At 40.4% G+C, this 60,948-nt stretch overlaps 1 protein-coding gene across 4 annotated transcripts; it reads right to left on the bottom strand.

Moving 5' to 3' along the window:
- Positions 1 to 461: 461 nt before the first annotated feature.
- Positions 462 to 19,047, bottom strand: LOC144512583 (uncharacterized). Of its 4 annotated transcripts, none has more exons than XM_078243387.1 (5): positions 18,918 to 19,047; positions 6,873 to 7,003; positions 5,983 to 6,181; positions 3,793 to 4,081; positions 462 to 3,703 (listed from the first exon to the last, which is right to left on the bottom strand). In XM_078243387.1, exons 3-5 carry the CDS (start codon positions 5,983 to 5,985, stop codon positions 1,749 to 1,751), a joined length of 2,247 nt encoding a protein of 748 aa, XP_078099513.1. In that variant the 5' UTR covers positions 5,986 to 6,181; positions 6,873 to 7,003; positions 18,918 to 19,047; the 3' UTR covers positions 462 to 1,748. The 4 variants fall into 4 exon arrangements, with proteins under 4 accessions (XP_078099513.1, XP_078099515.1, XP_078099514.1 ...); XM_078243389.1 differs by having other exon boundaries at positions 6,008 to 6,181; positions 18,918 to 19,046; XM_078243388.1 differs by lacking the exon at positions 6,873 to 7,003.
- Between the last annotated feature and the right edge of the window lie 41,901 nt (positions 19,048 to 60,948).

Here is a 60,948-nt window from a genome sequence, read left to right as displayed (position 1 = left end):
CATAAGTGCATACATAATTATAATCCAGTTATAGGATATATATTATTCTGAAATGGGCCATTCTGCATAATAAGCACTTTTACTTTTAATAAATAAACACAATTTTTGAATGCATGACTTTTACTTGTAACAGTATTTCTAGACTGTATTTACTTTTAGTAAAAGAGTACTTCTTCCACCACTACATGTACAGTAGCTCACAGACTAGGCCTTTGATGACATCCCTGCAGTCAAGGCTGATTTTTGTTACTGTAAGCAAAGTACTTTTATCTAAGATTTTTGAGCCATAAGATATGTGGCCTAATATAAATGAAAGGTGAAAAAAAATGAGTAGCAACAGATTGCGTAGAACATTTTGGAAATTTTTATTTTCAGTTTTGTTTATCACCACTTATTTTTGATGAAATAATGTCCGTTATATGCAGCACATATGTGAGAATAATGAAAATCAAGTCAAGTAAAATGTTTTTATTTCTTTATTAAACCAATATCTAACCAATTAAAGCAACACAATTCACATACTTTAGGCACAGTTTCCCATGTAATGCTGTGCACAGTCCAAAGAAATAAAGAAAAAAGAATATCATTCCAAAATGGCACATCCACAGTTTAAAGAAATAAAGTACAACATTAAAAGAAACTGACACATGGTGGTATGAATGGGTATGAACATATTTTCGAATATTTTAATTTTTTTGGCCACAGAACAGTAAGTTCTGCATTTTGGAATAATTTTCGGCGATTTACTGTCAACACACAGACATTAACACAATAGCAAATAATCAGTAGTCAAACAAATAAATTACAGAGAATACTGACAAACTGACAAAAACCTTTTAAATAATTCATGTCTATTACAAAAACAAATCATAACATCAAATGGTCAAAGGCAAAGAATCCAAATTTAGTTCAACTGCTAAATTGTGAACAAATCTGTTCTGTTGTGGACTGAGATATGATATGAAAATGGATTTAAAACTCACCAAAATACTGATTTTACTGTCCAGATGATAATGTAAAACATAATTAAGATTCTGTTGTATTAAAAGGTGCTTTTTCAAAATAATGTAAAAAGACATACAATAACTTAACTGTATGATGACCCTTAATACATAACCCAGCATTATGTACTGATAGCTGTGAGTAAATGCATTGTACAATGAAACCAATATTTTCTTATGTGCCCAGTATACAGTACATAGCTGTAAAGAAAATATAAAATTGAATTAAAGCAAAATTGAATTAAAGCAAGTGAAAAGTGAATACAATTGAAAGTGAATACAATGAAAAAACATAAAGCCTCATTGTTTTAGTTATTATTCCAGCTATGACATGAATACTGATATATTGTGTGGGGATGGATATAGGAATAAATCCACAATGTAAACATACAAGAATTATGACCTCCACCCTACATAACTCTCACATGAAACCTTGCTTTTTCCATATCATAGCCAATTGCCAGGTATGTTTATACAATGTACATACTCTGCCCATTATTTCATAACTGCATAACTTTCGGAGACTCCATTGTTGCTACTATATATATATATATATATATATATATATATATATATATATATATATATATATATATATATATAAATAAAAGATTATTCAATTCCACTCATTGTAAACCATTTAACTTGACCAACAATGTACCTTTGAGACTGCTGTAGTTTTACCATAACTATGGTAAAAAAAAATACCATCATGTGTCATTACTATTGCCTTTGTTTATACACTTCTTACATTGGGTACAATAAGTATCCAGAAAATGTGGAGTGGACATATTGACCAGCATAAAGTCCTGCAGCCTGGTCAGATGGCAGCTGTATATGCACAGTTTCTCCTTGTCGTAACGGGAGTACAGCACTCCCTGATGCCTGATCCAGCAAGCCCTTTTTGTATTCATCATATGTATACATTACTGGCTCATTGTTCTTCATCAGGGCCACCCACACATTACTCCCTTTGCAGTGGACGTGGTAAGCAAAGTAGTAGACCCCTGGTATGCTACAGGTGAAAACACCATTTTGGGGATTGTAGTCCTGATTGCCATTGTGCAGGAGTTTGTCAAAGATGACAGGAGAGCCAACAGGAGGGAATGGATGTGCAAGCTTAGCTGTGAAGGCAGGCATCTCCACACCATTTCCACCAATGTCGCCTCCATTCTTTGGCTTCTTATAACCTTGTTTTTGGCCAGTGCATGGGCCAGTCACAGGGAGGATATGTCCGAGGTCAGGAGATACAGCAGGAAGTCCTGGAGGACCAGGGGGTCCAGGTTGTCCTGGTTGCCCTGGAAGTCCAGCAGGGCCAATTGGCCCAGGGTTACCTTGAGGACCAATTTGACCAGCTGGTCCTAGCTTTCCCTCACCAGGATAGCCAGGTTTACCAGGTTGGCCTGTTTCGCCTTTTTGCCCTGGCAGTCCAGGAGGTCCAAGTGGTCCCCCTGGTCCTGTAAGTCCTGGGATACCTTGTGGTCCTTGGTAGCCTCTGTCTCCAGGTTGTCCCCCCTCTCCTCTTGGTCCAGTTAGTCCCACAGCACCAGGGGAACCAGGTGAACCCCTAATACCAGGTTCACCTTTAGGGCCAATGGGGCCTTGTAAACCTCTTTGTCCTGGTTGTCCACCCCCACCTGACAAACCTGGCTCTCCTGGAAGACCTGGGGGCCCTAAGTCACCCTTCATTCCTGGATTTCCTTTTGGTCCCCCAACACCATCCTCTCCCTTTTGCCCTGGGAAGCCAAGACTACCAGGGAGCCCTATTGGTCCTGGTGGGCCAGGCATACCACTAGGACCAGTGGAACCAATGACCCCTGGAAGACCTCCATGACCTTTATCACCTTTTAGGCCTGGAGGTCCAGGAAGACCAGCATGTCCCTTGTGACCCTTAGGTCCTGGGAACCCTGGTTTACCATAACCTGGCAAGCCTGGACCCCCTGGTAAACCAGGAAGGCCTGATTCCCCTTTCCCCCCAGAGATCCCTGGTTGCCCTCTGAAACCATCTTTTCCTGGTTTTCCAATTCCAGGCAAGCCTGGTGGTCCTGGTTGGCCTCTTTCACCAGGTGGCCCAGCTAGTCCTGAATCACCAGGAGGACCAAGTTTTCCTGGTATTCCTGGTTGTCCAGGGAAACCATTCAAGCCAGGTTTGCCAACCCCAGGAATACCCACATTTCCAGGTGTACCTGGTAGTCCGCTCGGTCCTTTCAAACCTGGCAAACCAGGTTGACCATGTCCTTTGTCTCCCTTGGGGCCTGGAGGACCAGGTAACCCAGGTGGGCCTTTTGGGCCAGGCCCCCCTTGAGGACCCAGCTGGCCGGGCAGCCCCTGACCTCCTGGTTTTGAAAATCCTGGGAGTCCAGGGGGACCTGGGAGCCCTGGAGGCCCAGGAAGTCCAGTTGGTCCTTCTCCACCATTAGGCCCAAGGTCACCTTTTGGGCCTTGTAATCCAGGTCCTCCAGGTTTTCCTGGCACTCCTGGCATACCAGGTTTTCCAATTCCTGGGTAGCCTTGAGGACCAGGAGGCCCTGGTTTTCCTGGTAGCCCTGGCAATCCCTGGCCTGGTAGTCCAGGTGGGCCTTGTGGTCCTGGTGGTCCTGCTGGTCCCGTGGGGCCCTGAACTCCTTGTGGTCCCTCTCTGAGACCTTCTCCACCAGGACCAGGGGGAGGTGGACCTTTAGCCCCTCTAGGAAATGTTTGTCCTGTAAACAAAAGGGAACATTTGGTGGATAACAGAATAAAGAAGAATGATAACTTATAAATGTATTTTCCACTATCTAGTTGACCACACCTTTGCCTTCAGGTAGTGGCCTCTCTTTGCCTATTTGGAGAGGCAGCGGAGGAACCTCTTTTCCATACTGAGGAAGTAATGGCACTTCTTTGCCATAAGGCAGGTGTGGCATCTCATTCCCCAAAAACTGCTGCTGAGGATATCCATCATTGTACTGTGGCAGGGGCTGGTGGTGTTGAGGCGGCTGTTTTTGTCCATAATATGCCCCACCGTGGGCCAGGTGTAATAACCACAGCTGGAAAATTGTGATGAGTAGATAGAAAGAGTGGAGGGGTATAGTCGCCATTTTCTGCAGTGGAAAAGAAAATAAGTAAAAATGTAACACAAATAGTTGTAGATGTATACAACTAGGTCTCTTTGCAACTCAAAGAGAAAAAGCATATAACAGATTATAATATAACGGATGCATAGGATTGTGCAGCCTTATGGTTATTTTAAGATATCCTGACTTTAAGTCTGTTGTATTTGGCAAGTTAAAAAACCCACTACATCCTACAGTTCCCATAATGCAACAGGTGTCCAGACAGGTTTTTTGAATACATTTGTAGTATCCAAAAGTCAAAGCCAACATATTCCAGATGACATCACTATGACATCATATGGGTTGTTTTCTCCCTTCAGAGCATAGACTTTAAAAAAGAATGGACATAGCAACAGTGAAGTCACCCATTGGTTTGTGGACTAACTAATAGTGGCAATTTGGCTGTCGCAATCTTGCTTTTGTTCAATCCGGACATAACAATTTTGTGGACGACAGGGTGGAGGTTGGGAGGATGATGCGGCTAAGCCTGTGTCGTGTATGGTTTCAATGGCACTGTGCTAAGATAAACGCTGAAGTTGCAGATTTTCAACCAGCTGAAGCAAGTCATCTGGCAGAGTTTTACTGGGGGGTAAACACAGACCCCAGGGAACTGGCGCTGTTCATTTGCATGTACGTCAGCTGGTTGAAAATTGTCAAACTTTCCTTAAAGTTACCAGCTAACATTAGCGTTAGCTTTGTTGGCAAGGTGCTACCGAACGCTGAACAAGACATTTTTAGATGACCAAAATGTTCCAAATAACTTTCATGAAGTGAAAACACACAGTGAGAGGGGTCAAAGTTAAAGACGAAAACATGGACAGCACCCCAAAACAAGTTCAGGTCAATTTGAATGTACACAGTGCATTAGCATAGCTAAGCCTCTATCCTGAATGAATGCTTTATCGTCGCTCAAGTTCATCGTTTACTTTCCAGCCAAGAAGAAATTAGAGCTGCAGTCTGTAATATGCTGCTTACACCACTAGGATACATTACTGGACACACACCATTTACCTTAACAGCATGTTAGTCCGTTCCAATAGGCTGTGCTCTTCAATCTTGCAGCTGAATAAAGAAATTATAAAAACCCGCTGCAGCAAAACAAAAAACTTTGGTCCTTCTTTCCTCTTGTTTACACATATATTTAAACATACTGTGTCAAAGCCTCAGAGTCTTATATCCTTGACATGAATTAAACAAAGCACATGCTGCTAAAACATATCTTAGCAGCACATAGGCCCCACAGGGGACGTGGTCAGTTTTGAACATAATCCTTAATTCTTTAAACAGGTTTGTGCTTAAAAGAAAAGCTGCCAGGAGCACAGTGTGAAAACGGTGAAACAGTGATGGGTGAATGTATGTTTTTCTTAGCTGTGGGGTTTTTGGAAATAAGACTTGCTCACATTTTTCTGGGCAATTACTAAAATAGCAAGCTAAGGAGTGTCAGGCTGAATATGTCTACTATACAATATTTTTAGCAAGCACTCGCTAATCATCAGTTCATCTGCACAAGAGTTACAGATACAAATAGGTATCAGAGTATGCAACAATGGTTAAGTTTGATTTTGACATTATTAAGTGTAATTTTGCTGCAATTTCTAGTTTACCATTATAAATCAATAAATGTAAGTCTAAAAACTCAACAATATGTCCCTTACTCATTGCAGCTAAAATATCCAAATTTCTCACTGAAGTCAGTAATGTACAGTATGTTGCTGCTATATACACATCAACATAAATTCAGGTGACATGTTTTTGTACAAAGTTTTAAATACATATATTGTATAAATAGTAGAAATCAAAAGACATGTACAAAACACTGTTTGACATGTGATCCACCTTTTTATTTGATTTAATTTCATATTTTATGGTCAAACAGACACAGGTCCCACCATGCAAAACGACAAATTCTTTTACTTTGAGATTTTTCCTCCTCTCAAACTGAAGGTTGTCGCTCCCTCTGGCTGGTGTCTGGTTTCTCTTCAACTTCCCCTCACTTTAGGTTGCTTTTCTGTGTCTTTTCCAAGACATGAGTGGGACAGTGGCCATGCACAGGATCCAGCCAGGTGTTAGCTGAAATCCAGCTGGGCCCTGTGAAAATATGAATGTCAGGTCAATGAATGTCAGGTGGTGACCTTTCGCAGAAACCTGGGGTTTATAACACTAAGCTGCCATGTCCACTTGGTAGACATATTTTAGCCTTGATACAGTTATGCTGATACACACCTCTTCCTTGAAGAATGTAAGGAAAGAGGTTTAAAAAAAAAAAAATGTAACAACTGTAAAGTTATAAAACAGTTTCTTTGCAGGAAGCTAGGAGCTAGATATCAATATGAAACATCTGCTTTTATACCAGGCTTTGTAAGGGAATTGAGAAGTCTCAGACTGCAATTTTTATATAATACATTACAGCTATTTATATACAGTATTAGTCCCAACATCTTTGTTTGGACCGTTTCACCACAATTGAAAATAAATTAACTTGTTGTACAACAAAATCCCCAATAAATTCCCAATAAATGTTTGTAGAGAAAATGGGACAAATAAAAAGTTAAATGGAATTTAAAAGCTTAAATTGAAAACTGCTTGGTCTGTTTCAATGCCACATACAGCTACTCCTCAAACCCCAGTGCTGGAACAAATCATTTGTTAAACATCAAAACCAGCAAGGGACTGATGAAGTGTTCTTCCTCTAAATTGAACACGATTTCCTACATGAGGATGTTAAACTGATGATCACTCTGGTCAAAACCCCTTGTATTCCCGGTGGCGTATAGCTCACCTGGTAGAGCGCGCACCACATGTAGGCTCAGTCCTTGCCAGCGGCCCGGGTTCGTATCCCACCCGTGGCCCTTTGTTGCATGTCGTCCCCCTCTCTCTCCCCTGTTTCCTGTCTCTCTTCAGCTGTTCTAACTAAAGGAAAATTCCAAAAAAAAAAAAAAAACATCTTTCAAAAAATCCCCACAATGCAACCTTTTCTCTGCACTCAAAGAAGGGACCATGTGCTTGGCGAGGGAAGGAGACTACCGCCGTAAAAACAAGAAGTCAGCAAAACAAGGGAGGACAGAGCGGTGCTTTGAAACACACGTTCCCTCCTACCTCCAAGAATACGTCAAGTATTACAGAGAAAAAAACACATCCTATTCAATTTAGTTCTAGCCTTTTTGCTGTATTGTGAGACAATGTTTCCGCTGTTGGCTTTACGTTTATCTAACAGTAGAGGTGCTACTCTATTGTAGGTGATTTCTGTAGTTGACTATAATAAACTGTAATGGAGTTGAAGTGGCCATCCCACCCACCTTTATTAGGCTATTATATTTTTCTAATAAAATCTAATACAATTTTTGCTATTGGGCAACTACAGTATATACCATGAATTGTATTAGAATCACATTTATTGATAAACAGTATAGTCTCATATTCTATTTATTTTGCAGTCATGTTCTACTGAAAGCAATGAAAATAAAAAAAGAATGTGCGTCTTTAATGTCTATAATTTTGGTTCTGAATCCACTATTTTCCCGAACTGTCTTTATGCATTTTTCTTGATATTTACTGCAGAAACACTGTGCAGGTCTCTTCAACATCTAATTTCAACAAACACACAACATCTTTACATGTCACATGATTTTTGAGTGAGAACTCAAAGAGCAAAACTACACACCAAATCTCCAAAACCATAAGCTATTTCTCAGCCTTTCACTCAGTTTTCAATTGCATAAAACACTTTTTTCAAAACACTACACACAATTCTCTGCAGGAAGTGACTTGCTTTCCTTTTCCAAACACAACCAATCAAAATGCTACACTTATTCACCATGTCACACACACACACACACACACACACACACACACACACACACACACACACACACACACACACACACACACACACACACAAATTGCTTAACTGATCACTAACTAGTCACTGCTTTAGTATAGGTCTATAAAATGGTCAAAGGTCAGATTACCAGATCAGATTTGTTTTACAGTTTTTTTTTCTTCCAATTGCTAAAACACAATTTTGCAAACTAGGCTGGTTTTATCAAAATACTTAACACAACTCACAAAACCACACACCCAAACTGCAAAATACCTCATATATCCTGCAAAATGAAGATCAAAATCAAACTTTTGCACCAAATGGCACACACTTACCAACTACACACTGTTGGGCATAATGAAAATCACTCTCATCTTTAGTATGCTTTGCCATAATACTAAAATAGTTGTAGAAAAATTGTAGAATATTCTTCAGATTGTTCACATGCACAGACATATTTGCAGATACACACACATGCTGTTGAAACATTTTTTTTTACTTTTTTACCAAACAAGTCAGTGCAACATATGCACAGCAGACATATTTACATTGGACTGAACATAAATATGCTCACAAAAAACAGTAAACTGAAAAAGAAAATTGCTGAAAAAAAATGTGCAGAAATGTTGTTAAAAAAATAAATAAATAAAAGGTGCTCACCTGTGGTCTTTTCATTGAAGTGATTGAAGTGGCAACCATTAACCATTGAGGTGTTTGGCCAGTTGGCACATACTGTACATTGGCCAATTAGCTCATGTAGTGTCTTTTTGAATGGCAGTGTTTTGAAATGGCAAACCTGTGACTTTATGTCAGATTGTTGTGTCTTATGCAGAGAACCGTGTTCAGTGCATTTAAAAGTGCCATTTTGAATTGCAAAATGTGTGTAAAGCAAAAAATGTGTTTAGACTTTTGGAGACTTGAGAAGAAGTTTTGCTCTCTGTGTGTCAGTTTAAATAACTGTGCTATGCATGTCATTTTAGTGTGTTAGCAATTGGAAAAAAACTGTAATCAATGGATGCCAACAATAGAGAGAGAGCAAGGGGAGTAGGAGGGAGAGGCAGGGGACGACAACGAGGACGAGTTCAAAGAGGAAGGGTTGGAAGAAGAGGATGTGTTAGAAGATGATGAGGGCAAAGACGAGAAGAGATCAGGACCACACTTATTGATTACACACACACACACTTGTTCTTTATTCTAAATATGATAGAAATTATTCTTGTATGCTATAACACTGTGCTACTGCTACAACAGTAATGTTTTTGCCAATAAATATGTTCTGTTTCAACATTGCATTGGTGTTTACAGGGTACTTTTCAACCCCACTCAGCAGATTACTTTCACTCTAGAACATTGTATGGACATGTAGATATACGCCTATGAAAGACAAAAGAGCCTTAGATTTAGAACAAAAGTGTGTACATGGTATATCCAAAAATGTACTATTACTGTAATTAAAAAAAATTCCATTTGATGCACATGCTTCATTTTGAGATGTGTTGATAATATTTTAAATGCAGTGTTTCATTTTGAAACAGAGATGAGGCATTTTGCATTTTGTGTGTGCAGTTTGGGGAATTGCGTGTGGAGTTTTGAAAAAAGGAGACAGTTTTGAAAACGCGTGTAAGCAGTTGTAAATATCTGTAAGTGATTTCACAATTTAGAGCCTAGAATTAGGGATAGATCATTTTGGAGTAAGAGTTTTTGGACACTGAATCTTGTGAAAGCGGAGTCGAAGCAAATCATAACAGCACCGCTACCTGTCTAAAACATAAGTGGTGGACCATACTCTTTTGGTTTTATTTATTTATTTGATTTGAACACTTACTTTGAAGAAAGAGTGCTTTTCTTGTCAAAATGTCTGCTGTGAAAGAGTTCTATTGAAGTGACCCACAGGATTCTGATTGCATTATAAAAACACTACACTTACACAGAATATTACAATGTTTGGCTCTGAGAACCCCGTATGGAAAACGTTTCGACACAACAAAATAAAGTATTTTCCTAAATCACCCCAACTTCCAGGAACTACTTTCTCCAGCACAACATACGCTTTCAATTATAACTTATCAGCAAGCGTGTAGTGATGAGGCAAGATTTGTCGAACTATTCAAAAGCCCTGTGGAGCTGAAATTCCACGTAATGTCTTATCTGTACAGCCAATGTTTCTAACAAAAAAACTCTTTCCAGAATTTGCTGGAGAGTTTAGCCTGCGATATCACTAAAGGGACTAGATTAGATGTTCATATGGTGTTTGAGGCTAACCAGAGAGGGGGGGGGGGGGGGGGAGTGTAATCTAAGTGTATCATGATGACCTGAACTTTCAGATCTGACAAAAGTTGCAAATGAGAAGTGAATCCTCTCAGATGTTTTTCTTGATAACATTGATTGACGATGGCTCAGTTCCATTAAGTATCCCAGTGAGCCAGCGTGCACAATACCAGGACCTCCCCGAAGTGGAATGCAGCCATCATACATGTTAATAAATTCACCTGTGCTTTTCTACTATGATAGGTCAAAATGTCTGTTGTGAAAAAGGTCTATTGGGTCAGTTTCACCAGACAGTGTCAGCACCTTTTTCTAGTTTTAGCTACTAACTTCTTCTTACAAGTATTTCATCAGTGTGTTTCCCAACACTCAGGGCCAGATGTACTAACGCTTTTGCGCCCAGTTCAGGCGTATTAGTTTCGCAAATTGCGCGTAAAAGCATGGCGAGGTATGTACAAACAGGCCGCACTGAGGTAAAAGCACAGACTGCCTGTCGCGGGAACAGAAAATGACAAATTGCTCTTTTCCGTGTTATGCATATGCATTCACGGGAGGGTCAAGGGAAAAGTGGGAGTTTCTCATGAAGAGATGTGAGGGAAGCCTAAAGTGCGCCTAATTATGTATTCCGCGGTATGTTCAAAAAACGCCCGTGAAAGCGCGCCTCTATTTTGCGGTGAAAATTCTCCGCCTCTTAAAAGCAGGTGTAAACCAGCTGCAAGCGGGTTTCCTCGCATATGCCTCCTGGTGAAATGGCAGCAGTAATCCGAGCAAGACTAAGACCAAGGCCAAGGAGACGATCTGAAAAAGATTTTTGCCACAAGGATCATACTTTTTCAGTTGGGTGAACACAAAATCATTATGCATTACTGATTAAACAGCCATGCAATATTACAGTTACTGGAAGAAATCAAAGATGACACAGAATCTCCGACTCAGCGTTCACATTCTATTCCAGCAGTTGTTAAACTCCTAACTACATTACAAATAATGGCATCAGGGTCATTTCAAATAGTCATAGCATCAGCAGTGGGAATATCGCAGTCTGCACTCAGCCGTATCATAGCACAAGTACTTAACGCTTTGCTACAGTGCAATTTTACGATATACTGGGCGGAGAAAAGCGCCGATTACCGATGAACTGCAGGTTTGGTAAACACTACATAAGCTGAAGTATCACAGCATGCGCATTCTGCGGGTTGGCCATGACACTGATAACGCTACATTCGCAAATGTGCGGCAGGTAAATAAACTTGCGTGATTGTCATGTAAACTGGCTTTCTCAGTAGCCTAGGTAATATCACTCCGCTGCTGCTGTAGCCTATGCTACCAACTATAGGGAACAAAGTATAACTATTGCAATGCGATCTAAGGGTAATTTTCATTCTAATATTCTATCAAGAGACATTTACATCGATAGTCTGGCGTTATAATTTATTTGCCTGTGTACTGTGGAGTGTGTAAGACTGCTTTTAATGGCAGGTTAGCAGATACTGTTGACTTGCGCTAGCCTAGCACCAGCGAACTCTGCAACTGGAAGGACTGGATGAAAAGTGTTGAAAACTGTCTCCACTGATAAATAACACACTGGCTAACTTGGAAATGAGGTCCTATGTCCAAAATTCTGAACCACCCCTTTAACTATCTACTTGACATCCTTAAATCTCAACAACAAAGACCAAACAGGATACATTTTTCAAACTGTATACGCCATTTGATGAGGACTCTTTAGATACCTCCTCACCCCTTGGTTGATGACAATCCTCTGCAACAGAGATTGTCTGCCCCAGAATAAATGCTGGTTTCTCAGAACCTCTTTGCCAACACTTACAACCACAGCCGGCCCCGCTTGGTGATGAGCCACAAGTCTTTTATCACCTCCAGCTTGGCTTTGAAAATAATCAAATTTCCATTTCTCCTCTGTGTTCCTCTCCTGACCGATTCCAGATGGGGGGACTCTACCGCTCGATAAACAAACGATGAGGAACAGAGGCATGTCATTGCTTACAGATACGGGTGCCAATCTTAATTGCTTGTGGTTGGGCCTGGCTTTTGTGTTTTAAAGTGATTGCAGAGGGGCTCTCTTTTCCAATGAAGGCGGGTAGCTAAAAACATTCATCATACCTAAATGAAGACACCTTGGAGACACCCAGTTATTTAGGGTCATATGTGAATGGAGAAGAATGTGAAATGGAAAACAAAGACATGCTTACAAATTGTATGTTATTTATGATTTCCAAATAACCCTAGGAGAATGTAAACACTCTGTGTGTGTGTGTGTGTATATATATATATATATATATATATATATATATATATATATATATATATATATATATATATATATATATATATATATATATATATATACACACACACACACACACACACACACACACAAAAGAATGCAACGATCAGCTGACAGACGTAGCATAAGCGCCAACACAACATCTGGGGAATGCACCTGTGTGTGTGTGTGTGTATATGTGTGTGTGTGTGTGTGTGACTTTTTGCATGCGTGTGTGAGTTGTTGCCGTTATTACCTAACCTTTGTAAGAAAAACACTGTCCACCTCTACTGTGATTCTCTTTGGCGACGATCTGCAGTAGTTTCTCTAGGCAAGTGTCACAAGAAATTACTCCAACAACAGAAAATGTATTAGCAATTTTGATAAAAACATTTTATTTTGCAAAAATGCCAACAATTTCCTGGTCCCAGTTTTTCAAATGTAAAGATTTGCTGCTTTTCTTTGAATTATATTATAACAAGTTAAACCTCTTTGGTGTTTGGACTGTTGCTTGCACAAAACAAGCAACTTTTAGACATTCCTTTGGGCTCTGGGTAACGATCATGGGCAGTTTTTATTTTCTTCTGACATTTCATAGACCAAACAATCAGCTGCAGCCCTGCTTACATACAGTATAACATGGATTACTGTATGCATCTTCATACAGTTAAAAGGAATCACTTTTATAAATAATAAAATGTGAGTAGATTTCAGATAAAGAAATGATGAATCTCACTGCAAACAAAGCCAGCAGTGAGGATGGTGGTTCAACAGAGGGCGCCAAACTCTTATCACTGAATTACATCTTCAAGCCATCAATACATCAGTATATATCAGTCTGTCTTGTTTACTGGTGTTTTCCACAGACTGGGTGGAGAACTAAATGTGCTATCCTGACACAGACTGTCTGCTGGCTGGTTTAAACACTTTTGTACAATCATATATTTTTTTGTAATTAATACTGGACGTTGGTTATGTGCACCATGCCTGCCTTTTTTCCAGTCTCTACTCTCACAAACCACAAGTCATATTCTGAACATATTCTGGACCTGAAGCTGTTTTTCTTTTCTGCGTCCATTGCCCTTTCTGTCTCCAAGCAGGTGATTTATCCCGCCTCAAACATTTGTTTTCCCCCCACAACTCAGCTTATCTTGATAGGAAGGGAATACCGAGTTTTCTTCGTCTGCTCCAGTTCCTCTCCAACCTATTTTGCTCTTTTACAGCATTCCTTCACACCTACTCGATCTCTTTGCAGGGCGAAGGACGGAGTCGCCTTTCGGAGACGTCTACAGCTTCAAACTCGATAAGGCCGATGAGGGGTTAGCTGACCTTTAGGTGAATTGAAAGGCCTCGTTTTAAGGTGGTAACCCATTTCAAACTGATGTTCCAAATAACCACGAGGGGAAGTAGCATCCGGATGAGTTTCAAATTGGCAACCGCAGTGTTTGCTTACTGCTCCTCTAACCTTTGACATACACGTACGTACATGCACATAATTGCACATACACCTCCCTCACACACAGTCTGTCCGACCTCTTCACCCATCTCATTGACAGATTTCCCCTCTCCTACAGCTCTGGGAACCACAAGTCACCCAATGTCTGGCCACAATTTTCATTTCAGACAAAATTCGGAGCAGGAGGAGAATTATTTTCCTATTAGCTTTGAGTTCCGTCAAAACAGAGTATCTACTGTCAGTGGACGGCATTTAATAGCATGTCAGAATTAAGAAGCACTTCAAGTCTTTACATACTTGAACAAAAAAGCATATGCTTAGAGAGAAGGAAGGCAATGGGAAACAAGGATGGGAAGAATGCACTTTTTAATCTAAATATTTTTTACATGACATGTTCCACTATCTTGGACAGCAGGAAGAAACACTTGCGAGGTTTTCAGACTTTCAGAGTTTTCACCTGAACTTCATGCAATTTTGCCAAAAGAAAATTCTTGCTACCTCATATGTTTGCACTGGCTCTCAAAGGGACACTCCACTAGTGAATGAATATTTGTATAGGCAATAACAATGTTTGGCCAATAATCAGATCTGATCACTTATACTATGCTTGGACCACAGACTCCAGTGGGGAATTCTGCAGTTTGCAGCTGCATAAATATATTTTATGTACTGTGTAAATGGGAATAGAACAGCCCACACTGTGCAAGAGGCCACATGTTGTCTCCCTACTGTTTCATTCCAACGAACAGTGGTGGAAAGTACATAGTGCTTTACATAATTTGGACGTACTTGTACCATTTTATGTTATTTTATTCTTCTACTTACTACATTTGACTGTGAAATGTTATGCTTTTTACCCCACAATAGTTAGCCACACTAGATAGCTCACTCGTTACTTTTCAGATTACGATTTTACATAAAAACACACACAACATATGATAAGCTTATAAAATACAGCCGATTGTTAGGTTTCAGATGTCTATAAGTTAGTAGTTCCACCAAAGAGACATTTTGAGGCCCAAAAAGGTCAAATTACCCAATATTTCACATAAACATCTAAATATTAGAGAAAAGTCCACACAATAAATTTAATTTAATTAATTACATCACGACACCTCAGATTTATGTTGTGATCCTTTGGACAGGGCTTTTGAGAACCCCTGGACTACTTAACTATATATAAATTAGTTAAAACTAGCTTCACCTCAACCAGCGACAACAGTAAAATGCTGCTTTCACATTAATGCAACAGTGTTAATGTCATATATGATAATACAGCCGGCCATTTTACTGCAGAACTATTATTTATACTGTTGATATTTTAAGTCCATTTTGCTGCTATTACTTCTGTACTATACTTTTATGTAAATAAAGGATTACAATACTTTCTCTGCCACTGCCAATGAATCTGATAAGGCAGAAAAATGCAAAAAAAAAAAAAAAGAAATCACAAGTTGACCACAAATACCTTTAAAGATTTCCAACATCCTAAGATGGATGCTTTTGCAATTCAAACACACAGCACTTAAAAAATATAGCACAAGTAGTGGCTGGGTTGCTTCAGTGGGTAGAGCAGGCGCACATATACTGAGAGGGTTATGCCTCGACGCAGAGGTCCAGGGTTCGAATCTGATCTGTGACAATTTTCTGCATGTCTTCCCCCTCTCTCTCTCCCCTTTCTCACCTAGCTGTCCTGTCAAATTAAAGGCGGAAAAGCCCCAAAAAATAATCTTTGGAGGGTGAGAGCAGTCTAATGTTAAAAAAAAAAAAAAGACTGGGTGATGATCATATGTTGCTTTGAGAAATGGTTTCTTAGTTTATTGCTGACAGTTTCCCTGTGATGTTGGGTAACTGTAACTCTATGATTCAAGTGATCAGTCATCATCGGGCTTTTCACTTGTCTGCATTTACGGACTTTCTACTTTCTTACACACATATCAATTTATTGGGGTCATAAAATGGCCCGGGATCATTTAGTTCTTGCTGCAACATGCATGCATCGCCTGACCGGTGACAGTAATGGGATATGACGACAGTCCCGGGAAGCTTAATGCATTATACAGTCATACCGTAAAATATGCCAGTCAGAGAAAAAATATGATCCTCCCTTTCCCTACTGTCCAGATGTTTTTGCAGTGCAGTATTTACGAGGGACAATACGAGCTACAACTCACTCTACTAGGAGTTTAGATAGGAGATACTTTGCAGTAAATCTGCAATATTTAAAGCTGTAATTCCAGATTGGTGCTTTTAAACTAAGATGCCACATGGATCACTATGGCAGCTAATGTGAGAGATTAGCAGAAACATGCATGATTACCAATGCAAAATTGCCACAATTGCAGTTTGAAAGTGATTTATAGTTCATATTTTGAGACATTTCTAAGGCCGCAGTGCTCTGCACGGTAGCAGGAGTGTTTGGAGACATGGCCTCAAGTCATAGAGGCTGCAGCTGCGGGATCAAGAGACACATTCCCTCTGAGCTACATAAACACTTCCTGTTCAGTAGGTGAGAACTGTGAGGGAGTCTGAGTGCGAGACTGAGAGGGAAAATACTGTCAAGAGACATTAACAGAGTGACAAATATATAATGTCACAGCGTGCTTACAGGAGCATTTGATTCATTTCCTGCACATATTTAGCTACACAGTCTGGGGATTCAAACTTTGACACATGTTTGCTTCTGCAACCTTTCTCCATTTCTACAGCTTCTGCTCAAAGCAAACTTTCAGTATCTCAACAATAACAAACTTCACAAGATACATTTACATCCTTTGAAACAAAGGAATACAACCTTAATGGAATAATTACATTCTGGGAAATAAGATTAATCCCTTCCACGATGAGAGTTAGAGAAGATTGATATTACAGTCATATCTGTACACTAAATATAAAGCTACAGCCAGGAGACAGTTAGGTGGGGAAACAGCTAGCCTTGTGCTATCCAAAGGTCACAAAATCCAGCAGTAATGCCCTGCTACACTAACTTATTTTTTTTGCCTTGAAGTGAATTATTTACATTATCAACATGCTGCAACCAAACCTCTTTAGGTAACGTTAACCTAATTTGCTGATTGAGCTGAGCTTCATATAATGTAAATGTACAACATTATATTCAGTTTCCCTAAACCCAGATCATAACCTGAAGATCCTCAGAAAAACTCAGACCCCTAACCCTAAACTGTTTGTAAAACTTGAAGTAAGGAATCCTTCTTTTTTTTCTTCAATTTTCCTCTTTCTAATATGGAAAATACCTGCAGTCCAAAACAAACACTACGAATAAATGCATCTTGGTTGGTCCGGATAAGATACCACTGCGGATAAACGGCCCATAACCTCTTCCATAACAACCAAGCAAACACTAAATGCATTGCCCAAAATTGCCAAGCTCTAGATTTTCTTGATTTGGGCTTTCAAGAGCTCCTCACATCTGCAAAACAGTGTTTTGTGTGTTTCCACGGTGCTGCTACAACATTTTGCTGATGCCAAGAGTCCTTTCAGAGCACCAAGGATTACAGGACTGAGTGTTACGGTAATTAAAAACCATCAGCAACTTAATTGTGCAACCTTGTTTAAGCGCAACCATGTGAGCCTACCACATTTTCCCCTAATTAAGAGTTCTCTCTCCAATAAAGGAACATCATGATAATTTTAGATAGCAATAAAGAGCTGAAGGTTACAATGAGCTGCAAAAAAAATCTACATAGTTTCTCCCAGTTCCATAAAAACTGACCTTTGTGGCAGCTTAAATTTTATTAAGACACTTGTCACTTCAGCTCATCAGACAGGCCTGTGAAGCTCATTAGCTGGAAGCACATTTCCACTACAACTTGTCTGCTTTCATGCCATTGCGAGCTATCTGGCATAGCAGGGATTAGAAAACATTTCCACCCACTTGCAGCAGAAAACAGAAACAACAGCTTCACTTTGGACATGGGTGTGAAACAGGGAAACTGTTTCCTGGCAGGTGCACACTCACATATTCCATGATCATGTTATAGAGAGGATAGAGAGGCAGAAAATCTGGAAGCTTTTGAAGCTTCTGGTCAGTTTGCATCAATACAAGTTTGTCATTTTGGACTAACATGTTATCAAAAGCCATTTTCAGTGTGATTGGATTGGTCTGTGGTTAATCAATTTTTAGCAAGGTACACAAATGGGATCTAAAACCTGACTCAGGGTATAAATAAGAACACCAAAAACTGAAAACACACAGTTCTGCATGTTTTCGGTAGGAAGAAAGTTGCCTAAAAGAATTCCTGATCCCCAAAGATTCCATCTCTGACTCATTTCTCAGAGGCGACTCTGCCAGAAAGCCCTTTTTCTAAAACTGAGCTTAATCCTGTTTTCTCTTATTCATGGGGGATAGTTAAAACTACAATAACCTCAACACTGAATCATGTTCCTTCTCAAACATTGCATGACAAAGTGCCTACACTTCTCCTTCTCTGTTGAAAGACATGCAACTAAAATCTCCAAAATGTCAAGACATTCCACTAACTGGTGCTAAATCCTGTCAAAATGCTGCACCGTGCATTTATTTTAACAAGCTTAAGCCTGAGTTATTCTTCCCAGGTGTCTCTTTTGGATGTTCTTTGCATTTGGAAAACTGTCAGACGTTATCTGCAGAAACTTCTGTCAGCAGAGGCTTCACAGCAGTGAGCTTTGTGAAGCAGGATGTCGAATAAAACATTTTAGAAGTTTCTGAAGTTCTTTTCCTCACGTGCCATCCCAAAAGTTACTTGTGCATTGTTCCAAGAATTCAAACAGGACGTGCTTTGGCACTTTTTTTTCCCCAAGAGAAAAGGGAAAATGATCCAGTCAAGGCATTGCAATCAGACAACCATGCAAGAAAAACACATACTTTTCAAAATCATGTGCTCATGAGCTAATGAGGGCTCACTGGATGTTACTGCTGCACCAAAAGACCTAAACATGGTGGCCATGCCAACCAAAACATCATCAAATCCTGTCGTGCCAGTGGTGACGCATCACTTACCTTTGTGTGTGTATGCTGCTGCTGCTGCTGCTGCTGCTGCAGGGTGGAAGTATCACAAAGCTTTGAGGAGTTTGGGACAGACGCTGAACAGCAGCTCTGGTGAGAGTTTGGCTTTTATCTGCAGGTGGGAGGAGCTGCACGATCTGAGAGAAGAGAAGCACTGGATCTGTGCATGAGAAGGAGGTAGGAAAACAGAGAAGAGGATAACAGGATCTGTGTAAGAGAGAAGCCACTACTCAAACTGCATGTCTACAGCATTAGAAGTTATTAGAGACTAGAGGCCCAATCAGCTGCACAACTATATATCACAAGGAGGAAGATTCTCGTTTGACTTGGACTTCTCGCTGCATTCTTTGCATGCAGAACGATTTAAAGGCATGGTCTCACACACAAAATCTAGCTGAGAGGAGTATTTTTGTGACTACCACAGTACACACACAGTAGTTGATAAAACTATCTAACCCTTGCCCATTTAGAAGCTGTTCTGGAGCTTTTGGATGTATATTCCTCAGGAGTTGTCATGGATTTGTAAGTAGATGTGTACATTTCCACTTAAAGGACAATTTGGATGAGAATGGACATTGTTATTTCTCACACTCAGTATTATGGTATTCATTTTCTCATGTACCGTTTCCCTTTATTTGAGCATTAAAAAAAAAGAGACAAGGCTAAGACAAATCCCTTCTGCCAGTATAATCATGACAAAGTTTGCAGGCATGCTTTGAGCTAAAAGCTAACGCCAGCATGCTAACATGTTGGTATAATGTTGACCTTGTTCACCATCTTAACATGCATTAGTTGATTAGTACCAAACACAAAGTACAGCAGATGCGAATGTCATTAGTTTTGCAGGTATTTAGTGAACAAAAGTATTGGACAAATAAAAATTTTGACCGGAAAACTTTGAACTGCTGGTGGCAGTTAAATGTAATAAAAAGGTTCACACAAGGTGGAGGAGGATGGAATATAGACGTGCATAACAGATGAAATTATTATAACAAAACTAGGCCAAACTAAAAGGGAATTAATGATCTGCATGACTGGGCTGCACAGATGGAAACCAATCAACTTGTTAGCACCTGGCGAGAAAACAGCGGAGGTAAAAAGAAAGAAAAGCAGAAGGGAAGACAAACACATACAACAGGCCAGTGCCTGCCACGTAACAGGATTTGGTTTGCACGTACGTGTAGCTCTGCATGCGACTCTTCCCAAGAGCTATGGATGTAAAATGTTGAAAATGTTCAGCTTTTGTCCAAATTCTTCACTGTGTCGAAGCAACGAGCAGAGGCAGAGGGGAGAACATTTACACTCTGAACAGCTGGTTCACATTTGAGGAATTATTTTCGGTGTTTTTGTTTGTGTTGCTATTTCAGTTTTTTTTTTTAACATGTTCTCCCAGTGCAGGAACTGCTTATAGAGAAAACATTTTGGTTCCCCCCGTCAGTGCTGAAATTCACCGTGCTAATTTGTGCTTGTTAAAGTAATTTGCAATGCAAATAATCATGACTTCACTCACTGTCCCAGTTAACATGGTGACGCACTTATTTGTACAAACCCCTTCAGTCACATATCTACTTTTTAAATCCGATCGATGAACCCGTTCTTCATTTTCCATTGTCTGTTTTGCAGTCATCACTTTCAATTTTCCAGAGCAGTAAACTTTTTCTCAACATACACCAACGAGAACAACAAGCACTCAGCTGCGTGGAAATACTGACCTCATACTTGTCTGCATGCAGACTTCCTGTTCATGTAATTATTAACCTGCGACTTAGATCTCAAGGCCAAGTTCCCGCAGCAATGTGAAGAGTTCAGAAAACTCTCGCAATGGCTCTTGTTACTCCCTTTTTCCTGTTCCTCAATCAACTTTCTTTCATCTTTGGATTGGGAGCTTGTAGTCGTGGGTAATGCTAACAGGTGGATGCTCTGTTACAATAACATTAGTTTGGTTTGTGTCCTGAAGTTTTGGTCTTAAACAGAATGGCACTATTCATGGGCCTCGCACACTAACTCTTTCCTAATGCTTCCTGATGCTTATCCTAATGTGATTAATGTAGTCATCATGAATATAATTTTTTAGTGGGCACGGGTTTCATCAACCATTTGGCAAAAACTAGAAATATTTTAATGCTTCAAAACCAACCAACCAAACACTGAAGTGAAGTGAAGTGGACATTGTAATCAACTCTTCGTGGGCGCTCTTTTTATTCCCTTTCCTGGCATCTCTCTCTGACATGATCGTTCAAGTGTAACTGGAACATAGTCTGGGGCATACATGTACTTTATCCTCCATCACCTTGTTTCTCTTACTGTAATGGTGACTCTGAAAGCTATATACTATATTTTAGAGTAAAACTTTCTAAACTGAGGCCCAAAGACCAGATTTAAAACTCCACCCTGATTTGACTGCCTTCAAAGGTTTTTGAGTGAGTTTGTTTTTAATGGTTTCTTTTACATGTGACATGAATATGCTCATTTATGATATAAGACATTTTTGTTTGCTCAGTGTGCATTTCTCAAAGAAATAAAAAGACCCTGAAGCAGAAAAAGGGAAGAAAATTTGACAGTGTACTCCAGTTCTGTAACCACAGATTTGAGTAGCACTCTTAGTCTGACTCCATTTAGCAGAACCACAGCCATCGATTTTGGCTGTCAATTTTGGCTGTCGACCCGTCTGTAAGAACATCTCATAAAGTAACCTAACGGAGACCTTTCTGCAGACCATCCTCTTCCGCCAGTGCAACTCTTGGTTATTTGAAAGAGAAACAAAAATAATTGGGCATTTAGGAGTGAGGAAAGGAAAATAGGATCAGCTGTGAAAGATGTTAAAGCTTTTCAATTAAAGTTTAGTGCTGATAGACTGTGGCTGGCATTTGAGACTGGAAAAGTGTGAGAATTCAAACTGGAGCCAGTGGCCTATTTCACAAGCATTACAATCTTCACATCAGTTGGGTTCTGTAAAATGTGACCACTGACTTGGCAAAAATGAAAAGAAAATTAAGAAACGTTTTTTTTCTTTCTCTTTTTGCATTTGAGTGAGTTGGCTAACTCTAGTGACTCATTTTTGCTTTTGCAAATAATGACAATGTCATCTTTCTTTTCTTGCTTGATTTATCTGATTTAGTGCAAGCTGCAAACATTACCATGCTTGGCTAACTAGCTTACTGCCTGCAGAAGTAACCCGAGCGTTACTTCCAATGCAACGGTTAATGCATAGATTAGGGGTTAATAAAGAACTTTTGGTTGCACTTTACTTGAAGGTAGCTACATAAGAGTGACATGGCACTGTCATGAACGTATCAAAAACATTATAAACAACGCTTCTGCCATTAAGTGTCATTCGGTTTTTGTCATGACAAGTTAGGGTTAGGGTTAGAGTTACGGTTAGGGTTCATGTGTTCATGACAGTGTAATATGTTCATGTCACTCTTATGTCGATACCTTCAAGTAAAGTGTTACTTTTTTTTAGGTTATGGTTTTTCTAGCTGACAAAGAACTGACAAGACAACCAAATGTGAGCGACGAGAATGTGCATCAGGCACACATCCGCTCTGTGTGACGCCACCCCAGGGCATAAGGCACCGCTCCCAGGTGAAATATCATTTTAGAGCAGAGATCTTCAACAAAGGGTCCGGGGCCCCTAGGGGGTCCTCAGAGTTACTGCAGGGGGGCCTCCAAATTATTATTATTATTATATTTCTTTTAGTTTTTTTCAGTACAGAAAAACACTTTGCATATCTTTAATGTAAGACAGGTGCGTCGGAGGGGGATAAGTAGGTCAAAAGTTGCAAAGAAACCCCCGCATACTGTCTAACTTGCAAAAAAGTAGGCATGTTTCGGTACTAGACCATCATCTGGCAAAATTAATGAAGGGAGTTTCTTAGCAACTTATAAAGGTTTTTTCCACTAAAAGTCACTAAGGTCCACAGATACAGGTAATCAGAAGGATTCACTGTGTTTTAACATAAATCATGATTTATAAAATCATACCAAACAATTATTTTAATAGCTTAGTATTCTATGCACTAAAAAGGTATGTATAAAGGCTTTAGGCTTTTATTGTAGGCCCAGTTAAATATGCAACTTCATTTTATAAATGATGTAGTCTTTCAGATAAGGGGTCCTTGGCTTGAAGACCCCTGTTTTAGAGAGTCCTGTATCTGTTAGTCAGCAAAAAACAATCAAACATCATTGCATGTATACAACATTTAAAGTGTTTACCTCTGCTTACTAAAATGCTGAAGGAAATAAATATGAGAAACTCGGCAGCATAAACATATCAATACTGCACCTCTGAGTCCTCATACATCCTACAGGCTCTCAGCTACAATTAATCCTAAAGTTTTGTGGAAAGATTTATGAGCTCTCTCTGGATTCCCTGTTCATACATCAAGCTTATATAGAGGGATTTTCTTTTGTCTCCTCTTTTTTGCAGCATGTGGCATTAACACATTTTCTAAAAGGTAAAAACAAAAGTCTCCCAGGTTTGATATGTGCACATACACTCATTTGTAAATGGCTAACAGAGCTCTGTCTTACATTCTGGTTCTGTTTTTCGTCTTTGGCGGAGAGCTTTTGTAAGATTTTGGCTCAAAGAGACTTTACAGGCTTTACAGCTGCATGATGTCATCACATGAAACGATGCAAATTAAATAGCTGTGGGGCAAGAAGCTTAATGGTCCTAATGCGATGAGGCAGAACTGTATATACGTTCCCAGTCACAACATACATATGTTAAAAGAAGTAAAGGTTATACATCAGTCAACACTGTCTGCACTACTTCCTCATAGTGAAACATGCAAACCCTCTGATTCCTGCTGGAACCAGTTACTTAATGTGGTGACTACTCTCCTCTCTCTCTTATGACCACCTCTGAATTTTTCTGTCTGGCTGTTAATCCGGTCGTCTCAGAGCCTGCTTTGAGTCGGGGCTGCAACTCCAATGTTCCTCTCCATCTTTGGTGGATGGTTTGAGAGTTTGGCAGCCAGATACAAAAGGTTCTTGAGACGACAGATTGTCTTCATCCCTTCATTAAAGCCAGCAAGCGGTTCTGACATGACGTTTTCTAAGAAAATCCTTTAGCCCTCTCACTTTTCCTGTAAGGTCTTGACTGTGTCTTATTGACAGATAGTAGGGAAGTGAAATCATGAGACAGCTTAATTGGCTGAATATAGAGCCAAACGTTTAACTTCTCAGATTAACCCAAGAATGTACAGTACATCTCTAAACCTTTACTCCAATATGAAACTTTGGATTAATGTCACTCAGAAAACAACTGTATGGGTCAATTATGCAAGAGGCTTATAATGATCCACAATTATGTTTCTTGCAGCGGCCTCTCGTGGCCATGAGAGCAAACGAGGCAGTGGGGTAACAAAGTATATCAGGTAACACAGGACTTTCCCTCAGAAGACGTGTCCATGTGAAACCAAAAGTCAACTGTCATTTTAAAAATGTAACTGAGTTTTAAGGATCTTAGTCTGTGACGCAATGACGTCACAATGATTAAGGTCACATGATTAAACTGCCACCGTGCGGCAGTAATTAGAATAGTAGTATGTGCCGTTTTGGGAGTCTTTGGAAATCAACCTATAATGTTGTTTAGGTGTAAGGATGTGTTGCGATAAATATGAGTGGATGTGAGCTTGAGCCACCATTTTCAATGTGAGAACTATTTCGCTTCACTTTTGTGACTGGTAGCCTATATTCCTTTTTTATTTCAATTCCAACCTTGGAAATGAAGTAATATCTTTCACTGGGTTTTTCCACGTTTATATTAACCTGATGCGCCAGATGGTTTGTTACACAGAACCATCTGAGAAGCGGTCATTGGAAACTTTTTTGAAAAAGGGCATACACTTTCAAAAAGATACCTGGCATGTGATTGGATAAACCATCTTTCTATCATGTCCATCATTGTTGTTTTGAATAAACCGTCGTGGCTGTCACACACACTCAAACCACACCCGTAGCTGCCAGTAGTTCCTCAGGACGCTGACAGGTCTAACTGCTGGTTGTTTGGACACAAACCTATTACTTGAAGTCTGACAAGATGGAGGTTTCCTGTGATATGTGATTCCGCGATTCCCGCATGATATCGCAAGAATCCAGCTGCCATGCAAGGTAACATTTTTTCAAGCATGAATCTAAGATGCACTTTTAGTAGTACATCTTCGGAACACTGTAGCTTCACCATGGCAGACCTATGTCAATAACATCCGCTATTGCATAATTACATAGCTGAGCGTAAGTGCGGTTGGAGAATCTCTTAGCACCTTGGTTGTATTTTCCTTAGTCCTCATAACATTTCCTTGACATCTTTTCTTGACCTCATTACGTTTTCCATCAAGGTCAAGTGGAATGCAATTTATTTATCTATTTGACCGCAGTTAGAAACTAAGAACCACCTATGTGCAAGAGTATCTTCAACAATCCAAAAACCAGAGTTCAGAGACAGTGTCACAGCACAGTTGTCTTACTGCTCTGACAAATTGTCCAAAAACATGCATTTAATTAAATCACAACAAATCAGTTTCCGATGAACCATAACCATGCTACACATGTGCTTGTAATATCAAAATGTATTTCTGTGCTGGCACAAGAACTTGGTGAATTCTGTTGTCACTTTAAAGTGACTTTATGTAACTTTTAAATGTTTCTGAAACTGTGTAATGTTCCATCTAATCATCATAAATGACCTGTAACAGCAAACAAGACTAACAGTGAAAAGAACGCTATGTTCATATAGCTTTTATTAATGCATTTGCCAGGGTCTGATTTTTCCCCGCGAAGTCACAAAATGATTTAGGACAGGTAGAGGGCGCTACAGAGCACACATTCTGATGGGTCACAGAGTTCGGTGTAACACTGGAAAAGCCTGTGTTAGTGAACCAGCCAGGTTAAAGGTAGCAGGAGATTTCTTTATATAGGCCTAATTGTATTTTAATTTTATTTTAGAAGTTATCTGCTGTAGTTATGGCTGATACTGGGGCAGGGCCATCACAGAAAATAAGGAAATTAAACGAAGAACAACTAAAAGCTAAAAGGGAAAGTGAAAGACAACGGGTGAAATCCGAGGCACACTCGGTCGGGCTTTCAACAGATAAAGACAGTTACGGGATTGTAAATGATTCAAAACCAACCCCGAAGGTATGTAATATGTCTATTTCATTCCTAAAATAACTTTACAATGGTGATGTGGTTGTACGCCAGTAGCCAACATCAAATTACGTTCCCATTTAGCGCGGTCATTGTATTCCTTTTAGTCGGTATTTGTGTTGGCCTACTATTTTCTTTTCACTTGTCCCCCTGTACTTGTGTAATGCGTCCTTGGGTTTCATGAAATACGCTATATAAGTTATTACTACGTTAGTTGCTACAACAATCTCTTAATGCTTTGGCTCCTGACACAGTGACAGTGATAACGTTTTATCTCATGATACATCCAAAGTAGGCGAAGTTACCGTATGCAACGATGCATCTGTAAGGTATTCTCTTATTGTAAATGAATGATTTTCTGTCCGAGCAAAATATTCATTGCGACTATATGACCTCCCGGTCACGCTAGTACTCAGTAATCTACAGTGGGCAATAAAGCACTGTGAAGAAAAGATCTTTACAACAGCAGGTGAGGTAAAAAAAACTACCGCTTTTGTCCAAAGCGGCTGCTAGAATCAACACAAACTGAAAGTTACATATAGCCACTTTAATATAAGATTACCTACGTAATGCAGACAGATACCGTGCACCATCTTACTGTTTAGATCCAAAACTACAGACATACTGTAAAACGGCAGATTTGAGAGTTTGACCAAGTAACTTGTTGGAGCTCCATAAGATATAGAACAATTTCAAAGCACTTTTAGCAGAATCTCAGATGCCTGTCTTGAACTGAGTTTGCTATAAAATACATGTTAAATAGTGCCACTGGAGCCTTAATTTACAGTGGTGTAAGGTAAGCTTTTTGAGAAAATAAAGAACCCTCACAAACACTAAACACTTTGCTTTAAAAAATGTCAATTGCGCAAATCAAATATTATCTTTAACATCTCGCAGTGAGTAAGCCATTCACTGCAGCATGCAATGTGGGACAGCTTGTGAAAACATAATAACACATAACAGTGGTCATGCCACTTAGAGTTCGAAAGGCAGCAGAATACTGTTTATTCATTTTGTCACCGTATATTTTCCTTTTGGTGAAGTAAGGCCAATTACAGAGCAGACCAAAGCACGCCAGTTCCACATGATATCACAGGAAAAGGATCATTAGACGCTAACCGCCTTTACCAACATTTCCCGTAGTCATTAAGTCTCATGTGAAGATAGAAACAGCAGGGTTGTACGGGGGCAAATCACCTCCACCTTTCTTGCGGCGTCTGTATCACTTCACCGGAAATTTGTCGACGTGTGGAACGTGTATGGATCCTAATGTGGCTGTTTTCCTAAGTATGATGCAATCGTCTACTGTAGGTTCAGCAGACCAGGAATAATTAATCATTCTATACCAATTTGCTGGCTGAAGTAAATGGTTGGATTGTCTTTGGCTTTTTGAGTACTGCAGTGCAATTTGACATACCGTTACTCCAATAGATATGATCAGTTTGTCATGGAAATGTTTCCAGAAGTATCGTTATTAACTTAAATTCCTTGTGTAACAATGGCATTATTGATTTCCTACATTTCCCATGATGCAGTTCCCATAATGCAGCCCCAAAGACAGGTAGAGGCTTTTCTTATTTTATTCAAAATGTGGGCATATGGAGGTACATATATATATATATATATATATATATATATATATATATATATATATATATATATATATATATATATATATATATATAAAATTAGCCACATATCCTGTTAACAGAGCACTACTGATGCTACTAGTGTACAGAGTACACGTGTCAGGTAATCAATAATTTGTGCCAAATAAGAGTAGAAATAACAAAGAAAGAATATACTGTACAATAGCAAAACAGGTGCAGAAATGTAAAGTATAAAATTAGACTTTTTTTAAACATCAGCGTCAGCAATTTACTTCCATAAAGTTGCCATAGACAGATTTAAGAAATAGTCAAAGAAAAGCTACAGATATCTTGACTTTTAGTCCCTAGACCAAGCTCCAGTAATCCAGCATCCTACACTTCCCATAATGCAACTCAATGGACTGTTTTGTCCACAAAGACTTCATAAAGAGAAAGCACCATTGAAAAAGTCTCCATCAATAGAGCTATTGTGCAGTTTTATGGCTTCATATCCCTGTGTTCCTACAGCATGATTAGAGTAATAACATTATGAAAAATGGTGAATATGATCCATAAATGTTTACTTTTTCTACTTCTCTGGATTCTGTCAGTTACCAACTCCTACACACAGCCTGGCTGCTGCCTGATGCTCATATATCCACTCACAAAAATGCAAATACACACCTGAACACACCTGCCTGCCAAAAAACCCTTTATAAATAAATTTGACTGTACTAGACGGTAATTACATTAAAAGTACTGGACAAATGTGTAACTTTTGGTTTTACTCCTATTTAAAGAAAAAAAAAGTACTTTGACTTTAAGACTACACACTTAATTTGGTCAATTTGTCAATAATGTCTTTTTATTGGATAACACAGTGAAATGGTCCACATTACTGCATATTTTACATATTCTGGAGGTTTATAAACATTTCCTATAACTGTATGAAATTAATGTAATCGCAGAATAAGCACATTTAGTCACAATAGCATATATTCTTGCCAGAATACCAATAATTTGACGTTCCAATCAGTCATTCATGGTCTCTAATAATATCTATACTGAAGATAAAATGGTGTATCTTTTCCATGGCATATGCACAGAATTATACTTTCATCCACATATGTCAACTATGTTGTCATCTGACTCTGAGCACTCTTCATCGGCCTTGGGCATGAAGGTAATCTCTGTCCATCAAGATTACTGCATGTAAAGGAGAGAATACCACAGCTTTAGGAGAGCCTCCCTCTCAAATGTTCTATTTATTTGGCTGTAGGTTTGAGCCAAATGCTTTGGTTTGAATTTCATTCCTCTGCTGCCCTTGGATCAGGGGCCAAATATGTGTGGACTTGAAACCCCCGGTGCTTGATGGTGGGAAGTAAATTAATCAATTTTAGGTGTAACCGGAAAAAAAGAGCTTGCTGACAGCTTGAAAAGCCGCTGAGTCATTGTCTGTTCATGTAGTCTGCAGTCTGGCCAAAGTCTGGGCCCACTTGGGGAAAATGTTTGAGTTTGCCCTTAAGAGCTCAAAATGAAGCTTTTTGCAGCCCTTTCTTCTTTGACAGGGTCACGTTAGACATACACAAATTTATGAATATATTGGTTCCAGAGGGGAAGCCTTGACTTCTAGGCGTTCCGAGAAGGCTCAACATATCAGCATTTTAAATGTCATATTTAACATATTTCAATTAATAATAGATAATTCTCTCTTTTAATTCTAATTTTAGTTTGATTTTCTATCAAATTTGCTTCAGAAATGACAGTGTTAGTGTCCTAAAACCTTAAAAATAGAGTTATCCAATCAGATTTAGTTGTTGTCTCTAGGCAGAAAAAAGGTTGCAGCTCGGTTTCTTATTGGTTAGGACTTGACTGGGACAGAAGTCTGGAGCCTGTGTGTTAGTTTAGTAGTTGACGGGTGAATCAGCCAATCACATTTCGCTATTGTGTGGGCGGGATGAAAAAACATCACCCTACGGCTTCCAGAAGGCCGCAGCGCCTAGTAATTCATTTTCAATAACAAGCGAATTCCTACGTGAGCAAATGCACAGTACAAATCATTGGACGAGACACTTTACTCTCTGTGAGTTCCCTATTATATAATCTATTTTCTAAACAGTGGGGCTCTTGCTTGTCAAAGCATATAGGCACAAGACTGGATGTATCGGGTAACGTTACATAACGTTATAGTTTGAATTACGATTATGCTAATGTATCTAACTTTAGCTATATCAACTATAGCAGTGTGGTTAGGAAAAACTAGGATTGCCACTATTTGTTATAAATCAACATGTGATTAGAGATAAATGATACCACAATCAACTAATCAGTTGTACTAGCGGTGTGTGTGTGCGGTTCCATTGTTCGCTGTGTATCGGCGATTTTTACAGTGTGCTGCTGATGATAAGTGTGTGTGTTCACCTAAGCTAGTTGACGTCCTAGAGCTATCATATAGCATTATGTGTACTCTGTCAGTTTTGGGTTGTCTTTGCATGCAGCTTTTCAGACAGACATGTTGGGAGAACATGTTGAGTTCCTCATGGCTGTTTGACTAAGACCAGACAGATGTCTCGATACAAACTCCCCCACACCCACTTAGCAGCCCACACTGTACATTCAGCCCTGTGGGAAAATATTTATTAAATATTCAAAATTAATTATATATATTTATTAACATTTTGAAAAATGGCTATGATTTTTTTTCATTCATTTATCTTGAACGTAGCATTTAAGACTGAAGGCCCGTTAATTGGTGTAGTTACATATAATAGCTTGAGTTTATATGTAAAGTATACAAATCTTATCAATTTGCCTATACTGTTAAATAGAGCAAGGGATTTTAACATATTGACACATAAATGAGCAGGAGACCAGAAAGGTTTCAACACAAAGATTTGATCATTTCACCCTCCTACTAGTATTTATTTTGCAATGCACTTATATAAGGATCCAGACAGCATGAAACCGTACATAAACATGAGTTTAATAGCAGGCAGTTCCTTTGAGAGTGGTAGCAGAGCAGTGCAATGTAGAATCAGAAATTAGCCTTCAACAAGAAGTCATGTCCAGGGGATTGAATAAATGTTTGCTTTGAACTCTATACAAGGGTTATTCTATGCTTTCCCACACTCTAATAAAATCATGGCTAAAAATAAGATTAATAACATGTTATAAGCACATTTGTCTCATAGAGGCTTTGCCGTTACATGCATTCTGGGTAAAGTTGTATTCTAAGGCCACAACTTATACCAAAGCACAACAAGTTTTAGTTTGACTTGAGTCAACTCAGTTAGCACTAACAAACCCATTGTTGCCTGCATCTAAAATAATGTACCTTCCATATACAGTACTTGGTACCAAAACAGATATTTCTATGATAATAACTATGACTAATATTACTAGACAATTTTAAATGATATCTGTCATGATTCGCTGATGATGAATTTCAGGACACAAATGCAGAGACAGCCAGGCAGTGGTGAGCTTGAGGATTTAATAACAATCAAAAGATATACATCCAAATAAGTCCTCTAGACAGCAGGCAAAAATAATTCCAAAATGTTGAGGAAGCCAAAAGAACAGGAATACTGAAAAACTGTAATACAGAGACAACGGGGTAGCGGTAACGAGGTGAAACAAGAAACAGGTGACACTAGGGCTCAGGAACAGGTGAAACACATCAGGGTGGAGCAGACAAAGGCGGGAAACACAAGGCAAACACTCTAGCCTCTTCTTGATTACATCGAGGTGGGGAACAAAATGACTCACACAGGGTCTCTCCTTGAACCACTGCTGCTGTGTGGAAATCCTCTCCAGGATAGGAGTGTACTGATTAGGTTTTGAGTTTAATAGTTTTGCTGCAGTCTGGTCGAAATGGGAAACCCTCTCCGAGAAGAGACGCCTCTCTGCTGGGTCCATGTTTGGTCAGATCATTCTGTCATGATTCAGAGAATTGCAGGACCCAAATGCAGAGACAGCCAGGCAGTGGTGAGCTTGAGGATTTAATAACAATCAAAAGATATACAACCAAAGGAGTCCTCTAGACAGCAGGCAATGTTGAGGAAGCCAAAAGAACAGGAATACGGGGTAGACTCCACACACCAACACTCAAAATAATACAATGATCTGACAAAAGACAAAGACAACACAGAGACTAAATACAAGAGGTAATGAGGTGAAACAAGAAACAGGTGACACTAGGGCTCAGCACATCAGGGTGGGGCAGACAATCACAAAAGTGGGAAACACAAGACAGGAAGTAAACAAGACAAGGGAGAAAAACAGACTACAAAATAAAACAGGAAACAGAAACATATACAACCATGACAATATCAGCCCTGCAGATTTATCGATACATATATTTTGGCAACCTCACAACCACTCATGTCAGAGTAGGTGCTTGGTCATACTAACATTTAAAACAGCTACTGTACATTTTATGATTAAAATTAATTAATTTCAATGAATTGAAGAAATCCACCACGATCAGTGGATTTACTGCCAGAGCTAAGGTACATACATGCAATGCTATCACATGGAGAAGTTATCATATAAGCTTGTTTATAGTCTTGCATTGCCAGACCTTCCTCTACAGCGCTGCGGAGGAGGGTCTGGCTTGTCCACACAGCATTCTGGGATGGGAGAGGAACGTGCTCTGGTTTATTGGCATGGCTTTAAACCAATCACAAATGTCTTGGGCGGTGCTAAGCGCCGCATGGAGCCCCACTGCAGCTGTAAAATAGCCTCGAAATGTGAACATGTGTACATTCAAAAGTTTTTTTTAGTCATGCAACAGAAAACTCAGATTGGACAGATAGTCTAGCTAGCTGTCTGGATTTACCCTGCAGAGATCTGAGGAGCAGTTAACCATAGTCCTCATAAATCTACCGGAGTTTAAAATTACAATACAAAGAATGCGGTAGGTAACGGACATCCGGCCGAAAAGGACATACAGCGGAATTTACGGCGGCAACGGAGCTATCCAGGAAGTGGAAGGTCGTGGATATAGACTAGGTTGTTTACAAAAGTAGTATGATCCAAACTACTGAATATCATTACCAAGCTTCCAGTATCAGCTGGACCACTGTGCCACTTTTGGATGTGACCAGACACAATAATTACTTTACTGGTCCGAATATTCGGATGTGTGTGCACTTCCTTTAATTTTGTGCTGGAGCGTGATCTTGAACAGAAAACGAAAAAAGCTGAATTCCTTCCTGCTTGTGTCAGATGAAGCCACAAAGCCCTGTTTTATTTCTGCACTTGGCAAAATATTTGCATTAATATCCTCAAACAGGCTCACTTTTACGCCTAGCCAACCCAACCGCGACGCTGCATTCGCCAGAGAGCGAATGCTGATCCTGATTCTGTCTATTACGGGTTCGAAAGCACTCAAAACTTGATATAGACACGCACAATCCAACTCTAATTCCATCCAAAGCTTCTCAGACACCATTAAGACAAACAGGCTGCAGCCATAACACCTAAGCCACTGTGCTCTTTACAGGGTGCAACATAAAACACAAATATGTTGACAGGCAAAATAAAGGAATTTATGCATGTGTGTGTGTGTGCGTGTGTGTGTGTGTGTGTGTGTGTGTGTGTGTGTTATGTATGTGTATCCAGAAACAGCGAAACTAAGAAGAAGCCAAAGTTGAAGCAGACAGTGCAAACAATTCCCAGCATTCCTCTGTGGAGCAGTGTAAACTGAGCATGGCCTTCTTCTGCCACAGGCTGAGACACCGATGCCCAAGAGTGGATGTTGTGAGTGTTGTGATGGCCTCCAAATAAAAAGCCTGAGAAGTTTCTTAATTAGTTTTTATTTTATTATACTTTAATTGTTTGATTTAATGCCTTTCCTCAAGTGTGAATGGTACACATTGCTAAGTTCTAGTCTGCTTTATCATTGCTCTACTAATTATGAAACCATGTTGCTCATTATATGGCTTTTAAGACATTGTTTTTGTCCTAATTTCATCGCTTATAAACAGGTAATAAGTATAATGTTCCTTCCTTGTAGTGAAAATGCTGGTAACTGGATATCTGCAGAGCAACAACTCCCAATAAAATGTCAAAATACACCACTGGGCAAAATTACACATATCTATCACGTCCAGTTCTGCTCTTATTGTGTTTTCTGTTTGTTTCTTGGACTTCCTGTTTTATTTTGACATTTACTGTTTTGTCCTCATTCACTTCACTTGTCTTCCTGCCTTTGTTTGTTTCCCGCCGTTTGTGATTACCGTGCTAGAGTCTTTGATGATAGCTCTCCCAGAGTCTTTGATGACTGATCTCCTAGAGTCTTCGATGACAAGCTCTCCCAGAGTCTTCGGTGACCGATCTTCTAGAGTCTTCGATGACCGATCTCCTAGAGTCTTCGATGACAGCTCTCGCAGAGTCTTTGATGACTGATCTCCTAGAGTCTTCGATGACAAGCTCTCCCAGAGTCTTCGGTGACCGATCTCCTAGAGTCTTCGATGACCGATCTCCTAGAGTCTTCGATGACAGCTCTCGCAGAGTCTTCGATGACCGATCTTCTAGAGTCTACGTCGACCGAGCTCCCAGAGTCTATGTCGACCTCTATCCCAGAGTCTACGTCGACCGCTTTCCCAGTGTGTTCGTTTATGGACGACCAAGAGACTGTGCCGGTCTCCGGCTTCCCAAAGACTTTGCCGGTCTCCAGCGTCCCAGAGACTTTGCCGTTTCCTGGCGTCCCAGAGACTTTGCTGGTGCCCGGCTTCCCAGAGACTCCTGCCCCCCGTGTTTTGTCGGTGGTCCGGCCGACACCTGCTCCCCGTGTTTTGTCGGTGGTCTGGCCGACACCTGCTCCCCGTGTTTTGTTGGTTGTCCGGCCGACTCCTGCTCCCCGTGTTTTGTCGGCGGCCAGGTCGACTTCTGATCCTGTCGCCTTGTTTCCTGTTCCTGTTACCTTGTTGGCGGACCCGCCGACTCCTGTTCCAGTTGCCCTGTTGGCGGACCCTGGCCCAGCTGACCCGTCGCCTGTCTTCAGGCCAGCTGACCCGTCGCCTGTCTTCAGCCCAGCTCACCTGTCGCCTGTTTCCAGCCCAGCTGTTATTTCACCTGCCCGGCCTCCAGAGGGATTCCGCCTTCGCCGCCGTCCTCCAGAGGGCCTTCGCTGCCGGCCGCCAGAGGGATTCCGCCTTCGCCGCCGGCTGCCAGAGGGGTATCGCCTTCGCTGCCAGCTGCCAGAGGGGTATCGCCTTCACCGACGGTCGCCAGAGGGATTCCGCCTTCCTGCTCAGCTGCCAGAGGGGTTCCGTCCTCATCGCGGGCCTCCAGAGAACTTTCGCCACTGGCTGCCAGAGGGGTATCGTCTTCACCGCCGGTCGCCAGAGGGATTCTGCCTTTGTGCTTGGCCGCCTGAGGGGTATCGCCTTCATCGTTGATGGCCTCCAGAGGACTTTCATCTTCACCGCAGACCTCCAGAGAGTCTTTACAGTCCTGTCTGTCCTCCCGAGGGATTCAGCCTTCGCCGACCCGTCGCCTGTCTTCAGCCCAGCTGACCTGTCACCTGCTTCCAGCCCAGCTGTTACTTCACCTGCCCGGCCTCCAGAGGGATTCCGCCTTTGCCGCCGGCTGCCAGAGGGGTATCGCCTTCACCGCCGGTCGCCAGAGGGATTCTGCCTTCGTGCTTGGCCGCCGAAACACATGACAAGTGCTGGCGCGTGATCTTGAACAGAAAACGAAAAAAGCTGAATTCCTTCCTGCTTGTGTGTCAGATGAAGCCACAAAGCCCTGTTTTATTTCTGCACTTGGCAAAATATTTGCATTAATATCCTCAAACAGGCTCACTTTTACGCCTAGCCAACCCGACCGCGACGCTGCGTTCACCAGCATGAGAGACAAATGCTGATCCTGATTCTGTCTATTACGGGTTCGAAAGCACACACTCAAAACTTGATATAGACACGCACAATCCAATTCTAATTCCATCCAAAGCTTCTCAGACACCATTAAGACAAACAGGCTGCAGCCATAACACCTAAGCCACTGTGCTCTTTACAGGGTGCAACATAAAACACAAATATGTTGACAGGCAAAATAAAGGAATTTATGCATGTGTGTGTGTGTGTGTGTGTGTGTGTGTGTGTGTTATGTATGTGTATCCAGAAACAGCGAAACTAAGAAGAAGCCAAAGTTGAAGCAGACAGTGCAAACAATTCCCAGCATTCCTCTGTGGAGCAGTGTAAACTGAGCATGGCCTTCTTCTGCCACAGGCTGAGACACCGATGCCCAAGAGTGGATGTTGTGAGTGTTGTGATGGCCTCCAAATAAAAAGCCTGAGAAGTTTCTTAATTAGTTTTTATTTTATTATACTTTAATTGTTTGATTTAATGCCTTTCCTCAAGTGTGAATGGTACACATTGCTAAGTTCTAGTCTGCTTTATCATTGCTCTACTAATTATGAAACCATGTTGCTCATTATATGGCTTTTAAGACATTGTTTTTGTCCTGATTTCATCGCTTATAAACAGGTAATAAGTATAATGTTCCTTCCTTGTAGTGAAAATGCTGGCAACTGGATATCTGCAGAGCAACAACTCCCAATGAAATGTCAAAATACACCACTGGGCAAAATGACATATATCCGTCACGTCCAGTTACGTTCTTATTGTGTTTTCTGTTTGTTTCTTGGACTTCCTGTTTTATTTTGACATTTACTGTTTTGTCCTCATTCACTTCACTTGTCTTCCTGCCTTTGTTTGTTTCCCGCCGTTTGTGATTACCGTGCTAGAGTCTTCGATGATAGTCGGTGGTCCGACTGACTCCTGCCCCCCGTGTTTTGTCGATGGTCCGGCCGACTCCTGCTCCCCGTGTTTTGTCGGTGGTCTGGCCAACACCTGCTCCCTGTGTTTTGTCGGTTTTCCAGCCGACTCCTGCTCCCTGTTTTGTGTCGGCGGCCAGGTCGACTTCTGATCCTGTTGCCTTGTTTCCTGTTCCTGTTACCTTGTTGGCGGACCCTGGCCCAGCTGACCCGTCGCCTGCTTCCAGCCCAGCTGTTACTTCACCTGCCCGGCCTCCAGAGGGATTCCGCTTTCGCCGCCGTCCTCCAGAGGGCCTTTGCCGCCGGCCACCAGAGGAATTCCGCCTTCGCCACTGGCTGCCAGAGGGGTATCGCCTTTGCTGCCAGCCACCAGAGGGGTATCGCCTTCGCCGCCGGCTGCCAGAGGGGTATCGCCTTCACCGACGGTCGCCAGAGGGATTCTGCCTTCCTGCTCAGCTGCCAGAGGGGTTCTGTCCTCATTGCTGGCCTCCAGAGAACCTTCGCCACCGGCTGCCAGAGGGGTATCGTCTTCCCCGCCGGTCGCCAGAGGGATTCTGCCTTCGTGCTTGGCCGTCTGAGGGGTATCGCCTTCATTGCCGACGGCCTCCAGAGGGTTTTCATCTTCGCCACAGACCTCCAGAGAGTCTTCGCAGTCCTGTCCGTCCTCCCAAGGGATTCAGCCTTCGCCAACCCGTCGCCTGTTTTCAGCCCAGCTGACATGTCACCTGCTTCCAGCCCAGCTGTTACTTCACCTGCCCGGCCTCCAGAGGGATTCCGTCTAGGGTTTCCGCATTCACTGCGGTTCGCAGTCCTTCACTTCACTTGTCTTCCTGCTTTTGTTTGTTTCCCGCCGTTTGTGATTACCTGTCTCTGCCCTATTGTGATTCATCTGTGTGTAGCTGTCTTCCCATCCCCTGTGTATATATAACCCCCTTGTTTCACTTGTTCCCTGCCAGATTGTTGTTACTCCTAGTGTGTCTCACTCTCCAGCGTTTTCCTAGTTTGTTTTTCCCAGTGTTTCCTTGACCATGTACCTGTATCCTGACGACGATTTTTGCCTGCCGATTTTTGTACCTCTGCCTGATTGTTCCTTGAACAATAAATTGTATTTACCTTTTCATCTCGATCCTGAGTCGTGCATTTAAAAAACATCACTGTTACAAAAATAAAACAGTTTTCTGTAGTCAAGGTTTGCTTCGGCTTACGCACAAAAACAACTTTTCAGTTTGGGTTAGCATACTAAGCTCAGGGAACGATTGTGGTCATGGTAAAAAGAGACAACTGTTGACTTTCTGTAGGAAACGGGAAACTAGTCTGATGTTTTATGACCTATCCACCCCGACCAATCCATATTTAGACTCAATCACTCTCATTCCTCATTGGCTCCCGATAGAAGAAAAGACTTAATTTCTACCACAAATGACAAAGCAGTATTATTTGAAAGTTTCAAAATACTTTAATCTATGCTGTAATTTAACTGTGGGGTGCCTGAGCTAATTGTGTGTGTACTAATAATAATAATTAAGCGGAATTGAAATCCCACTGGACACCAAATGTCCTTTAAATACAGAGGAATGTATCCCTAAAGGTTGCACTGACATTTCACTGTTCTTTATTATCTAGTGAAATGACTTCCAGACATGGAAACCAAGGAAACAGCTGGAGTCAGCCATCTCTGGGAGACTTTATCAACTCCATTAGGTCTCACAACTCAATGCTCAAGAGTTGATGTATTAATCTCAAACGTGCCTCACATTATATTGATGTTGAGAGTATTCAGAGTGTCTGAGGGCCAGATGTACTAACGCTTTTGCACCCACTTCAGGCGTATTTGTTTTGCAATGTGCGCCTAAAAGCATGGCGAGGTATGTACAAACAGGCCGCACTGAGGTAAAAGCGCAGACTGCCTGTCGAGTTTCCCATAAAGAGATGGGAGTGGAATCGCAATTATGTATTCTGCGGTATGTACAAAAAATTGTGAAAATTGTGAAAAGCCTCTTAAAAGCAGGTGTAAACCTGGAAGCGGGTTTCCTTACATATGCCTCCTGGTAAAATGGCAGCAGTAATCCGAGCAAGACGAAGACCAAGGCCAAGGAGACGATCTGAAAAGATTTTTTGCCACAAGGATCACACTTTTTCAGTTGAGTGAACACAAAATCATTAAGCGTTACAGATTAAGCAGTCATGCAATATTACAGTTACTGGAAGAAATCAAAGATGACATTGAATCTCTGACTCAGGGTTCACATTCAATTGCAGCAGTTGTTAAACTGCTCGCTACATCACAAATATTGGCATCAGGGTAATTTCAAACAGTCATAGCATCAGCAGTGGGAATAAGTCTGCACTCAGCCTTATCATAGCACAAGTACTTAATGCTTAGCTACAACGCAATTTACAGTATAGTGGGTGGAGAATGGTGCTGATTACACGATGAACTGCAGGTTTGGTAAATACGACATAAGCTGAAGTATCACATTGTGCGCTTTTTGCGGGTTGGCCATGGCGCTGATAACGCTACATTCGCAAATGTACGTACATCTGGCCCTGAGTGTCATTTCAAAGACCAGGAAGAGAGATGAGACTGTAGACAGAGTGTGAGAGAAAGACAAGAGTCAAAACAGAGACGGAATAATAATAATAAGAACGTACCCAGACCAGAAAAGGAAAGGCAGAAGACTACTGTTGGTCTTCGCAGTGGGTCTGTGCCTCCTCAGCAGCTCGGCTCTGGACCCTGTTTGTCCAGCTTTGCACTCTCTTCATCTGCCAGGAGAACAAGTTTGTATTGGCTCGATTGAGTTGTATGCAGAGAGATTACACACAGACTGTGTTGACTGAGAAAGAAGTCACCACAGAGAACCTACGATGGTTGTTTGTCAAACTGTACAGATGCTAAGTTCAAAGGGTCACAAGTTCGTCTGGCTGTCGTCTGGCTGTAACATGGACAGTATACCACTGCTGTATACATTATTGACCAATTACTATTAACTAGTGCTGTCAGTTAAACGCGTTATTAACGGCGTTAACGCAAACCCATTTTAATGGCGTCAATGTTTTTATCACAAGATTAACGTTCTGTTTGGCATAGCAAACTTTGTAGGTTTTTTCACATGCTGTTGCAACAACTAGTAACGTTAGAAAAACTACAACACCACACCGCATCTAGCTAGACCGGAAACAAAACAACAGGCATGCCGCACACACTTGTTTGGGCTTGCGAGCCGGCCAAAGAGTAGTAGGCCAATGTTACGTTTTGAGTGGAATGAGAGCGTGAGACGCCGAAATAAATGCCAATAAGATTTTGAATGGAAAGTTTACTTTTAAAAAGTTGCCAAATGGTTCCATTGACAAGACCAAAGTGATCTGTGTGTTTTGTCTTTGTGGACTGAGCTATCATCTTGATGGCCAAGCACACAGCTGATGCGAATTCTCCGCCCCCTCGTCAAAGCCAGGTGACAAAAGCACAAAGCAAGCCAATCCACTTTTCCATGTTGATAAGAGCATTAAAATGAGAAAAAATAATTGGACAAAAAGAAATCTAGGGACATTTAGAATAGATAAAAATGTGCGATTAATTGCCATTAATTGCGAGTTAACTATGACATTAATACGATTAATCGCGATTAAATATTTTAATCGTTTGGCAGCACTACTATTAACCTCTTTCAAACTCAAGTCACACACACACATGCAGTGAAATTGTCTGATAGTCCATAACTATAATACAAAACAACACTTCGACTTAAACGGATTAAAACACGACAACAAAGTTGTCAACAGCTGCTGTCTGACGCGTTTGGTGAAATTTGTTTGCAATATTTTTCTGATACCAAGTTAAAATTAATTCCAAAACTGCTCTATTGAGAGTCTTCATCCTTCCTCTCGCTGGGTTTCAGTTGTCATTTTGTTGATAAATCACATCTGATATGAATGATTAATTGAAATTAGTAATATAAGTAGTAATAAATGAATTAAAATATAGTGCACAAATGAGACACATCACACGCCTGGCATGATAACCATAATACATCAAATTTATATAGCGCTTTGCAGGGGCACCGTATAGGGGGGAAAAGTTAGGACAATTCCAAGGGCCCATGACTGACAGGGGCCCCAAAAAATAGGTAAAAACTAATATAAAATGATTATACCATCATCATTCAGTATATATATTTCAAATATAATAATACAATTAATGATCTCTTTGTTTTTACTTGTTTTTGGCAGTAAAAGTTAAAAATCCCCATTGACCAAAAAGTAAACCATATTGACCGACCACCCCCCTGTATCTTGGTCCTGCCGTAGCGCACTCAGTGACGGTGTTTAGCTGCCGTCAGTAAATGCGCCAGAACTAGCTACAGTGACCACGATGTTACCAAGTAACGTTAAATCAAAATCTGGTTTTCAAAAAAGGAAAGAGAGAAAAGAGAGAGAGGAAAGACAAAGGAAAGGGCGTCAAACTGTAACCCAGTTTTTCACCAAGAAAGGTGGGTAGCCTATAGTCTGTGAGTGGTATTAACCTGTTAATAGGGAAATAAGATAGCTAGCTACAGACAAGTGTTAGCCTACATTTAATCACCATTTAATCAGTGCAGGGAAACGTTTAGCAAGATATTCATATTAAATCATTGTCCCTGCCCCTTTTAGCAGACTTAACAACAGATGAGTCAGCAGCACCACAGTCTCCCCCTAACTGTGCCCCTTCCTGTCCCAGTGAAGAAGGTGAGCAACATTGTGTTCAATGACATGCCAGTTAGCATTATTGCAGGGAGTCTGTGGGGATTTCTCTGTCTTTCATTAATACTTATAATAATAATTAATAATAATAATTTTGTTAAGAGAATTTTCCATTTTGTCAAATTTTACAATAAAAATACATTGAGACTGTAAAAGATGGCCTTCAGCACATTTTTTATGGTTGCTTTTAATCTTGCATCAAATAGTGAACTGCATAATAGACTTGCATGCATGTACAAATCACCGGCAGTAAATGTTGTGCTATTACTAGTATTGAACTACAAGAAGCAAGACAGTTGCAAGCCTTTAATTAGAGTTATGTAAAGCTTTTGATGGGACAGTTAGGTCCTAGAGATGTGGTGACAACAGCTGCGCAGAGGAGGCCCAATTAGATTTTTTCGTCATAGGGCCCAAAGTTCCTGGCGGCGCCCCTGGTGTTTTGTACTCAGAGTTGCTTTACAGTGAAGGAAAAAAAAAAGAATAACAGAGTTAGGAGCCTGGGCTAGCTGGCATGATTCAAGTAATCCTGCGTGTGGGAATTCACACTGAGCCGATTGAAGTGAACTTGATTCTGTTACATGAGGTACAGCACGCAGAGGGACTAATTGACTACAGGTGTGTGTTGAGGTGGTTCGCCTCCTTTTTTGGGCTACTGGCATTTAGAGCACTTATCATATGAGCTGTTCAAAAAGTGCTGGCCTATTGTGGAAATCATAATGTCTGTCAGGGTACAGTATGCGCTTCGTCAAAGAATTTCTAATAAGCGAAGAAGTTCCACTCTCTCGTTACTTCCGGCTTCTGAACTGGTTGCAGTTCTACTCTTGATCCATATAGGGGGCGCTCACAGGCGAGTGCAGAATGAATGGGAATCTATGGAGCTATACCCCTCAAAATCCACTTTTCTCAGGATATAATTTTTTATCTAGCAATTTGAATGTTGCATTCGAAAGGAGAGGCTAAGAAAATACACACTGCTGGGTGTTAGATTTTTTTTAAAGTGGCTTTTTTGTTCTAAAAAGCCTTTTAAAGTGTCAATGACGTCATACACATATACGGCCAGAGATACTGCTTTACGGCAAGCTCTGAGTCACTTCCTTTTTTCTCTCAAGGCATTGACAACACAGCTGACAGGTTAGGCTCTCCCTGTCAATACACGTGCTAGAAAGAGGTTTGCTAATGTTTTAAAGACCACGCCGAAATATTCACTCTGACATTCTGGTTCTGCTTCGGATGACGTCAAGCGGGATCTCCGATCGTAATCAGACCAGCAGAGTTGTTGGCATTTAAGTGCAGACTTTCCTGACCGATAAAGCTGTGATGAGTATCAGTAAACGGTCTCCATCATCTTACACTTTGTCTTTCAAAGGATACATTCACTCTTAAATGAATAATTCAGACTCAACAGGGGGAAACAGCTAGATAAGAAGATCAATACCACTCTCATATTGAATGGTAAACATGAAGCAGCCATTTAGCTTATAGCTTTGCACAAAGACTGAAAACAGGGGGAAACAGCTAGCTGTGTCAAAGAGTGCCTCCATCCTGAAGATTGCGGCCCCCTTGTGAATACAAAATTCTACTTTTAGCCTCCAAAGGAATAAGAAGTCAGTGAGTGAGAAACTTTAACGTCAGTTTTTATGGCTCTGAAAAGTCACCAAATTCCTCTGTTAAGAGTTTTAATTGAATCTACACCTCGTTATTGCCAATACTTGACTCACTAACAACACCTTGGCCATGCACATTCCATCTCTCTTTCTCTTTCTCGATTGCTAATATGCACTGGTCAGAACTAGTCACATTATTAAAACTCTTCACACAGTCAGCGAAACAGAAGTCTATGGGGACCAAACTGTAATTCATTTCTCATTGCTTTCACACAAAATACATTCAATAACCACATTCACCAAAATCCATGAACTCTTTTCTTATTCATACTCCACCACCTGCAAAACAACATACGCATATATCTGCAGCACATTGTTCAAATGTAAACATACTGTTTTCAAAACAGATAAAAACACATTTACATTTTTTTCCAATTGCTAAAACACAATTTTGCAAACTAGGCTGGTTTTATCAAAAAATACTTAACACAATTCACAAAACCACACACCCAAACTGCAAAATACCTCATATATCTTGCAAAATGAAGCACTGCAACCAAAACTACATATAACAATATAAAAATCAAACTTTTGCACCAAATGGCACAGACTTCATTCATATTACCATATTTTTTGTCTAACCAACTACACACTGTTGGGCATAATGAAAAGCACTCTCATCTTTAGTATGCTTTGCCATAATACTAAAATAGTTCAAATTGTAGAAAATTCTTCAGATTGTTCACATGCACAGAAATATTTGCAGATACACACACATGCTGTTGAAACATTTTTATTTTTTTATTTTTCACCAAACAAGTCAGTGCAACATATGCACAGCAGATATATTTACATTGGACTCAACAAAAATGTGCTCACAAAAAAACAGTAAACTGAAAAAGAAAATTGCAGAAAAGATTTGCAAAAAAAAACAACATTGAGGTGTTTGGCCAGGTGGCACATACTGTACATTGGCCAATTAGCTCATGTAGTGTCTTTTTGAATGGCAGTGTTTTGAAATGGCAAACCTGTGACTTTATGTCAGATTGTTGTGTCTTATGCAGAGAACCGTGTTCAGTGCATTTAAAAAGTGCCATTTTGAATTGCAAAATGTGTGTAAAGCAGAAAAGTGTGTTTAGACTTTTGGAGACTCGAGAAGAGGTTTTGCTCTCTGTGTGTCAGTTTAAATAATTGTGCTAAGCATGTCATTTGATTTGTGGATTTCTGCAGTAACCATATTGAAATATATAGAAAATCTTAGCAGAATATTTACAATAAAATGAAGTAATAATAATTCCAAACAGCTGATTGCAGCTAAAAGAGAAGACATAAGATGTAGTGTTGATGAGAACTTGTAGTATGGCTGATTATACTACACATTGTTTTTTGTAATTACTATTGCAGCCAAAGAATTTCAGGAACATTTTTTGTTTCAACTTACTTGTATGCAAAGATATAGAAAAACTAAAGGATAATAAAGCAAATTTCTGATTCATTCTTGTTATATAAACTTTAGTACAGTCAAAGTGAAAAGGTGTTATTCTTATTCGATAAAAAAATACTGATTTGTGTGAAAATCATTCAACCTTCAAAGATACAAGTTTTACAAAGTTATGTATGAAGTGTTTTGGTGCTTTTAGTGAGTTTTGGAGCAGAGACTGTTTAGCCAAGATGCATGTTAGGAATGCAGAAAATGTGGTTCTGGTATTGCCTGATGCTCGTTAGCAATCGGAAAAATAAACTTGTAACAAAATATAATAATGCAGTACACTGCCTGTGGAGAGCTTTCTTGAAAGCTGAAGAATGTTTTCTTCCCACAGGTTCACTATCCACAAATTGCATGTGCCATGTGCAGGCATTGTCCAAATGTTTAGTCTATTGCATTTTGGTTTTCATTTTGCTTTCCACAGCTACAAGACTTCCTTCCTTCCTGGCTTGTCCTTTCCTAGTGGCAAAACAAAAGACTTCAGTAATAAGTGATTTATAGATTTCTACTATCGCCAGTGCTCTTCCATGGAAATCACAAGTTTTAAAAACCAAGGTTCAGACATGTCACTCTTATACAGTAGTTCAACCAAAGCTCCTTTGTGTCTACAGTCATCTTTGGTGTTTTGAAACCACATGAAAGAGAGGTATCCTCTCGCCCTCTTGATTTGGGATGGCTCAAGAACTAAGCAGCAGGATTCACACTTTTAAACTCCTTGAGATTACAAATCTCTTTTACAAGAGTGTCCTGGCAAGTGGCAGCAGCGTGGTTTCAAATAAATACAAAGACAATAACAAGTAAAAACATAGACACACTTTCACTCATCATAGTCAAACAACAATGTAATCATAAAGAAAAATCTAGGTCCTAAATCAATTTAAAAACAATGACAGACAGACTGCCTTTCCACAAGATCCTTTAAAAAGCCTTTAAAAGAATAAAAAGAGACCAACTCCTTCAACTGTAGCTCATTCTGAAGCTGATTCCATGCAGATGGTGCTGCAAAATTAAAAGCCTTTTTACCAAAGTCGGTGCGGGCTTTAGGGACTGACAATAAAAACAGATCCTGTGAACGCAAGTGATATGACCCTGCAGACCTCGGGAGGATGTAAGTGTTCAGAAGGAGGAAGTAGTCCTAATACTGCTTTATAAATAAAAAGATGCCAGTGCATCCAACGCCTGATTGAGAGGGAGAACCACTTGACCCGAGAGTACAGCAAACAGTGATAAGTATGAGATTTTAAGTTTGTGATGAATCTTAAGGCTCCATGAAACACCGTGTCCAAAGCATGAAGACACTGGGAGGTTGAATACATATATAAAATGTCACCATAGTCCAAAACAGACAAGAAAGTTGCATTTATAAGTTGTTTTTTTGCTTCAAAAGGATAAACAGGACTTGATTCTAAAGAAAAAACCTAACTTCAACTTCAGTTTTTTAACCAAACCTTGGACATGCAATGTAAAAGACAGTGATTGATCAATAATAATGTAATGTGACACTTCTTCGATTTCTGTATCTGAAAGTATACAAATGGTTGGGACATTGTTTTTAGATGATTTTCCCTTAGTGAAAGTCATGACTTTAGTTTTTTTAGAGTTTAGAACCAATTTTAAAGTAGCCAAATTATGTTGCAAGATGTTAAAAGCAGATTGTAAATTTGTAATTGCTTGACCTAAAGTGGACCCAGAACAGTAGAGAACAGTATCATCAGCATAGAAATGATAGTTTGTATTATTTATATTATTACAGAGGTTGTTTATATAAATGCTAAAAAGAAGCGGCCCAAGGATTGAGCCTTGAGGCACCCCTTTTGAAATATTTAGGGAGGCAGAAGTGAAACCATCTACTCGCACACATTGTGTTCTCCCTGATAGATAACTGTTGAACCATCCCACTGCTTGTTCTGATAGTCCAATAGAGGTGAGTCTTTGAAGAAGTATTTTATGGTCCACTGTGTCAAAAGCTTTTGACAAATCAATAAACAGTGCTGCACAGTGCTGTTTATTGTCTGAGATTTTGACCAGATCATTTACAACTTTTGAAACAGCTGTTATTGCACTATGTTGTTTCCTAAAACCAGATTGGAATTCATTCAGAATATTTGTATTAATTAAATAGTCTTTTAATTGCATGCTGATGACTGATTCCATTAATTTAGCCAATACTGACAATTTAGAAATAGGCCTATAGTTATTTATGTTTGCAGGATTACCACCTTTGTGAAGGGGGAGAACATTGGCAGATTTCCAGATGGCTGGTACTTGATTTATGGGTAAAGAAAGGTTAATTAAATATGTAACTGGATTTGCTATCAAATCTGAAGCTATTTTTAGAAAATATGGTTCCAATTTGTCTGGACCTGATGATTTTTTTGGATCTAGATCTTTCAAGGCCTTTGCCACCACACTGAGATTTGGATGCATTTGGTGGGCACAAATGTGTTCCTGCCTTGCTAACCTTGGCATGGCTGCTCATACATGTGTCACAGGCTTCACCTCCTCTGGTCTCAGCCCTCGCTCTCACTAATATCATTTTACAGGGTTTTCCTTGGCAGGGGATTGGGGGACCGTCTAGCCTCAATGTCCAAGCTAAACAAACAAGCGTTACAGGGAGGACAGCTGGTTTGGGACGGCATGGAAAGAGTCTGAAACTAAAGAACTTTGTCACACCAAAGACATTCTGCTTCTGCACGGTGCTCTCTAAGCTTGACTAGTGTTTTAACAGATGTGAGCCTTCTATCACACCAGTTATACTTTTTTTGTGTGCAAGATGCATCTTTTGATAATTTATCAATCTAATAGTCCATAATATTCCCATTGAGATTCAGAATCTCTTTTACAACCAGGGGCTAGATTACCCTCCCATTATAAATGGGAGGGTAAGAGGGTCAATGAGACTTTCTGTGTGCAGTATGGACAACGTTCATAGCACTGCCCTCTAGTGGTAACTTGCACTACATGCACCCATGCAAACAGTATAATTAGTACAATTCATAATGTAGCTCTAAAGGTACCATAGTTAAAAAAAAGTCAGTTTTCTTACATTATGGCACTAAGTTTCAACTATTATATGCTTTTATACACTTGTTAGAAGCTTTTAATCTTTCTATGTATTGCCTTTAATATACTAAACTACACAAAAGTGTAAGGCTACAGATACAATGTTTTGTAAATGGGTAAAATGTTTAAAGAAGTGCCTAAATACAGAGGGAAGTTTATCCAGCCACAAGGCGAAAGACATGAGCAATTTGTATATAGTCCACGGCCCACAATTCCTTGGGCTGGGATCCCAGCTCTCTGCTTGGACTCCTTCCGTAAACAAGATCTGATTTCTGAAATTGACGCATTTGAGGTAACGTTCCCATGCCTCGATTGTGAAAAACTGTTCAGGGTTCCAGGTTTGGCAAACACAAGCAGAGAAACTCAGAGGAACGCTGAGCCACAGAGAAATAATGCAGGAATAACAAGAATAAAAGCAGCCAAAACTAAACCCATTCTAGAACAAACTCAGCGCCCACGATTAGTTGACTTTATTGGTATTAGACTATTAAACTTAATGGCAGGATATGGTGCTTGTATTACCTTAGTCTCGGCTGGGTCGTTGTGCTTGACCATCAGCCAAATATCTCACCAATCAGGGATGTGTGTATGCATAGTTTTGAGGGGAAAAAGGGAAATCCCTCATCGGGTTCTGGGGATTACAGGCAGACTGAAAACGAGCCTTCGCGATTGCAGGAAAAGTCAAGGATCAAGACCCAAGGTGGGGAAATATAACAGAACTTGCTAGCTGTTAAGAAAGATGTTACTTCACTTGTCAAGACTGCAGCCGTTTGAGAAGCAAATCCTGGCAAATGACAAATCTGACCGTCAGTTCAAACTTAATTTGTAACTTAAGAAGTGCCTTGAATCATTCCAGCTGTCAGTACAATGTTTTCCCACTCCAGACGCACGGAGGGCAAATGTGGGCTGTTTTTCTTCTTTCCCACTCCGACCGATTGATTTGGAGTTAATGTAAGATTAACAATGATACACCCAAACGCTCGGCGCGTCCAATAATTACTAGGAGGGGAAATTGCAGGGTTTCAGCAGCAGTGATCGTGACTCACTTACATCAGTGACCGTGAAATAGAGAGATGAGGTGTGATAAAATATCCACTGGCTCCGACAGACTTTGGGTTAAGCTTCGGGAAACATTTCATATTCTCACAGAAATCAAAAGCATTCACAGCAAGTATCAATCTATGATTTTTATTAACAATCAGAATAGAAATCAGAAGAACATAAATAAAGACATTTGTGACGTGTGTGTCAACTGGGTCAATTTTTTTAAAAATGAAGGAATTTCTTTTAACCAACAAATTAAAAAAAAAAAAAAAAAGACAAGACTAAGTCAATCACTATCCTGACATCCTGGGACATCAGAAATTTCACTGAAAACCACAAATGTCAACCTCATGGTGGCACTAGAGGAGAAGTCAGAATCACCAGCGTTGCTTTTATGGCAAAACAGTTCGGTGTGGTGTCAGCTGCCTGCACTAAAGCACCCTTAAAACAAAACAGCCAAAAGACATTCATGTTCTGCTGGCTATCCTCTTGGATCTTCTCAGAACAGTGTTTCGGGCCTCCTCTGCAGCATCACCTGCAGCTACAGCAGCCCGCTTTCTGCCCTGCGAGGGAGCCGCCTGCTGTGACGTGGACGGAGAGTCCCCAGTTTTCACGTGACTTTGATTTTTCAGTCGTGAAGCTACGGTCCGTGCGGTCCCAGGAGCCTTTCTTCTACCTCCAACAGCTTGCACAGACTCCTGTACATTTGACTCGACTTGTTTCACAACGTTCTTCTGTGGCCCTCTGGCTTCTTTCTTCTGTGGCCCTCTGGGTTCTTTAACCGACTTTGTCAGCTTCTCTGCCGCAGCTCCAGACGTCTGTTTCGTCTTCAGAGTTTCACTTGTGTTCTTATCTGCATGATCATCTTTCACACTTGTCTGACTGATGGTTTTACCGTCCGTGGGTTTGCTCCTTGTTGATTTACTTTGTTTTTTTGTGGCTTGCAACTTTTCAGTAGATTTAACAGCCTGTGTTCTCTTTCCTCTGCATTTAGTGGCTTGTAGTTCTTCTGAGGTGTCTGCTTCTTCTGCTTTAATTTCTGGCGCTTCTTTGGTTTTGATCTGTAGTTCAAGAGCTTTATAGGCTTCCTGTGAAACCGTAGATATTTTTTTTAGAGCACAATAAATCCTTAAAAGCCTCCAGTTACTGGACACAGCATGTTTTTCCACCACTCAGCCAAACACCAAAATGTTATGTTCATAATCACATCAAAATAAGAGTCTTACCTTTTGTTGTGCGAGTTCAGATTTCAGGTCTGATAACTGGCTCATTGAGCCCTGTATCTTCAGCTGAAAGTAGAAAACATAAAAAAAAAAAAAAAATCACTTCTTAGCAATAAGATGTTATACAATCTGAAAGCCTTTCTTACCTGTTCACTGGCAATTTGTTTTTCAAGCTGCCCTCTCTCTTGAGCCTCTTTCTTCTTTCTATGTTTTTGAAGGAATCCATACTGGATTAGTATTTGAACCCAGGAAACATTCAGTGTTGTGAAAAGCACAATGAGAAGTTCTGAACTTCTTGCGTATTAAAAAAAAAATGTTGCTGTCAGCTACACGGCAGACTACACACATACACTACTGGTCAAAAGTTTGGGGTCACTATGGAATTTCCATTCCACTCCATTATAGACAGAACACCAGCTGAGATCAGTTGCATTGTTTTTTTTAAAATCAGGGCAGCAGTTTTCAGATTACATTATGTGCTTACATAATTGCAAAAGGGTTCTCCATTGTTTTCTCAGTTAGCCTTTTAAAATTATATCAGATTAGTAAACATAATGTGCCTTTAGAACATTGGATGAATGGTTGCTGATAATGGCCAATGTAGATATTGCATTAAAGATCAGCCACTTCTTTCTACAACAGTCGAGAACCCTTTTGCAATTATGTAAGCACATAATGTAATCTGAAAACGGCTGCTCTGATTAAAAAAAAAGACAATGCAACTGATCTCAGCTTGTATTCTGTCTGTAAAAAAAAAAATTCTAAGTGACCCCCAAACTTTTGACCGGTAGTGTATCTGATAAGATAATATTGTACTTCGATAAAACTGATTTAAAAACCATCTTAAGTGTCTCAAGATGTGAGCCCACAGCTTCATCCATTAAGCTATTAATTACTTGTTTGCCAGCATCTTCTCCATCCGAGTGAGCTCTAGCCTCTTCTTATCCGCGACTCTTTGAATGGTTTCTTTCGTCACCATGGCCAGGAGAGACTTGATGTCTAGGTGTGTTAACGCGGTCGATGGTGATGTCATGTTGAGGACCACCTTTACCCACTTAGTGAGGTCCTCACAGGATGGGAACTGACAGAAAAAAATATCAGGACAAATGAAGACAAGGAACCTGCACACGTCTCACAAGTTTAGGATTAGAAAATATCGGTATGTGCTATGTTTTCATGTTATTCTATTATTCTGCAGGCTCAGCAGGCTTGCGTTTGAAGCTTGTGAATTCCCATCTAAGGTTATCCAACAAACTGTAAATGCCAGAGGAATGATCTTAAAGGATCCATCATCCTTAACTTCACATTTAATCTTTGACATTTTTTGGAAAAAAATGCCATTTTAGGGCCAATATAAAATGCTAGTAAAAATGCCTGTACCAGACATTCAGAGAAAGTTATTGTGATGTTAAAAAAAGGTCAGATGTGCTACAGTATCAACTACAGAACTATAAGGAATCATCACGTGGTTGCTGTTGGATGAAAACCATCTTTAACCTAATTTAAGTTAACTAAAAAAAAGGTGACCTTTGGGTGAAAAGGTTTTGCGTGCAAAAGATCTCGTTTATTGTAGTTCAAAGAAACTCACATTTTCGAGTACAGCTTGCGCGGTCTCCCTGGAAGCATATGCCAGCTCCAATGACATCATTTCATTTTTTAACAACCGCTGCACCTCTTCCAGGTCTTGCTGAGGACAGTCAAAATATCCCATTGCATCAACACAGTATACAACAATGGTTGGCAATCAATCTGAAAAATATGGTTGTAATCAAGCAGCAGCAGCAGTCAGCAAGCAAGCCAACATTACCTGCAGTTTTTTAACAAGTTTATCTTTTTCCATCTTTTCAATAAACTCCAAGTCACTTGGTGTCAGCCGATACCCCTTCATCCCTTTCAGCATGGAGTTAGGATCACATGGTTCCGAAATGTTTTCTGAGCGAAATTAACCAAACAAGGAAAACATTATTGTGGCCAACACTTGAAATGAAATGAAATCTGCTTAGATCCAAATATGTTTGATTTGCAAGAAAGCAGCACACAGAATCATACAAATCGTATAACTTGGTACCTTTTTTTGTCCCAGTTGTGTTGAAATCAAACGTCGTGTTTTGATTATTGCCATCCTGATCTCTAGTATCGGCCTATTGAGTGCAAGGAGAACAGATTTGATTACGTGTCATGACAATAGGAGTTTTATAAAGAGGGGCATGTTAAATAATGCCCATGTACCTCCATTTTCAGCTGTGGCTCCTTATCCTCATTTGAATCTTCATCACAAAAAGTCAGGCGTTTAGTTACATTCGGCAAAGGAGGAGTCCTGGGGAGCTGTCGACCTGATGGGATAAAACTCCATGAAAGACGGCTTCCTCTCAGAATTAAATGTGTGTTCGACATGTCTGACATGAGGTTATCTTGACTTTGTTGCTTCAAAACACTTATTAAAAAGAAACAATTATAAGCTGCGGGCTCATTAGACAAATCTTTTCTAGTTTAACTCTGTAGAGTTCTGCTGTTTCTTTCATCCACACTCCCCTTTTTTCTTTTTCTTTTTGAACCGGTGGAGTTATTGTGTTTTCAAAATCACTGCATCATTGTTTCCACCTGTGGCTCAACGTTGGCTGATTACTCCTTTTGACCAGTAGATGGCACCAGATCCTTTTACTTTTGCAGCAGCACTTTTTACATACACATACATGTGTACATAGTACAAGTACCAGTACTTATTTTACTACTACTAGACTGCTACTACTGCTGTTGTTGCAGTTGCTACGGTGAATATAGCAGAAATGAACTGTGATTTGATTACTGTATCTTTAGATACTGGTCTTTACACGAGGACCGTGGTGAAAAGTAACTTAAGTACATTTTGAGATACTTGTATTGATAACTGTGTTATTTCATGCTGCATTATAAATGTTATACTTTAATTATACTGTTCCATTATTTGACAGATATGGCAGATATAGTTACTATAGCAACTATAGTTACTCTGCAGATTTAGATTTTGCATACAAAAACAATGATACTCTGACAAAATATTTGCATTTTAAAGTGCTCATATTATGCTCATTTTCAGGTTCATAATTGTATTTAGAGGTTGTACCAGGATAGGTTTATGTGGTTTCATTTTCAGAAAACACGATATTTTTGTTGTACTGCACATTGCTGCAGCTCCTCTTTTCACCCTGTGTGTTGAGCTCTCTGTTTTAGCTACAGAGTGAGACATCTCACTTCTGTTCCATCTTTGTTGGGAGTCGTACTGCTAGCTTGTCAGTTGCAGAGCATGAGGGAGTGCCACGCAGCTAGGCGAGCATTATAACGTGTTACAAAGTGACGCACGTTCGTCACGGAAGTAAAGACTGGACTACAATAGAGCTGTTTGGAGCAGTTTGTGAACAGTGTTTTCTCTGGAAGATGGTAAGTCCCTTTGGGGTGGACTTTTTTGGCTTTTTTCACTTTGTAAACCTATAACGTGCACAAAAATATATATAACACAATAAAAGAAAGGGGAAAAGCCAAAAAGCACAATATGAGCACTTTAAAACATTTCTAGGATTAAACTACCCAACAGAATATACATTAATTAGCTACGCCTCAAACAGCTAACAGTAAAATAAAGTTAAGAACATTTTGGTGATCATTCTGAATTCAGGACTTTGACTTGTAATTGAGTATTTTCACTTGTTACTTTTACTTTAATTAAAGGATCTAAATACTCCACCACTGAAGAGGGAATCACATTAACACTGTCAGATATAGTGCACCATGGATGATTTTGAACCCTTTGAACCCCCCTAAATTTCATCTCAGCTCCCCTAAAAATTATAACAATAAAAAACTTTTTAGTGCTTCAAGTTAGAGTTTGCAAACTTGTCTGTTAGTGACAGAGGACAAACAATTACAGGTCGAAAGGGCTTGAAACAGCCTTTGGCTCAGGCTCTATCTGATCTGTCAGAGGGAGAGCAGGAGTGTGGTTGTGAAGTTTAACCATAGACTGTTGATATTAACGGACAACGCAGCCGGTTCGGCGAAGTGCTGCAAATGCGGAAGTGCCTTGAACCTGCATTCTATCTGAATACCAGCAGGGGGCGACACGTGTGGTTGCAAAAGGAGGTCGATTTCTGTAGAAGTCTATGAGAAAGTGATCCATTTCTCACCTGATTTATTACCTCAGTAAACATTTTCATAATGAGTTCATGGTCTCAATTGCTAGTTTTAAGTCTTCTGCAACACAGAATGATGTTCTTCTTCATCTTCATCTTCATCCGCTTATCCGGGGTCGGGTCGCGGGGGTAGCAGCTCCAGCAGGGGACCCCAAACTTCCCTTTCCCGGGCCACATTAACCAGCTCCGACTGGGGGATCCCGAGGCGTTCCCAGGCCAGGTTAGAGATATAATCCCTCCACCTAGTCCTGGGTCTCCCCCGAGGCCTCCTCCCAGCTGGACGTGCCTGGAACACCTCCCTAGGGATGCGCCCAGGGGGCATCCTTACCAGATGCCCGAACCACCTCAACTGGCTCCTTTCGACGCAAAGGAGCAGCGGATAACTGAGCTTCTCACCCTATCTCTAAGGGAGACGCCAGCTACCCTCCTGAGGAAACCCATTTCGGCCGCTTGTACCCTGGATCTTGTTCTTTCGGTCATGACCCAGCCTTCATGACCATAGGTGAGGGTAGGAACAAAAACTGACCGGTAGATCGAGAGCTTTGCCTTCTGGCTCAGCTCTCTTTTCGTCACAACGGTGCGATAAATTGAATGTAATACCGCACCTGCTGTGCCGATTCTCCGACCAATCTCCCGCTCCATTGTCCCCTCACTCGCGAACAAGACCCCAAGGTACTTGAACTCCTTCACTTGGGGTAAGGACTCATTCCCTACCTGGAGAAGGCACTCCATCGGTTTCCTGCTGAGAACCATGGCCTCCGATTTAGAGGTGCTGATCCTCATCCCAGCCGCTTCACACTCGGCTGCGAACCGATCCAGTGAGTGCTGAAGGTCACAGGCCGATGATGCCATCGGGACCACATCATCTGCAAAAAGCAGCGATGAGATCCCCAGCCCACCGAACTGCAACCCCTCTCCACCCCGACTACGCCTCGATATCCTGTCCATAAATACTACAAACAGAATGATGTTCATTTTTTGAATTATGGTCTCGTTGATTTTAAAAATCGGCAGTAAAGCAGGGGGTGTTTTAGGGTGTGGCTATGATGTGATTGCCAGTGAAAGTGTTTAACGTAACGTAGAGTGTAAGCAGCTCCTCCCTCACTCCTTCTTCTCGTCTAAAATCGTCACATCCGCAACCAAGATGGCTGCGCCGGTAACGGCAAACTCGACGACTCATAGCAGATCTCCACAAACCAATGGGTGATGTCCCACATGCTCTGTCCACTAATTTACAGTCTATGAGTTTAACGTTGGTAGTCCCGAGAGAAGAAGTTGGTAATTTCATGGCGAAGATTAGAACCCAAATTGAAATGTAAGCCACTTACTGACTTACACTCACTTTGCTGAATGAACATTGAGTCAAACTGGTCGTTATTACTGTGACTTTTAAAGTGGCAGGTTTAGTTCCATCATAGTGTCAAAAAATTGTTGTTCAGTAGCTAGCTCAGAGATTATCAGCTAATGAAGTTACTGATTTAGCGGGGGGTTGGAGGGGGGGTAGTCCACAGGTACACTTAATAAAGCTATACATTTATGAAATGGGTATAATCACAATCCAATTTAAAGAAGCTGTTGTGTGTCTGATTTTCTAACTAAAAGTTGTGCTGAGTAAGTTTCACAGTCCCAGTTCTCTTTCCAGTCCTGCTTTAACTGCACAACACAGACAGACAGACAGACAGACAGACAGACAGGCAGGCAAGTGTGCAGACAGACAGATGGACCCTGATAAAATATACCCAGATAGCCAACCAAAACCCTGTCTATATTTAAACTGAGCTGGCGGTGTCACACTGCCAGTCCCACGTTTGTGGAGCTCCAGGAACTCTAGAGGAGAGTGCTGAGTCGTAAATACCTCTGTTTTTAAACTGCCCGCTCCCATAATACCGAGGGAGAGAGGAAGGAGGAAGAGGTCAGAGAGTGTGCTGTATCTTTGTGTGAGATAAATTGGTGGGTTATGACACTGACTTGGCATTGACCAAGTGGAAAACATTTGCATGGTTTTACATTGCAGCTAACAAATCATTCCTCAATAAAAATCTAATTCAAAATGACTTTTCTCATCTTCACCATACCGACAATTCCTCTCTGGTGTAAGTGTCTCTTTCTATCATGTATCTGTTTTTATTTACTGGGAGGAAGGTTGCAGCAGTGTTCGACTGTGATTTGCTGTCACTGAAAACTTTTTTTGTCCTTAAAGAGGACGTAAAATGGGGTTTTCCCTTAGACAGACAGCACAAAAAAAAAAAAACATATTTAATTCAGTTAACTGTTTCTTAAACCCGTCTTCTGTGCAGCTATTGTCCAAACCTAGCTTAGCAACCATAACTTTGCACGGGAGGCCTGTCAAGTTAGAAATTGAGAACCCATATATAAAAAAAAAAAAAAAAGACCAAGAACTTGGGAGGTAAATCTGCCACGTTTCATTGCATCATAATTGAAAATAACTGATTATGTGCTGTGTTGGAACAAAAAGCTCACTAACCCTAACCATCACAAACATCGCTCAGGTCTATTACACATATAATTTACTTAAATCAGGGGACAATGGGACTTTGTGTTGGAAATTGGACACATTACTTTACAAAACAGGCACTTTATTAAATATGCAGATGACACAGCTCTAGTGAGTCTGCTACAGGATGGGGAGGTAGGTCATGGGCCAGTTTTACACTCCTTTTTAGAATTGTGCAATAAGTCACACTTCATTTTAAATACCAATAAGACCAAAGAAATGTCCATAGATTTTAGAAAGCAATCCACCGACACTTTTATCAATGGGGAGATTATTCAGGTTGTTACAAACTACAAATACCTTGGCATTGTACTGGACAACAAGCTTAAAGAACCTGCTTGTTTTTAATGTCAATAACAAAATGCTCCAAATGTTTTATACTGCTTTTATTGAAAGTGTTTTAACTCTCTGTATTATCTGCTGGTTCGGAAATGCCACTGAGTCACAAAAAAAGACAATCAGAAAAACAGTTACAACTTCCAGCAAGTTACTTGGGATAACACTACCGAGCATTGAACACATTTACAAAGACAGACTGGTGAGAAAGGCCAATAACATTGTATGTGACTGCACACACCCCCTGGCATCTCATGTTAAACTACTGCCATCTTGGCGTCGTTTCTACCCACCCCTTCTGACCAAGAACAGATCCAAATTCTCTTTGTACCACAAGCCATAAAAGCCTTAAATCAGCCAAAATAAGCTAGATGTCCAGCTGGCCTGGTCATACCCAAGGGTGTAGAGTATATTGTAATGTGTGATGTATGTTCTTCATGTTATGTCTGTCGGTGTCTGATATATGTACTATTTGTTTGTGTCATATGTCTGATGTTCTGTCATGAAGTGCCTTGTGACTGTGCCGCAAACCCAACTGCCCCACGGGGACAATAACTACTACAATTAATCCACATGCTTTAAAAATAAATAAAAAACCATGGCCCCAAAACCCCTTTGCAGTACAAACACAATTTCATTGACATCAAAATCCACTCAGACTTCATTCAGACACTCTTTCTAAAATGTCTACACACATGCAGCGACACATAACCAATCCAGAATGGCTTTTGCGTCCTGTAAAAGCTCTCAGGTGCTGAGAGAAGTGTCCCAAAAAGGCCCTTTACAGCTGCTCAGACATGTAGCGTATTGAACAGGCAGAGCAGACAGGTCGTAAAGGGACTGATAAAACAGCACCCGGGTGCTGTGGATGTGAGGCAGAGAGAGGATTGGCCCGAGACAGGTGTTCTGACTTACTGAGAAATATACCATAGGAAATATGGGTTAGTATTACTAGGAGAGAGATGGAGAGCTTTACCCCTAACACGAAAGAAATTATGCAATTTACTGCAGTTCAGTATGGAGAGTATTGAACGTGTTTGTGTCTTAGTTTATATTATATGCATATACAAATCATTGTCTTTATAATAATGCTGATGATTTGTTGCACAAAACCAAATTACATAAGCTTTTTTTAAAGTGCTTTTTTTTGCAAGATTTTGGCCTGTAAAACATCGAACTGACAACAAATACGTACTAGGCAAACTGAAATGTGTGTCGAAGCAGTTATGACCCATTGCTAATAAAGCAAAGTCTTGTTGTGATCCATTACTGGTTGCATATATGTCTACCTGTTGTAACCAGTTCAAGAAAATTAAAATCTTTTTCTTTACTTTACATTTTAAACCCTGGAGAGGTAAAATCATGTAGAAAATTTACCCCAGGTAGGTAACCACTTGTTTAGATAACGATGTACCTCGCTGACTTTCAAAACTCCTTACTGTGTGATAAGAATGATGAGAAGTATGATTCACAAAACCAATTTTGGTGGACTCTTGCTGTGATTTTCCACGTCAAAAATAGGAAACAAAGGCCAAATATTTTAGCAAAAAAAAAAAGAAAAGAAATTTGGCATCTGGTAAGGATGCCCGATGGGCGCCTCCCTAGGGAGGTGTTCCAGGCACGTCCAGCTGGGAGGAGGCCTCGGGTAAGACCCAGGACTATGGTGGAGGGATAATATCTCTACCCTGGCCTGGGAACGCTTTGGGATCCCCCAGTCGGAGCTGGTTAATGTGGCTCGGGACCCCGGCTAAGCGGACGAAGATGGATGGAGGCCAAATACAGAGAAATAACGGCAACAAAATGTATGTACTGTATTAATTCAATTTTCAATTCAATTTCATTTATAGTATCAAATCATAACATGAGTTACCTCAAGACACTTTACAGATAGAGTAGGGCTAGACCACACTCTATAATTTATAAAGACCTAAAAAATTTCCCACGAGCAAGCATTTGGTGCAACAGAAAGAAAAACTTCCTTTTAAGCAGAAACCTCAGACAGAACCAGGCTCTTTAATCATTACAGCAGTTGGAATGATGAACAGTGGCAGTTATAGTAACAAAAAAGATAATGACTAGAAATAATAGTTCCGGGCGTAGCAGGGCGATGCGGGGCGTAGCAGGGCGTTGCAGGGCATAGGGCATAGCAGGGCGTAGCAGAGTGTTGCGAGGCGAAGTAGGGCACAGCAGGGCGTTGAGGAAGACCACGGCTGTAGCTGCAACCATGATTTAGGTGCCACCCCAATCCAAGGAAAACTGTGAGGCGAGAAAACATAAGGACTCCGGGGAATAAGCTCCCCGGAGCTAAGTTAGTAACAAGCATTTCTGGGACATGAATGCACGCAGATGGAATGAGAAAGAAGATTAGTGTGTCAAAGGAAGTCCCCCGGCAATCTAGACCTATAGCAGCATAACTATGAGCTGGTCCAAGGCAAACCTGAGCCAGCCCTATATGGGTTGGTAGATGAATCAGATGACTATGAAGAGAAGCAGAGAAGAGGAGGGGTGCCGTGTCTGCAGCACACATCTCTTCAGCAGATTGAGTTGCCTGGTTGTCTTCGCCTGCTAAGGAAAATTTAGCAATATGACCAAAAGCTCCAGAACAACTGCTCGTGATCGTTTCCAAGGTCAAGAATGAACTTTACATCTCAACTATATTATTTTTCTTTGGATCCATTTTGGAACACACTTTTTACTAAATTCATAGATATTGGTCCAGGGTAATGTACTTTCTAACTTTGATTTATTTTAGTTTATTGTGTATAGTCATGGCACTTATCTACTTTGTATTCCTACCTACCTCTCTGGTCTCTTACAATCAATTTCCAATTTTCTTTAAATAAAAAAACCTCAAAGTAAACAAACTACATGACTTAATATGGTAGTGAATGAATAGAATGAGAGTAAAGTACATACACGTTTTCCAAATCATAAACCCACGCACCCACTCACAACCATCTGCAAGTGATGAGAGATGGCTAGTTGGAAACTCCTGGGCCTGCACTTTCTGTCGTACCACTCTTAGAGCTGTCAATGAGGTTAATTTTGTGATGTTTGTGATTAGTGACAAGTGTAAAGTTACTGCATGTCTGGACTTGATAATAATGTGTGATAAAGCTACTTATTTAATTTCCCTTCTCACCAACAAATGTTCCCGCACAAATTTTACTACATATAAAGCCTCTACTCAGGTTTGTTTATGTGCTTTTACTTGTATGTTTGACTACATTAGGGACCGTTCGGTATTTATGGAATGGACCACCGGAGGAAAATAGGGGAGGGTCATGTCTTTTTTATTCTTTGTTGAGGGGAGGGTCACCCAAGATTTTTTAGTCTTGGGTGATTCAAAAATGAGTGGAATAATTACATCTGGCATGACCAGATATTTTATAAATATCTTAAATAACACAAAACAATTAAATGGTGGTAGGTAATACATCATATCTCATATAGACCTACTGCTTTAGTAAAGAAAATATTACCTGGCTGACGATGGGAGCAGCAGGATGCAAAAAAAAAATATACTGTTGCACTAGTCTGGACATCTTGCCGTGCCAAACTTGCAATAAAGGTTTCCTAAATGCCCTGTATATACATGTGATGTCAGCTTACTAACTGATTGCGGGTTTTGTGTAGATTTGGACTTTTATACGTTTATTCCACTTTGTTTAAACGGCGAAGTGGAGAGGCCTCGTTTGGAGCTGGCTGGTGAATGTGACGCTCGTATAGGCCTTGCTGGATACACCGTGACCCTTTTTGTGGATCTACTGATCGCTGTGGATTACTTTTTTTTGTCGTTTCATTGGATTACGGCAAAATACGGATCTTTTTTCTCAGCGTGTCTTAACGTTTTATGGTTTGACTGCACCACTGCGTTTGGAGAGGCATCTCAACAGACTGGAGGTCCAACACTGATTGGTCACTGTTACATTTTAGTTGAATTTAAGTGTCACCGTCTGTCTGTTGCGTTCCAAGACAGCCGTGCTGCGATTGGATTTCATAAGGGCGAATTGGTAAATTGTCAATGTCACAATGTAATGTGTAAATTGTTACTTATGTAATTTAAAATTTGCTTTAAAAATAAACATATATGTTTTGGAATATAATGTTCAGCTTCGGCAGCTATTTACCTATGTGCTAAAATAAACAATGACTGAGGAAGCCTAGTGACAACTCCATAGCAACCAGTGTTGAATTTGTTATTACCCAGTGTGCTTTGCTGAATGGTCTCAATGTTTTATTGTTTTATTTCATGTGAATACTAGTTTACTAGAGGAGTAACTTAGTATTTGAAGTAATGCAGTAATACAGGAAGTGTGCATTTAGTT

Source organism: Sander vitreus, chromosome 24, assembly GCF_031162955.1.
Source record: "Sander vitreus isolate 19-12246 chromosome 24, sanVit1, whole genome shotgun sequence".
NCBI lineage: Eukaryota > Metazoa > Chordata > Actinopteri > Perciformes > Percidae > Sander > Sander vitreus.
Note: the sequence above shows the minus strand (reverse complement) of the source record. Positions and strands in the feature narration are given on the sequence as shown.

Excerpts from the sequence above, each read along its gene's own strand:
- LOC144512583 (XM_078243387.1), bottom strand. Across the intron at positions 3,704-3,792 it reads GCCACTACCTGAAGGCAAAG|GACAAACATTTCCTAGAGGG; the intron begins GTGTGGTCAACT and ends TTTTGTTTACAG.